This window comes from Thermobia domestica, chromosome 2 (genome assembly GCF_964235325.1).
Source record: "Thermobia domestica chromosome 2, izTheDome1.hap1.1, whole genome shotgun sequence".
In the NCBI taxonomy this organism is placed as follows: Eukaryota; Metazoa; Arthropoda; class Insecta; order Zygentoma; family Lepismatidae; genus Thermobia; species Thermobia domestica.
In genome coordinates, this window is record NC_137455.1 from 250,679,907 (window position 1) to 250,751,995 (window position 72,089).

At 36.8% G+C, this 72,089-nt stretch overlaps 1 long non-coding RNA gene across 1 annotated transcript; it reads left to right on the forward strand.

Moving 5' to 3' along the window:
• The first annotated feature begins 27,764 nt into the window (after positions 1-27,764).
• LOC145678445 (uncharacterized) lies at positions 27,765-46,332 on the forward strand. The gene is made up of 2 exons (XR_014130394.1): positions 27,765-28,097; positions 46,056-46,332. It is a non-coding gene; the product is annotated as an uncharacterized LOC145678445 (long non-coding RNA).
• Positions 46,333-72,089: the final 25,757 nt, after the last annotated feature.

Sequence of the window (72,089 nt, forward strand, 5' to 3'; positions counted from 1 at the left end):
TGGCCATGAGGAATGAGAATCGCGGCACAACACACGCAAAATTCTCTCTAAATCAGCATGGAATCTTTCGATGACATTTCCTTGTGCGTGATAAGGCGTAGTATAATGTATTTTGATGTTATATGCTTCCATAGCTTGTACGAATTCCCTGCCAATAAACTGTGGTCCATTATCTACTAAGATATTCATGAAAATACCAAGATGAAGCATGTATGACTCAGTAAGACACTTTGCGACACTTGCACTTGTAGCACGTCGAAGTGGATATGCTACTAAATAACGTGAGTATACATCACACACTGTTAATAGGTAAGTTTCACCATGTTTACCTCGAGGTAGAGGACCAACTAAATCTGCTGAGACCAAATAGCGTATGTTTTTCGCTGGCACTGATTGCATTAAACATTTCACTGGGTGATGGTCTACCTTCGTCCTCATGCAGACCTCACAATCAAGAATGTACGATTTAATGTCACTACGCATTGTTTTCCAATAAAACATACGGGAAATGATATTAAACACTTTCATAAATCCAAAGTGACCGTAATGATCATGGTAGCCAATTAAAATATTTTTCACTAAGCATGGAGGTACACACAATTTTAATCTGTCTGGGAAGTGAAAATCTCTCACCGTCAGAATACCATTTTCCAATGTGTAATTTTGTTTCCAGTTTCGAGCACTACTACGGAAAGAATTCTTATTTGCACTGCTTTCACTTTCACTTATATTACCTTGTAAGTAACTAATAATAGGACGGTACTCGTCACATTCCCATTGTAATTTCGCAATTGTAGACGGATCTAAATCGAACACTTCTGATTGAACAGCCTGTATAGGATTCACATTCACCATTAGATCTTCCTGTGTTGGTAACATACGAGATAAACAATCACTTAGTGTGTTAGTCTTGCCTTTGATGAATTCTATTTCATAATCGTACGATTGAGGTTCAAGAGACCACCTCATCAGTCTTGCATTCCAATTACGCATACGTTTTAACTGCATTAAGCTTTTATGATCTGTTCGTATGTATATTTTCGCTCCTTTGAGCCAAACATGCCACTTACGAATACACCACACAAATGCAAGACACTCAAGCTCAATTATGGCATAGTTCTGTTCGTGTTTATTAAGAGTACGGCTTGCATATTCTAATACACACTTCTCACCGTCAATAATTTGATAACACACACAAGCCAACCCGAGTTTGCTTGCATCACTTTCGAGATAAAACGGCTTATCGAACTGTGGATGGTGTAATTTCACATCTTTCACTAATTCAGCCTTTAATGATTCAAATGCCTTTTGGTGTTCTTCTTCCCACTTCCATTTCTTTTTCTTTCCTAAAAGTTCATAAAGGGGTTTAGCAATAACAGCATGACCTTTGATTGTTCGCGAATTCCATTGCACAGCACCAAGAAATGAGCGTAACATTTTTAAATTTTTAGGCACTGGTAACTTCTCGATTGCTTCAGCTGATTTCGGATCCTTTCGTATGCCTTCTGAAGATACGTAATAGCCTAAATAATTAATTTCACTTACACCAAAAATGCACTTCGATAAATTTAGCGTCATGTTCGCATCACTTAACAAACTAAGCACTTCATCTAACTGCTGTAAGAATTCTGGTACGTTTGTACAACCAAGAGCTACATCGTCCATATACCTAACTAATTTCTCTTGTAGCGGTAAAGGGAACACTTTATTCAAGCACAATTGCAGTACAGACGATCCATTTTTCACACCGAACACCATGCGTGTGTACTCATATAACGTTCCTTCAAACAAGAAGGCTAAGTATGGCATAGAATCTTCTGTAATTCCACATTGTTGATACGAACTAGTAAAATCAAGAGTACCTAGCACACGTTTTCCACTAAATTTAGCAAAGAGGTCGGACAACTTTTCTACACGTAGAGCTGGATTCTTAATGTGCACATTCAATGCTCTACAATCTGTTACTATTCTCAACGCTCCACTCTTTTTCAATACTACGTGCAACGGTAACAGATGACATGAAGAACTAGGTCTAATTACACCCCACTTTAACAATTTTCGGATCTCTTCACGCACTCCTTCCTTATATTTGTGCGGGATATCGTAAGGACGAGCAACAATAGGTTCATCTGTACCCACTTCTAATCGGTACTGAAATTTGTTACACAGGCCAGGAAAACGGGCGAACACTTTCCTATGTTTCATTAACAACTGAAATAATTCCTCTTTCTCGCTTTCACTAAACAGCGTAGCGCGTGTAACTGCATCCCTTATTTCATCTACTGTGAAATATAGATCCGGTGGGAAGTCCTCCACTAAGTCACTAGCTTCAATTTTCTCTAAAGGCTCGGCGCACCCACTGCGGAACACATTCACAGTTCTCGCATAAAAATCATTAAGGTCCCTTATCTCGGACAACACAACAATAGGGGCTACCTTGCACTTAATTTCACTTACACTAGCTACAATGACATTTTCACTATTTCTCTGTATTAAAGGCACTTCACCACTAATTCCTTGAAATTCAACACGCAAGTTACTTCGCTTAAAATCGATGACACTGTTTAATTTCTCGAGAAAGTTTGCACCAAGTATTACGTCTTCGTGCAGTTCTGGTAACACAAGAAACTCAACTGGCACTTCCACATTTTCAATTCGTACCGGTAAGATAACCCTTCCTTTTACGTTCTTTTTCTTTCTTCCTAGAAAATCGCACAAAACGATATGCTCTCCTTTTTGCAAATGCACGTTTGCTACACACTTTGTTACTTCTCGAAAAATATTGTACCGTAATAGGCATAGTTCTGATCCACTATCTAACAGACAAATTTTGGGTTGATCGTTTAACAAAATTTTTACTCTCATTGTATTATGACCTAATTCACATTTGATCACTTCTTCTTCATTATCATTGCTTATATCATCTTCTGCTTGTAAATCTTCCTCGTTGCACATACGTGGAAAAGTAATCCGGTTTACACTACTGAAATCCCTCCCCTTTGCAGCGATCAAGTGGGAGGGCGCTACTAGTTTAAAGGCACAGAACTCTGCGGATAAAAACCACTTTGTTGGTATGGAAATTGACGTTGCTGATTGTTCCCACTGTTCACATTAGGACCTCTATTAAACGTTGGAAACCAATTATTATTTTGATTCGGACTACCTTGCGAAGTTGACGCACTACTTTGATTTTCGTTTGCCCTTGCACCTTGCGTTTCGTTTCGATTTTCATTTGCACTTGTGTTTTGTCGGCCATTACTTTGCGACTGATTACCACCGTTCGAGTTATTATTATTTCTGTTAAAATTACCTCGCCGTCCACGTCTATGAAATTTCTTTTTCCATCCCTGTTTGAAATTTGGACGCGCACTATTATCACTGCTCACTTCACTACCGTGTTCTACTTTTACATTATTCACGCTAACACCGGCACCACCTTGCTGTTTCTGCTTATTACGCTGATTGTCGTACATATTAGTAATTCCTGACAATCCTTCAATGGACTGCACACTCGCAAGGAACTGATTTATGTTATCAGGCATAGAACCCATCATAGCTAATTGGTACCGCTTGGGCAGGAGAGTGATGATGTGTGACAACGTAATGGTTGGATTTTCGTACTCTTCCAGAGCCTGAATTTGACTAAAACGCTCTGTTACAAAATCAACAACACTACTATAACGTTTTGGGTCAAACGGAATAGATCGCAAGTTGCGCAGACGTGTAGCTTTCACTAAAGGACTTTCAAATGCATTCTGAAACTCTATCACAAATTCTTGAAAAGTTTGACACTTCTTACCGTGTAAATCGTACCACTTGAGTGCACTGTCTTTAAGAATCAACGGCATGATCGTTAAATATTCACTTTGAGGCACTCCGGCGAACGACATTTCTCTACCAAAATTTTCTAAAAATGCACTTGCACTTTCCTTCATCATATCACCTGAAAATGTAGAGAGTTGCTTAATGTCTGCTAATCGCAACGAACAACGCCTTGCTTTCACTTCACTATTTCTTGCACGCTTAATACGCGGACTTTCTCTTTCGGTTTTGATTCTCGGCACGGTTCTCATTATTACATCACTTTCCTCCTCTGTATCGGACGCCGTTTGAGACTCACTACTCGATTTTCTCTCACGCTTCACACTGTGCACGGAACCTGTGTTTCTTTGTGACATATTACTTCCAGTATCATGGTGCTCATTTGCTAATTCTATACGCTGCACACGCTCTGATAATCGTTCCACATCTTGCTTAGTTTGTTCACTTAATTCACTGGCGCGGAGACACGTTTCAAAACACTGCTGGTTAAATTTACTCTGTTCGTGGCACACTTGAATACACTCTTGCACTGCTATACCGTATTCACCTTGTTTAGTCTCGCACTTCTGAATTCTGCTTTCACGGTACTTGTCGAGACTTTCGACCAAACGCAACCTTTTTTCATAATCATCCACTCTATTGTGACATTCATTTAATTGACGTTGTTGGTCGTTTACTTGGCGCGTATTTTCTTCAACTGTGCCCCGTACATCGTGCACTGCATCTGTTATTTCACGTACACTTCTACTTATGTCTTCACTCGTATTAAAACACTTTAATTCCACTGCTTCAATTCGTTCTATCAATTCTTGCCGCACTGCACTAATACACGCATTCACATTGTTAATTTCACTTGACAAATCATCCTTACACTGGGATATGTTTTCACGGCACTCGCTACGTAATTCCTGCAGATCACTTTTGATATCACTTTTCAATTTTTCATTACTTTCGTTCAATTTATTCTGATTTTCTTTAACCTCATTTATGGATGCGGTTAATTCCCGTTGCATGGCGAGAATTACCGTCTTAAGATCTCCTTCAGCCATGGTGTTGCATATATAACAAACTCGCTAACACAAATAATTAACTAATTTCTGCAAAAATCTAAGAATGCAAATAATAAAAATATTCTAATTTAGACAAGATTTAGGCTTCAATATAGAAGGATGAATGCACTGGACAAGGATACAATGACACGAATTTCATGTACTATTAACTCTCTGAGATGGCGGCAAAATTACGCAGCAAGTTTTGAACATCCAAAATACCTAGGCCTATGTTCGTAAACACAAAAACTGGGCATTTATACAAAAAGAAAGGTTTCTGCTTCGACACATATATCCCGGCACCATTTTATAATGTTTACTCCGTAAGATGGTGATCCAGTTAGAGCAAGCATTATATTTGATAGTCGTAAATAGGACGTTTGCTCGAGCGTTGACGATGAAACAAGTTATCCGAAGAAAGCTCCTTTCAACGTCCACTACACATAAGCAAAAATTCTACATACAACTTTTAAAGACACTAAAGATTAACGAAATGAACGAAATTAAATTCAGAAATTAACGAATTACACACATAATAAGTAAAGTAACTTTAGCACCATGTACTCAATAGACAGTCACGAGGCGTAGGAAATGACATGCACAATCACAGAAAATACTCGTCAATTGATTTGATAATTTTAATTATATTGAAATACTTACAAGTCCCAATATTATAGTATGGGATATTATTATGATGTTTACATGTTGATGGATTTCTAATACTCTGATATCAATGGATAATTATATAACTGTTGAAGTATATGTCGCAGCTAGAAAATCATGCTGTTGCGTAGTGAGTCCTTTCGCGCCGAATAAGTGTCTCTCGCTAAATCTCTTCGTCTCTCGCTGTACGCGTGGGTTTCACGCGTTAAATGACGTAAGAGAGGACAGAGCTGTGATTGGCTGAAGAAGTGTTGATCAAGGTCACAACGCCCACATGCATCTTCGGAGTGAGAGAACACACACACATACACATCGTCTGCTAGGATATGCTAGTCCTTTTAAATTAAAAAGAGAGTTAAACTGCTTGAACTGCATACAGCCAAAATAATGAATAAATGAGTTTATGACAACGTCTCTGTCTTTCAATTCATGTGGAACCCAATGTGACATCTTTTGAATCATTCCCATGGCTTTCAAGCGTTTGGAGACTGTTGTTTGATCAACGCCTAATGCTGCTGCAAGTTGTTCCTGCGTTTGACACGAATCCTGCTCGAGCAATGCTGTCAATTCTTCGTCTTGAAATTTTTTTGGCTGTCCAGCTCGCTCTTGGTCTGCCAAGCCGAAATCACCACTTCTAAACCGTGCAAACCACTTCTGACACGTTCGCTCAGCTAGAGCATGGTCACCATACACTTCCACCAAAATACGATGACTTTCAGTCGCACTTTTCTGCATGTTAAAGTAATGCAGCAGGACACCCCGCAAAAACACTTTATCAGGCACAAATTGCGCCATGTTCACTTAACTACAAACTGGTGTTGTTGACGCTTTAATCCACTGCCCTATACTACGAACGATACGCGATGACAGGGGTTTGCAACACATGTGTGGATACACGGAACTGTGGGACGCTCCGTTCGTTGCGCCATCTCTTGTCCACCCGCACGAATTAATTCCTAGACCAAATAGTAAAACGACTGAGTTGTCCGGCAATTAAATTATTTAAATGACACGTATTAAGTGTTACATAATATTTTATGGCAATATACTTTAAGTTAACATTTATCAAGGAAGGTTTGATAGTAGTCCCAGCACTGAGATTGAGAAATGCTTTAATAAGTTAATATAAATTTATAAGTGTATTTCCTGTGAATGGGTGTAATTTTCAATTTTGGTCTGAGTTATGATCTCTTTTGGGCTTACATCTATTGTACTTTTCAGGTAAGTGTTAGTAAACATGTCCCCATCATGATGAGATATAATACAATGTTTAAAAATATTCAACATAGCCGGTACCTCGAATTGAACCAGAACTTTTACGGTTGGGAAGCAACCACACAAAAACGAGCGGTTCAACGATTTGCTATTTGACTTAGTATGTAAGCATTAATGGTGAAATAGGATTATTATTAGATTTAAATATAACCAAACTGAGGTTTGGAATAATATACAAGGAAACAAACATTATTTATCGTGGTTTAGTAAATTTTTAAAAAATTTTAAATTTTTAAATTTTTATAAAGTAGTTACCTTCTGAACCTATTTCGCTACGTAAAGTTGAGAAAGTACTTAAAATAACAATCAGCACATTGTCACAATAGCAAGAATTGTCATCGAATTTCGATACTCAAACGCATTTTTTTGCTCCGTTTTATCAGGGAAATATCGGATAGTATCTTGTTCAAGGTCAGGATTACTACTATTTAAACTTACTTCGTAGGTAACTATAGCCTTAATGTTGGTGATGCTTTTTTCGAATAATATTTTTAGGGAAGCGTGGGATAAAACAAAATATTTGCATTATTTGGTGAAGGAGTGTCCTGCACAAGAGTTAAAATGTAATTTATCTTTCTTATTGGGATCAGGTTTATTTGTGTTCGGCTGGAGGGAACCAAGTTCCTGCTAGTATGCCTGGAAGAAACATTGCTGCTGGTTGCGCTAACCTTATCTTTCACATTTCTTTTTTTCTTTCTTTCTTTTTCTTTTTTGTAAATAGCGTGGCATCATTTATTTATTTATAACAGGTTTCAGGTACAGCACTAGACCATTTTACACTGAAACATTTTCACAATTTGATAACAACAATTTAATAACAATTTGAGGTCAAGATGGTACAACTCAACAGCGACATTACAAAAATAGCTTATTTATACTCGTAGATGATCTGAAAGTACTCACTTGAAAAAACGCTAGTTTCTGGTAAATGATTATAGGTAGTGACAATTCTGTTTAGATGGGACCTTTGGACAATATTAACTCTCGCCGCTCGAGTGTTAAAGAGATCGCTAGACCGTGTTGTTCTAGCGGGTGCGCGAAAATTGATCTGACGTAACAACTGTTCATATGATATGTGGCCATTTACAAGTCTTTGCAAAAATATTAGGTCAGAAATTTTGTTTCTCGCTAGGGAAGGTTTGATATTGAGGGATTTTAAAACGTCATTTTTTGAAAGTGTTCGGAGGTGAGGTACTCGGTAGGATACAATGGCTGAAAAGATATTAATTACGGAATTTAATTTTTTTAATGAGTAGGGCAGGCCATAGACCAGATAGGAGATCAGTACTCAATAGTCGGAGCAACATGTGATTTATAGATCATTTTCAATTCGGCGAGAATTGGTCAAATGCTATTGACAGGCATACTTCATTTTTTTAAATACCACAACAGGGGGCCACGGCGGCTCAGTGCTAAAGCACTTATCTCTGGTGCGTGAGGTCCCTGGTTCAATCCCAGTGCAAATAAGTTTGTGTGGGCAACATCATGTCCCTGGGTTTTCTCAGGGTACTCTCGATTCCTCCCAAATTTCATTCCACCAATTCTCTCATCATCATTCACTTGCCTTAATCATTGTATCCATTAGTCTAAAGGGCATAATCGTGGGAAGTTAAAGATTTCATTTCAGTATCACAACATGGGTAACTCTGAAGGTGTGACTTCATTTCTATATGCGCCTTTACCTCTGTGGAAAAAAAAAATGTCCAAATATTAAATTTAATCGTAAGTTCCTAGTCGAAAGGCATCAGGTTCGATAAGTTTAGCGAGCCTATATGAGAAGTAGAATCCGAACCGCATGAGCTCCCGCCGAGAATCGAACAGGGCGCCCCGCACCGAGGACGCGTACGCTGAATATATAGCCATGGAGGAGCTCTTATTATTTGTGAATTCAAATTAGGAAATATGGGATTTAAATATTTTTTCTCAATGCAATGAAAATTAATTGTGGATTTTAATTAGGAAATAATGTCTCGTTTTGCGCAATAGAAAATATTAATTTAGTCGAGATCGTGCATTAAATAGAAAGACTAAAACTAGACTGGAATTATGATTCCTGGTGAGTAAACCTGAGCAACGATTCGCGAGGAAAACTCAAGAGACTGGGATAGTGATGTCGTCATTTTTTCTTCGTTACCATGATGATCGCCATGTTTTTTTCTAAACAAATGCATGAGCTGATAAGAATACTATGAAGTATACTGTTAATAAGAACACGCAATTAATAATAATTTTAGAATATTTTGAGTACAAAGTAAAGTTGGCAGGAAAAAAAATACAGATTAAGAATATGGGTCCACTATTTAGAAAATTTACGATTAAATATAGCAATTAACGAAGTAACACATAAGGAACCTTTTTCTACAGGGGCCACATCTCTAGGTAATGTACCGCACAATGAACAAAAGCAACTATACCCACTGTAAAAACTCTATGGAACAGACTGATGAGCTGTCGGCACAGTGAAAATAGAACAAACATATTTGTTCTGAGAATTTTCAATCAGGACCAATTTCTGATCGGTTAACATGCATAGGATCTGTCCTTATATTTCCTACTTACTTTAAAAACATATGCTGATAGTACAAGAAAACCATCCAATTATGTATGGTTCAGCATAAGTTTTAAATACTATTTCTGTAGACCTAAACGATTGTAATGTAATGTGTGATACGATGGTACTAAATAAAAATTTTCCAGCATTATTTGAATGTAATAACCAATAATAAATAAGCCAAGTATATTTCGACACTTAACGTAACATCCAAATGTATAAATAGCCTACACAAAATCCACAATATCAGGGAAAACAGTTCACTTTCAACGCTTAACATATTTTAAAAGCAGCTAGACTTTTCCAGCGTATAAAAATTCCGTACGTAAACTTACGCTATGTCCCATACAGTAACGTATTCACAGCTGCTAACAAGACTAGCGTATGAAATTTTATGGTTACGACTGCCAAATACGTCAATGTATGGCGGACTTAAGGCAAGTAGTAACCCGCAGAAGAAGAAGAATATGATCTTAGTTAAGTCATAAGCAATCGCAGAAGAAGAAGAAGAAGAAAACTGCCTTACTGCTGCTAAAAATATTTATTACATTTAAAAAGGATAATGTAACCTAAAGTTTTTGGTGATGCTTATAAAAAGACCAAGAGGTATTACACGCGGTCAGATAATATTGGTAGTTGTACTTGGTGTTCTTGGTGGAAACTATATATGGAGACCAACGATTGAAAATTCTTTGAAGTCCAGTAAACCCGAACCCACCAAATCCGAGAACTGATGAGGGCGGGTGTTTCAGCGGATTTCTTATAACTCAGTTAATCGTATTTCACGCAGCAGGCATATGAACTAAGTGCATATGTAATTACTTTCGTGGAGATTGAGAGGTTAGTATAGCACTTCAGACTTTTTTTTTTATCATGCTGTTTGATTATACGGATCCATACATAAATTCATGAAATATATACTTCTTTCTCTTTCTGTGCTTAAAACAATCATTTTTTAGGTGTGCACATAAATTTCCGGGTGCAGATTTACTTTAAGAGGTCTTGTGCAAAAACACCAACTAACTTTGCTAGGTGGCACCTAAAAAGCACAAATATCAAACCGAGTTAGGGTAGCAGCAAAGCAGGGGAGCTCGAGTTGTTGCGTCCATAGGGAGCAAACGCATCAGCGATGGTGGGTATACGCGTAACCGAGGATTGTGAAAAGTCACTGCGGTAACTCTTTACTTTGGGCAAGGCAGTGATATACTGTCAGTAAATATTATTGCCAAGCGAGCGTCAGCGAGTGAAGGCGGGTTAGAGCCCCGCAGGGCACGTTGTTTTATGTCTTTCCTTCTTGGGAACTGTAAATATAATTGCGGGAACCGGTTCAGATTCATTGCTTATTGTCACTGCCTTGCCCAAAGTAAAGACTTGCCGTCACTGCTTTCGCATTACACGTGTACACTACGTTAGTATACTTGTGTGCTTAACATGGCGATGTCTAGTAAAATTTAAAAAGGCATATTCTTAACATTTTTGTTGGGGTGAATTTATTTGTGAGCTGATATAATAATTTACTTGATAAATATACAAATTAGTGATATTACTTTAATAATACTATAAAGACATTTGTGTTTAAATTTTACATGGTTTATGTAGCTCAATTGAGATAATTAGATTATCGGTAATGCAGCTATTTGCACATAAGTGGCAAATATTAATGGCGTATGAATTAAAATGTTAAGCTCTAGCATAGAATAATGGGTATCTGGAATATTCATTTCTCTATAGACGCGTTCCATCTCAATTCAGGCAGGGCATGTACCAGTCAAGTCATGGATTTTGATAATTATTTTTTATGAATTCCTTATGGAAAATTAAGAAAGCCATATTTTTTAATTTTCTTGAGAAGATTTTTTTACTGAGATATTGCTTCCTTAAGTACATTGTTGGTAATTGCTGAAGACCAAAAAGTAGTATTCTGTACTACTTCTGACGAAGCATATCTCAGCAACAAATTAACATAAAGAAGTAATTCTTTTTTTGTCTAATAGATAATTGTGCGTAGTTTGCGATGTCAGAAGATTACTCCCATGTCTTCTATACAGGGTGTCCAAAAATTGTGGCAACTTTACAAAAAATTTCGAAAATTTCATGATTTCGGAATTTTTTCCTTCTTTTCCGTAACAATATATATGAACGGGTGAGATTAAGAAGGGAAAGGTTCCACATAACCGAACTTTTGGGAAACTGGAAAAAACTTCATAGTAACCAAACAAATAGAAATAGGAAGAAAATACTATTGGAAAGTTGCTCCTTATAACCTTAAGTAACTTATACGCAAAAGTGTTTTACCATTACATTCTTATTACAGTTATTATATGAGTTTAAAAACGGTGGAATCTTTCCCTTTTTGATCTCAAGAGACTTAGATGTCGAAAAAATTAAAGAAAAGCGTATTTATGAGCTTAAAACTGTTCCTTACTTATTTTAAACCAACAAAAATAATCAAAAGTAAACATTATTCACGTTATTCATGTTATATTCATTATTCATGTTATAAAAATAAAATACATGAGATATTGGTTTGTGCCTTTGTACACTGTTTCTATTACTACTCATTGGGTGATATCAATAAAACGGAGAAGTTACTCATTACGCCCAATTTTGAAGTAGTTACTCGCATTGGTATCAATAAAAAGAGAACTGAGCACTAGTCGTCTCGGCTGACCTCGGAGAAGCCCCGCCCTTTTGAAGTAAGCACACCTCTGTTCTCGAGCCGAGTAACTACTACGCGTTTGATATCAATAAAAATCCAAGACTCCTCTGTGATACTAGTAACTTCTCCAAATTTGTGGAGCAAGCTAAATAGGTGACTCCGTGCGAAATATGGCAGAGTATATGATTGTTTTACTACGTAGAAAAACTTATAAACTGCATAGAAATGTTGGAAATGGAGATTACAAAAAACATTATAAGTTTATGAAAGAAAATGTAGTGATTAGCACAACATTTTTTAAGGAGAATCAACCGAAATTCGGGGTGGTGGACTACGTAATGATGAAAAGATGCGGGTTTTCTTCAAGGGCGCCTATCCTGTGGGGGCCAGGGGACCCGGGCCCCCCAAAGCTCATGTAGGGCCCCTATTGTATTTATGAATATACAATATTTGGCATAATTAGAGTGCAATTTGTCTTAAAATCCTGATATATATATACCTTCTGCATCTGAATGCGCCCCCCCCCCCCAATTTACAGAGAAATCGGTGCCCTTGGTTTTCTTGCGTTACGTGAGTGATCCGGGATTCAAGGTCGGAATGTCAGGGGATTCTGGTGTGGCTCAAAGTACTGTCTATGACTACCTGAAAATGGATTGTTTCCGGAAGTGTGCGTAATATACAAACAGCAAAGGCAGAGTGGCAAGAACAATATACATTTCCGGGTGCTATCGGAGCACTTGACTATACACAAGTGGCATTAAAGAAACCTAGTATTTTGGAGAGTAATACGTTAATAGGAAGAGCTATTCCGTGGCTAAGCGGTTAGCGTACATGCCTTTGGCATAGGAGACCCGCGTTCGATCCCGGCAGGAGCTCATGTGGTTTGGATTCCACGTTAATCAGTGGGTTCTGTCTCATATAGGCACGCTACTGAAAAGGACGTTAAACTAATAATCAACTCAACTCAACGTTGATAGAAAGGGTGTATACATGACAATGTATTTTGTTTATGTCAAGGCGAAAGGGGACACGTATGGTGTGGAAAACGCAATCAGATGGACGTGATTTATGACGTGGGTGGCTGGACTTTATTAAAAAGAAGACAAAGGAGCCAAGTGTCTGATTTCGTTCTTAAAGCCAAACAATCTACAAAGACCTTGGACAACACGTGATATGCGCTTGTCGCGTTAATCTTGATATTGCTGGATTCCAATCAACATCCATCAGCTCAAACAGGTTCATTTCCCATGGTTTCAATATTACTTTCTTCTTTCCCGTTTTTTTTTTCTTCTTTTTTATTTTTGTTTTATTCTCGCTCGAATATTAAAGATTCTCTTTTGAATTTGTGTCTCAGTCGTAGATGTATTTGATATTTCGTTGCATTTCACTGTAATTGCCTTCAAAGCTTCGGCTTTCCTTTGTTTACTTTCTGGTAACTGTGAGTTTGAAAGTACCACTGGAAACTCTTTTATAATATCCACAAATGCACTTTGATTGAAACTGTCGTTACTACTTGTCCCTTCTATGGCGTTTAGGATACTGCGCCATAAGTTACCCACAACGAAATGACCGCCCAACAGATGGGAGAAATGAGTAACTACTTCTTTTATTGATACGACTCAGTGCTACGTGCAGAGGAAGCGCGAGTAAACGTTCATAAATCTGGAGCAGACTAGACCTGAGTAGTGGCTTGTTTTATTGATACGAAATTGAGGGAGGAGATTACTCCAGGTGTAGTTACTCCGATTCTTGAGCAGGACTTCTCAGGAGTAGTTACTTATTTTTATTGATATCACCCATTGTCTTCACTCTCATGCTCATCAGTAGGCCACTCTAAAAGTTTATTGTAAAACACTCTGGCTTGTTCCGGCACATAGTGAACCACTTGGACAACATCCTCGAGTTTCTTCCTTTTTATGGGAACGATCCTATTATATGCCTTTTCAACAGGAGGGTCTGCTTCACCAGCTTTGTACAGTTTAAAAACTTTACTTTGTAGCCCGTCTATAAAAGTGTGAGCTGTAACATATCCCCTTTCTGCTGCTGTGAATGTTGAGTGTTTGTAGGTAGTGATTTTAAAAGGCTGTTTGGTTCGAACACTAGCACAAGTTTTTTTTTAAAAAAATGTCGGCCACCATCCTTTGAAGTTCAGAATTTGTTCGTTTGAAACGGATTTTACCTCAAACAAAGGCTGCTTGCTTTTTGCAGTGCTAATCATATCGTTGTATTGATCAAGGAATAAATCCTATCATGGCGTTTCATGACTCTCTTAATAACACCAAAGTTCCGGTCGCAGGGGAGAAAACTGTGTCCTCTAATGGGGAAAAATACATGTACTTCATTAAATTGCCTAATAATAGTAAGAAACAGGAACAATCTCTCCATAGTGTTATTGCGGTTTTGCCCGGGACATGAGTCACTGAACACGTATAGAGTTTTCACTTGAGGGTCAACACTGTTGTTTATATAGTCATACAATAAAGAACACACCTCGTTTGTTCCTTTCTTTGCAACTGCTTCATGATAGGTGTATATAGTAGCTTTTTCATTTCCTAAACTATGAACACAAAACACGTAATCCGTAACTTCCTTAAATAGAACATTTCCTGAACAGGTATGCACGGCAAAGGAAGATTTTGCATAAAATCAAAGCAGATTCTATGTACGTCATTTCAATTAGAGCATAGCTCAGTTACTTCTTGCATTTGCTTGTAAAACTTACTTGCTCTCCTTTTATGAACTATCAATTCAGCTACAGCGACCCGTTTAGCGTTGTCATTCAATGTCGATGATGATATTTTTGTATTTAGGTCTTCACACGTTGAACACACGTCAACTGCGGCCTACCGAATCAGTACCCATAATTTTCCTTGTAATAAGTTTAAAAGTACTCATTTTTTATTATGTCATTTAGTTCTGGATGTTTTTCCAGAATCATTTTATGCATCTTTGTGCATGTCAGCCCAGCCTCTAAACATGTAACATGATTTGAAGAATAGTTGGAAGTTTTTTTAAGAGGGGGTAAGACTCGATGTGTTCCTTTAGCACTATTAAAACATCATTGGGAAATTTCTTATGGTTATCGTGTTTTCCTCTCATGTCAGTAGGTTTTCGCCTTTTGTTAAACTTTATGTTAGCCGATAAACCACTTTATTGGAAACACCATGCAAGCTCATAAAACCTTTCCGGCAAACTTCTACACGGTTAGAATCTTTCATAGCAAAATATTTAAACGATGAAGGAAATTTCTTAGAATCAGGACTTTTAGACCGATGTCTTCAACATCATGTCGTTCTATCAGACCTATCAGATAAGTGTCCTGTTCATTCTTTGGTCTACCACTATAAACACATTGAATTATTTTTTTCCTTTTTTTTCTTTTGGTCATTATTAAAACTAACTGTACACATTTTCTTGCATTCACAGTCGCATCCGGTCTTCTTTTTTCAACTAACCTGCCACTTGTAGTCACAAACTCCTCCCCTGTTCGTTTGGCTGTTGTCATCATTGCTGTGATATTTCCAGATTCCCTTCTCTTTTTAACGAGGCTTTCTTCACACTCCGAAGTTTCAGACATTGTTTGAAACACTTATTAAATGCTGACAATCACAAATAAAATCTAAAAAACAATCGCAATCTCAAACTAAAGCAACTGAAAAGCACGTGTGTTGCATTCTCAAGTCACTGAGCGCTCTGTTGGAGGAAGAAGAACTGAGCGCCGCTGAGAACATGGAGCTAAATAAGAACATACTGAAGTGCCTTCCGAGTAGGGTAAATTGAGGCTACCACATGTCCGCGCAACTCGGCACACCTTAACTCGGCAATATTAACCGATCATATTTTCTATAAAAAGCAATTACAACACTCGTACTAATGGAGTTAGATATAATATGAACTAGAGGAACTGCATATGTGAAGCCTCTAACAGTAACAATACTGACCTTTCCTAGGAAATAACCAAAAACTAGCCTGAATTTGAACAAATTCCGTTCCATAGCAAAACAATAGGAGCTTCACATACCATGGCTGAGGATAAGAAGGGAAAGATTCCTGGAATGTTTCCCTTCTTACCTCAGTCAAATTTTTCACGTCCTCCTACGTCATAATGATGAAAGGAATCTTTCCGGTTTTCATGCCAAAATATGCGTCTTAAATAAAGGAACAAAATGGCTATTTCAACTCATTTTGACAAAAAAGTGGAATCTTTCCCTTCTTAATCTCACCGATTCATATATTTGTTGTATAAAACTTTAAGTAGACATGGCTAGGCTCTTTAACGCAAAAATACTTTAAAGAGGTTGTGACTGTTATTTTAGCAGTAACAACAACGAAAATTTGGCCGTTTTCGCAAAGTCTGCCATATTTGGGCGCCATTTTCTTAGAAAATGTATTTTCAAAAAATATAATTATTCAGTATAAATGAGCTATGTATGTGTTCTAAAGGCCCACCAAGTTCGACCACGCATTGGTGTAGATTTTATGGCTAAAAGTTTCCTCCGAAAAATTGTGTTCACGAGGCAAGTCACGGGATATTGTAATTTGACGGAAGATGATGCTGTGGTCGCTGAAAATTCATTTCTCATCTTTGCAAAGTTCGCAGAATATGTGCTGATACATTAGTTACAATGTGTAATCTCGTCCCTTCCTCCACCTCGAGCTCCTTAGTGGCTAAGCGGTTAGCGCACGCGCCTATGGGGGGAGACCTGGGTTCGATTCCCGGGGGAGCCCATGTAGTTTGGATTCCACGCTAAGCAGTAGGTTCGTTTTATATAGCCTAGGTGCTGAACGGTCAAAATCAATCAATAAATCCTCTTCCTCCTATTAATAATAATATAGTAATAAATTGCTATTTCCAGTAGTAGGAGGAGGAGGTAAAGAGTTCTTATCCAGGAGGCCATGTATTCCAAACCAGAAGTTTCCAACTCTACATATTTTGCAATTATCGTTATCAACACCAGTCGAATGCAGGGATGGTACCTTAAAACTAAGTCCTGATGTACTTCTTTCCAACATTTTTCGTAATTCCGTTCTATGCTGAAAGGTCATAAATAAAATAATAATAGTGACGATTATGATTATTATTATACTGCGTCGCCAAGTCAGTAACGCGCTCGTTTTCAGTGCGAGCAGTGCCGGGTTCGATTCCCGAGTGGTCAAAAATTTCGGTGTTGACCCTGCATCGTAAGGACAACTGGGGAGCTATCTGAATAGAAAGGTAGCGGACTCTGGTTTGGAAAGCCAGATTATACAACTGTGGGAGCCGAGGCGGGGACCACTTCTCACCCATGCGAAAAGCTGTCTGGCCGGCTTAAGCTCTTCAGGGCTTATCGCTATGGAGTTATTATTATTATTGTTGTTACTATATTCCAATTAATTCTAGTTTACCACAAAGAAGCGGAGGCCACCACTTCTATGCAGAATGTTTCAATGGAAAAATAAATTATACAGTATTCTGTGGCCCTTTATTAACAAAAACGGGACATTCCCTAAATAGACGCCATTACCGAACGGTTGCAAAATCGGGATTTTTTCTAGTGTTAGTCATTGGTTTTGACTGTAAAGATTGGGACATTCCCGAAGTCCTAAACAAAGCACTTTGTCTTGCAAACGCATTCTCAAGCAGATCATTTCTAGTGTGAATGTCGTGGAGTGTACTGTGGGTGGTTAGTTTTGCTGCTCATTCACTTCTTATCGTGATTTTTGTAGTGCCTTCGAATGTTAACTGAATATGTTCTTAAGGTTCGCATTTTGAAGAACTTGTGTTTTCGTATACGGGCTCTTAAAATTTAAACTAAGACTGGAATTTTCATTCATTTACGTAATCGTGAAAACATGTAAACATGTACAGTGTGGCTAGGACACAGCATGTACACAAAGATGTTGACATAGTACTTTGTATTTGGTCTAGGAATTAATTCGTGCGGTTGGTACGCACACATTGAAGCTGTAGTACAAACACAAAATACATAAATACCTTAAGAAAAATATTGTCCATCGCTAGCCACCACTTTCGCCCATCTGTCAGGCAATGTACGGATTCCGTGGCGAAAGAAGTCCTCATCCTTGGAAGCGATCCAGTCAGAGACCCATGTTTCGATATCTTCTGAAGAAGTAAATCGCTGTCCAATCAAATCGTTGTTCATGCAATCGAACAAGTAGTAGTCCGAAGGAGCAACGTCTGGTGAATACGGCGGGTCGGGTAAAACTTCCCATCCGACATTTTCTAAATAGGTTTTGACCGGTTTTGCGACATGTGGGCGAGCGTTATCAAGTTGAACAATAAGTTTATCATGTCTGTTCTCCCATTCTGGTCGTGTTCTGGCCAGAGCTTGCTTCAAACGCATTAATTGTCGTCGATAACGTTCTCCATTCATAGTTTCACCCGGTTGCAGCAGCTCATAGTACACCACACCTTTCATATCCCACCATATGCACAGCATAACCTTTGCACAGTGAATATCTCGTTTTGGTTGTGATGGACCTGGTTCACCTGGTTTCACCCAGTCCTTTTTTCGTTTAGGGTTCTCGTAATGGATCCACTTCTCATCACCCGTAATAATTCGATGCAGAAACCCCTTTCTGCTCTGTCGTTGAAGCAGCAATTCGCAAATGGTTTTTCGTCTTTCAACGTCTCTGTCTTTCAATTCATGTGGAACCCAATGTGACATCTTTTGAATCATTCCCATGGCTTTCAAGCGTTTGGAGACTGTTGTTTGATCAACGCCTAATGCTGCTGCAAGTTGTTCCTGCGTTTGACACGAATCCTGCTCGAGCAATGCTGTCAATTCTTCGTCTTGAAATTTTTTTGGCTGTCCAGCTCGCTCTTGGTCTGCCAAACCGAAATCACCACTTCTAAACCGTGCAAACCACTTCTGACACGTTCGCTCAGCTAGAGCATGGTCACCATACACTTCCACCAAAATACGATGACTTTCAGTCGCACTTTTCTGCATGTTAAAGTAATGCAGCAGGACACCCCGCAAAAACACTTTATCAGGCACAAATTGCGCCATGTTCACTTAACTACAAACTGGTGTTGTTGACGCTTTAATCCACTGCCCTATACTACGAACGATACGCGATGACAGGGGTTTGCAACACATGTGTGGATACACGGAACTGTGGGACGCTCCGTTCGTTGCGCCATCTCTTGTCCACCCGCACGAATTAATTCCTAGACCAAATAGAATTATAATTTCAGTCTCTCTCGTGCAAATGATTGTGTAATTTCCAGTTCTTCGTGGTTAATAGCTTTATCGAGGAAGAGTTTACAGATAAATCTTGAAATGAAAAATACTTGGGCGTTCTTGACCTCTGAAACTACGTCATTCCTTAAAAAAATAAAATGTGATCGTTTCAGTGAAAATATTGGGTGCATTGTGTGGAAGTGACTAAATAGCTTGTATACTTCCACAAATATATGTATTTAGACAATCGTTTTTAAGCTGTTAACCGGTCCTGTTTTTATCGTAATTCTTCATAATGAGTACGTTTACAGAATACCGTGTAACGTGTGCGGACTATGCAAAACGGCACAAAAAAGTGATTTATCAACGAAAGTCAAGAAAATTTCGTTCTGTTGGCGAGTTAGGACTGGTTAGTGTAATTCAGCGCTGTCATCCTCAACCTCTTATTTCGGATGCTGATACTTTGTGCTCGCGGTGTGTTGACTGTTATCTAAGTGCAAGAGAAGACCTTCCTGAACCATCCACACCAAATATTCGGCCTAGGACTCCCACGGCAATATCACCTGGTACTGATGAGCAGAGTTGAGTTGATTTTAGTTTAGCGTCCTTTTTAGCAGCGAGGCTATATGAGACGTGGACTTACTGATTAACGTGGAATCCGAACCACATGAGCTCCCACCGGGAATCGAACCCGGGTCTCCCACGCCATGATGAGCAGAGGTATGAAGATCCTGCAACTCTCATACATTCTTTAAATTTGACCGTACGAGTAATGGAAATAGACACTAGTTCCCTTCTGCCACCGACAAGTCTCAAAAGTCACCAACGAATGTCATATGCGTCAAAAAAACGTCGTAAACTGTCTCAAGAATTTGAAAAAGTTGTAGCGAAAACAGTAAGTTCAGTATACGACGTCGACCTTACAGCAATAGTCAGTCCCGTTAAGTGTTCTGCATGTGTAGCATGGGAAGAAAATATCAATAAAGGCTTTAGCGCAACATCTTACAATGAAAAGGTACGATTGGCTATGATAATACCAACTTCCACTTCCAGGTCAAAGGCACTAGAATTATTCCCTTCCGTGACAAAATACTGAACTGACAAGTCAAGAACAGTAATAAAAACCAAAGGAATTTACAGAAATCCCGACCCATACTGTGGCCATCCAACTGATGAGAACGCAGTTGAAAGAGCTTTGAAGTATTATCTATGTGACGAATTTGACTGCTCCCGAGAAAGCCCAAACAAAAGCGATGTTGTCACTGTGGTAGAAGATGGTATTAAGACAAAGAAAGTTAGGCGATACCTAACATGGTCAATTAAGGAAATATATAAAGTCTTTAGAAGAGAAAATCCAGAATTGAAAATGAGCCACTCAAAATTTTATAGCCTGAGACCGAAATGCGTTATACCCCAACCCTATAGAGACTTTTGTGTTTGTGTCTGCTGTCTGAATTTCGAATTTGCCGTTATTGCTTTAAATAATCTGAGAAACAAAAAAACTAGTAAACAGGAAGTGATCCAGGAGCTCTTTTCATTTGTAGTATGCTCAATTGACAGTCAAAGTTGCATGCTACAAGAATGTGCCGATTGCCCTGGTATAGAAGGAATGCACATCGCTTCTCTGGAATTGGAAGAATACCTAACAGAAGAGGTTTCTTATGCAGTTTGGGAAAACCGTCCCTCTGCAAAGTTTCGTCGCGTACATTGGAGCAGTCACAGTTAAAGTTCTTGTGCATAGGGAAGTGAAGGAAATTCAAAGGAAAGCTGTAGCTACTGAAAAACTGAAGGTGCGTGACGATAGTAGTTATTTAGTAATGCACGTTGATTTTGCAGAAAATTGGTCTGTAATACTGCCTGGGGAAATACAAAGTTACCACTGGCAATCCAACCAAATCTCAATTTTCACCTCAGTTACATACAGTGGCAATGAAACCTGATCCTACGCTGTTGTTAGTGACGATCAAGTACATGACACCGCCCATGCTATATACGCTATGAAAAAAAAAAAAAAAAAAAAATGAAGAGCACGTTAAATTGGCAAGTCAAGCAGAAATAATGAAGTTGACAGTTGTATCCGATGGAGCAGCTAGCCACTTCAAGAACCGATTTCAGTTTCAGAAACTGAAAAATCACTCGTATAAATTTAAACAATGGCTTTTCACGGCAGCTGGAGATGGAAAAGGACCGTGTGATGACATTGGGAGACTTGTAAATCATTTTGCTACACACCACAATCTCAGCAAAAGCGCTACTGAAGTGATCGAGAAAGCACAAGATTTTGCATTAACTGTGCAAGATTATGTACCTTTAATTCAAATTATATTATTACGAAGTTCGGGTGTGGAAGATTTTCGAAAACAGAAAGTGTCGGCGTGACAAAAGGTCGTCCAATTTAGGTATTCAGAAATGTCATCGTTTGCTTTCCCAGGATGACAAAATGTACTTATCTCGCACAGCCAGTCATGATCTCCACGAACCAGAAACATTGGGACAAAGTATGTTGGGGATGGTTTTGTGCAGTTAAATGGTATTAAGTCTGGTTGCTTTGTTACTTGTCTTTATGACAATGAATGGTGGGTGGCAGAAGTTTTAACGGTAAACTATGAGTTTCGTGATGTAACTGTCATGTTTATGTTACCGCATGGGCATTGTGGAGGTTATAGATTTCCCTCTGAGCACATGAAGGAAGAAAATACATGTTCTATCCTACTAACAAACCTTTTAAAAGTCGTTAATACACTGCACCGGTAGGCAGCACAGGAAGGTCACACAAAATAAGTGTTTTTGATACTGAGGAAACCATTCGTCGCTTTTCATGGAGGACACACTAGTGGTAAGTATTTATATTTGCATATAAAAATTTGTGTTTGTAAACATGCTAACATATTATTCCATTGTACACAAATTGTACCATTGCGTTATTACTGGATGGGTAACAGATTTCGACTGTGCAGCAGTGTTCATAGTCGATCTCATTTTGCGAATCAATGTTGTCCTTTTCTGTTTTTCGATCAATATAATTTAACGATGGTGACTAATGTACTGTATCAGCACATGTTCCGCGAATTTTGCAAAGGTGAAAAATGAATTATCGGCGACCACAGCATCGTCTTCCGTCAAATTTCAATATCCCGCGACTTGCCTCGTGAACACAATTTTTCGGAGGAAACTTTTAGCCATAAAATCTAAACCAGTGCGTGGTCGAACATAAGACTTGGTGAGCCTTTAGAACACATACATAGGTCATTTATACTGAAAAATTATATTTTTTGAAATTACATTTTCTAAGAAAATGGCGTCCAAATATGGCGGACTTTGCGAAAACGGCCAACTTTTCGTTGTTGTTACTGCTAAAATAACAGTCACAACCTTTTAAAAGTATTTTTGAGTTAAAGAGCCTAGTCATGCCTATTCAAAGTTTTAAACAACAAATATATATATGGGTGATTCCACGAAAAAGGGAAATTTTCACTTGGAAAATTTTTGTTCCGTTGATGGTAGCCTATTTCGATAAAAATATCACATGCACTTCCTACTACTAAGTACATGTTAATTAGGTGTTCAGCAGAGCTGAATCGTTATTGGTGTAGTAAATAAAAAATAATAAACTTTTCAGCACCCACGGAGTTGAGACCATAGGTCACGGAGTTGAAAATTGCTGTGAAGTTGAGAAACGTGATACATCTTGGTGATAAGTTTTGGTTTATAAGTGATTAAGCTTATAATTTACATAAAACATGAAATAATTTTCCAATAGTTTTTGTAAAGATTATTCCCTTATGTTGAATAAAATTCTAACAAACTAGATGACACGTAATTTGTTTAAAAAAAAAAAATACTGCAAACATATGAAAATATATCTAATGAAGGTTCCAAAATTGAGTACATATATATATATATATATATATATATATATATATATATAATATATATGTGACGTAAATAAGAAAAAAAAAGCATACACTTATCGAATACTGAAAAATTATTGCGCTTTCAATATGTTGACTATCATATGGAGAGGACAAACTTTTCACATAAGCTTACGAAACAGACGAAGTAGTCACTAAACCTGTCTATTGTCTACTTCATTTGTTTTCTGAGCTTATGTAAACCGTCTGTCTTCTCTGTGTAATCAAGTCAACACGTCGAAAGTGCAATACTTTTTCAACATTTGGTAAGTGTATTTGTATATTTGGTATATATACAAGGTGTTTCAAAACAATACACACATCGTTTGGGAGCTGATTCCTGGCACCAAGATAAGACGAAAAGTATAGACAACTGGGTGCACAAATGCTTCCTTTCGGAGTTATAGGCTGCCGAGAACATAAAAAAAAAAAAAAAAAAAAAAAAAATCTTTAAATGTCCATAGCGCCAAAACTATGAGACCTACCGTAGTCGGGTCACGACCTCACTTAGAAACTAATATGTGCACTATCCAAAAATATGTTTCAGAAGCCTGAGGTACTCACGAAGCAATTTTTATAGAGGGAGTTTGGCTACGGGCGTTTTATCTGAAGTACTCACCAACTACTTCTATAAAAGTTGTTGTGGAAGTACCGCAAGATTCTGAAACATGGATATTTGGATAGCGCACATCCCCTAATTCCTAAGTGAAGTCTGACCCGACTACGGTAGGTCCCATAGTTTTATGCTATGGACCTTTAAAGTTCATTTTTTTTATGTTTTCGGCAGCCTATAACTGCGAAAGGAAGCATTTGTGCACCCAGATTGGTCTATACTTTTTATCTTATCTTGGTGTTAAGAATCACCTCCCAAACGTTTTCGGTATTGTTTTGAAACACCCTGTATAATGCACACTAAATGACAGTGTAAAGCACTCATCATTTCTGTCTTCTTTGGATAATTCGATGTTCTTTGTTAAGTAGCCCTCATTTTCCACTCCAATGAAGGAAATGTCTTGAGGAAACAGGGAAGGGCTGTTCTAGTCTACACAGAATGACAACTGCCAACGCTTTTTAAACGTCAGGTTTAGTAGGCCAGGAGAAATTCCTCCCGATCCGCGTCATAAAATTGACTGTCCGTATATTGCCCTCAGACTCTTCGACAATCCCTGAAAAGAAAACAATTAGTTGATCATAAGATAGAGACGTCAATAGGTTAAAAACAGATACCATACATCTTGACTTGACTGAAGTTTTACCTCCGGCTACCTGACAGCCCCAAATCTGAACTTCCGCGAAACACTCCTTAAATGGGCTAGGACCCACCAGCCGGCCTTTGAGTGTGAATGACACGTGGTCAGCGTGTCGGCTCCTTCGGCCGTTGTGATGGTCTGCAGGATCAGGTTTCAGTACATCTCTACTCAAATGAGTTTTTCAATTGCCTCACTGTGCGAAGTAAACACCATTAATTTTTGAGCTTCCACCGGGAAACAAACCCAGAACCACGCACGAAAGGCGAGCATACTAGTCACTAGACCATAAACGAGCTTTATTTCTATCAATATATTGAAAGAACAAATATTTGGAAGAGCATGAGCATAACAAACACTATAGGATTATCAACTCCGTGAACTTGTCTCAACACCGTGGATTCCTTAGTTTTCAGATGGACATGGAGTTGAGAAAATCGAATTTAATTTATCTTTACCGGCCCACTTTTTGACCACTACATGTGAGTAATTGTGTACGAATTTTCTACGTTAAGGCGTAGGTTCCTCAAGGGAAAGAAGGTATATACCATACAAATACATTCAGTAATAAATACCATGGTGTTGAATATCAATTAATATACGCACCTGCTTTCCACACACAAAAATATTTTTCCTATAGCTTTTAACACATGCACACAACTTTTTCTGTTCTTCAGTCAAACATGTCTGCCTTGTCTTCTTGTGGGTATTGCCAATGTGGACGACCATGCTATCTGTTGAGAGCAATGACAATTTTTTCTCATGCCATGGAGTTGAGACGAAATAGAGGTGACAGAAACGAAGCATAGGCAAGCTTTCGAAAATAATCGTTATAAAGGTTTACTTTCCATAAAACCAAAACATTGAAGTGTTCTCTTCCATTTAATTACCATTAAATGATGTTTGATTTGCGACCTCAGTTGTTGTAATTTAGTCAACTGTAGTCTGTGACAGCCCACGGTGTTGAGAAATTGGGTAATAATTAATTTTTTACGTATGTTTCGTGTTATATTTGCAAACTGTTATACATGGCATACCTACTTTGTGACGGTTACTACCAAACAAAATAAAAATGAGGTGATTCTTTCTAGTAGTAGTTTGAAGAAATGCCCGTGACAGAAAATTTCCCTTTTTCGTGGAATCACCCATATATTGTTACGGAAAAGAAGGAAAAAATTCCGAAATCGTGTAATTTTCGAAATTTTTTGTAAAGTTGCCACAATTTTTGGACACCCTGTATACAAAACATGAGAATAACCTTCTGACATCACAAACTACACATAATTATCTATTAGACAAAAAAGAATTATGTTAATTTGTTGCTGAGATATGCTTCGTCAAAAGTAGTACAAAATACTACTTTATGGTCTTCAGCAATTACCAACATTGAACTTGAGGAGGCAATATCTCAGTAGAAAATTTTTTTTCGAGAAAATAAAAAATACGGGTTTCTTAATTTTCCACAAGGAACTCACAAAAAAAAAAAAAATAAATAAATAAATAAAAATAAATAAATAAAAATAATATCCATTACTTCACCAGTACATTTTTTTCTTGACCTATGTGAATTGAGATGGAACGCGTCTATAGCTACGGCTACAACTGCAGCTGCAAATATTAATTCGTAAGTTAGATAGGCCTAATTTTCTAGATCTGATTCTAAAGAAATTCCTTTTAAAGCTACCATATTTCCTTGCTCTGGTGAGAGACTAATATGCCAATTATCGTACATTTTGCATTTTTGACAGCTGCCCAAGAGTGAAATAAAGATCACAAATTTCTTTCCACACGTTTATCAAAGATTTCACAAATTCCTCTTGTTAAGTTTTTACTTTGGCAATTTCATTCATTATTTCGATTCTTCCATTCAGTGATTTTATCTTTCAGTTTCGGTTTTGAGAACTTGCTTGTTAGCCCATATATAAATAGTTTAGTAGCTAGGTTGGTTCCTTTCTGTACCAAAGTTTAATATTTAATTCAGATAGTATTTCCGAGCGAGAGTTAGCGAGTGAAAGCGGGTTAGAGCTCGCAGGGCACGTTCTTTTCAGTATTTATTACAGCTAAGTGGGAAGTTAGACCTGTGTTCCAGAACCTTGCCAGAGCGATTACATATACGTACTGTATTTTTGCATAAAATCGTCTCTTAATTTTCATAGAATTGTTATTATATTATTAGTAGTTTTTTTTTTTTTTTTAATGGTTATACGTGGACCAAGGGATTTGTTTCGTAACTGAGTAACCATTGTCGCAGTGGTAACCGTGTAGGAGAGAGAGACAGCGTGTGTATAACAAATGAGAGATGTAGGGCGCCGAAAGCATAGTGAAGTGCACGCAAATTTTGAAGTGTATAGAATGTACAGGTCTCCATTTAAGTGGGATTATAAGATAAGATAGTAGGTTTTTTTTTTTTTTTTTTTTTTTTTTTAACCATATTACTTTAGTTAGGGTTATCCACCTTGAGTATATGTGATCCTTATAAATTGGCATTTCATAGTGACATAATAGCTTTTTCCTGTAAATGTTGGTATTCATGTTGTTCAACTCCACCACTTCTTTTCTTGTCATTCTTGGAAGTGTTAACTTTTGCTGTAGATTAAGAATATGGAGACAATATTTTGAAGATTTACGAGTAAAATCTATAGACTCACAAAGAAAGAGTAACATCTAAGGAACTTCATTACTAGCGCAATATGGCAGAAATAGTCTAATTAGTATTCCAGTAATTGAAGTAAAACAGTAGAACTACGGCAACTATAGTGTTATTTATGTGTAATCTACCGTACAGGAATCATTCATACCCAATATGAACACTCTCCCAAAGTAGAGTCATATTATTGTAAATAGCTCTCCCCTCAGTACCTTCGGTGTCCTAACGCGTTTACAAGTTGCCTACTTTCGCTTGCAATAAAATTCCTAAGCTACTTTGCAACAGTGCATCAGCGCTCTAACCAACAAAGCTACTGTTCTTCCGGGGTATTAATAAATAGAACATCACCAATACTTTAGTGGTTTTTGTGCTGTTACGAGTTTATTGTGCACATAAGACAACACACACACAATCTCTTGCATGAACGCTCCGCTCTTGTAATCTGCGCGTGAAAGATCGGAAATGACAAATATTTGCAGGTACGGCGAAGCTGAAGCTGTTGGTATACATAAAAGAAAGTGCCATTTTTTGGTTACCCCATTTTGTCAATCTGTACGATATATTTATTTTTAATATAATTGGAAAGTCATTCATCTGAAAAAGTAAAAATAAAGCACATTAATTTTTTTCTAGTACGCGAAATTCTCCCTTTTTTTGCTATCAATATTCCACCACGATGAGGCTTTGAAATCAAGTGCAGATCAAAAGCTAATTTGATGAAGTGTACACTATTTAGTGTGCACTCCATTTGTAGACTTCGAGTGTGCATCCTCGAAGTGAGCACTATGCACTTTTGGACACGGCCTATGAGTCACCTTCCTTCCCTTTATATATTGTACTCAATGGCTGCATAAAGAAGAATATGTGCAACATGTTACATTTCGATTTCTGTTTTTCTACCTACAAATCCATATTGGACTTAACAACACAACGTACTTCGATTATTCACATGCTGGTCGATCACAATATTATTATTCTGTAAATTTTAGAAACTGTCCATCCGTCACTACTTACCTTATGGGTGAATACGTGGATACCAGGTCCGCCTTTCATTAATGTATTTTCACGTACATACGCTCCTCAGAGGTAAGAGCACACCACATTTTTATTATTTATACACTCATATATAAAAATATTAGTACAAGTTTCTTCTGTAAACTTTATAAATCTGTGGATCCGTATAATCAGTCCTTTTTTTTTTTTGTGTGTGTGTAAGGGGGGGGGGGGTTCGTGCAATTATAATGCGGAGGCCACATCCATCAGATATGATTTTGGGCGTAAGTTAAAAATATGAATCTGAATTGATATAATTTCGGTGCTGGTACATTTTATGGGATTATAGATTTTTAAAATTTACAGAAGAAATATCTAGTGTTATTTCAAAGGATGAATGTCGTGAGTTATTAAAATATATTTGGATCTTATTTGTGACATTCGTAATAATGTTAAAAAACGTAATCCAAACTGTGTTTTTAACCACATAATAATAATAAGGAAGCCAGAATGAAAATTCCAATGTAAAAGTAGTGTGTGAAGTCATGATCCGTAACAAACTGCCCCACAAGTAAGGTATGAAAGGTTATTAGGTGACATGAAGAACACAGTGTGTTTCTACTATGTTCCTTTACGCACATATTCAACGTCGCTGACGCACCTGCTTCCTACGAGTGGGGTCATCGGGGTAGACACACTTTGGCAAAGATTTAACTAATGGGAATTAGATGAACCTGTTTTCAATGTTATACTTCTAATTAACTGTGGTTATTTTTATACACCTTATCCACAATTACTTCTGTTTCATTTCCCTTCTTCGTTTTTCTCAAATCGTTATTTACATGCTTTCTTTCTTCCTTTACATATATGTACTATACATCCATATTGTATTACTACGCAAGAACAGTGCTTCCAAGTGCCAAGCATCAGAATGATTCAAAAGAGTTATTAACTTCTTATTGCCATTGTGATTTATGATTTTCCTGTCCATTTCCAGTCGTCTTCTTTCAGTATTTCATGCTGCCAGTAATACAAGCAAAATACGGACATAGAAATTGTCCACTTTCCCCTTTAAAAGTGAAAGTTTCCAGAATGTTGAAACACGTATTAATTTATTTTTAATAACCAATCTCTGTATTCCAAATCTTCCAAACTTAAAGAAAGTTAGATACTCTATTTTTCACGTACATTTTGACCCTTTCATCTTCCCTAAAAACTTAATTTGATTAAAGTGGCATTGTAAAACGACGGATCGAGAACATACGATATTCATAAAAAAAAAGTTAATTTCAATTGAAGTAGATATACAGACAACGTCGATTTAAATGTGTAGAAAAAAGTTGCTTCAAATTACTCCTCCCCCACCCATGTACGCGCCGAATTTCCAGAAAAGCTGGGATAAGTATTCGTTTATTTTCAAATCATGAGCTTATACACTGAGATTCATTTTGCTAACTTGAAAGGCTTCTGTGGAATTTTATTTTTTTCATTAATTTTGAAGTCCGTCTTCTTTTTAGGATACGCATTTTACTAAGTGTCGTGACAAAAACTTGGCCTGAGCTAAGTTGAACTCAATTGAAAGAAACATCTCCGTAGCATGAGTAGCTCATGAAATATTACCCAGAACCCTCTTAGAACAGGCATTTTGATAGAGTTCCCACAGAGTTTTTAAAACTTTTTTTCCCAGCTTTCTCGGTTTTTTCATGACAGAAGTTTAATTTTTCCACTTTTTCGTAACACAATTAGTTTAGTTACATACCTGAACTAACGGTCGTATAAAATGGGTCGGCCTAGGAAACGTGCGTGACGAAATATATGCTTTAAATATGTGGACGCGACATGGAACTATACGTGAACATACCATACGTACAATATTGAGACTACCAGCTGTAGATGAATTTCATGGTCTAACTCCGAAGACTGTTATTAGACCCTGATGAAATTTATATGAAACCTGAGAGAAAAGAATGATCAAAATCGGTATATCGTTCAAGTTATAAATCAGGGTGTACACAATGAAGTCGGTTAATTACTATCTACATTCAATAAATGTTTGGGGAACACAGCATGAGCCGTACGCGTGTGTTTGAGTGGCATGCTCGGTTCAGGGTCGGCCGTACAGACATCGAAGACGATGCCCACACTGGAAGGCCCGTTATCTGCACAACGCCAGACATTGTTGCCAAACTTCAACAATTGGTTCGTGAGGATCGAACCATTCACGACCTTGCTGATGAAGTGAAAATTCGTGGGATGCCAACGAATTTTGACTGTTGAATTGGGCATGCTGCATTGTGTCGCCGCAAAATTTGTGCCAAGGATCTTGACTGCTGATTAGAAGGCACAGCGTGTGGCAGTTTGCACGGAGCTTCGTCAGACCGCATCTGATGATCCAACCTTGTCACGGGTTATCACCGGCGTCGAGAGCTGAAAAGCAAGTTGAAAGGCCGTCGGTTCGACACACTTGAGAGTATTCAAGAAGCGTCACTGGCAGTGCTAAACACCCTCAAAGAAAGAACTTCCAGGATACGTTTGTTGAAGTTTGGCAACAATGTCTGGTGTTGTGCGGCTAACGGGCCTTCCAAAGTGGGCATCGTCTTCGATGTCTGTACGGCCGGCCCTGAACCGAACATGCCACTCGAACACACGCGTACGGCTCATGCTGTGTTCCCCAAACACTTGTTGAATCATTGCAAAGGTCTCCGTAGCACTTTTCCCGAGATTCGCACAGAATTTGATACACACGCGCTGTTCTATTCTCGGATCCATCGTAAAATCGCCACGCACAGAGTATCATGAAAAACACTGTGGAGACTCAACACATCAACCCAGCTGCATGAAACTGTGACCTTCACACATCAGATATGCTAGTCTTGCCACCTATCGGTGCAAAGCTCTACTACTACTACTTTCCAGATGGCAGCACCGGTTCCGAAAATTCTGGATAGCACCTCCTATGAAACCACTGCGATAACAACTTTCAAACACAAAATCAACAAAATTGGTGCACCTATACTGAAATTATGCGGGATCATACACCAATTATCGTATGAACACTGTCCGAAAACCGAGTTCTATCTTCGTGTGTTGAAGGGTTCGTAGGATATTCTATTGTTTGGCGTACAATTTTAATCCTTTCTGCACTTAGAATATGCATTATAATGAAAGTAACATGATAAACTAGCTCGAAATAACTAAGAAATGGTCAGCTGTCAAACTTGGACACCGTTTAGAGAATGGGCAACTACACCTAAACATAAAATTTTAAATGGAGGTACACACGGGGGAAAAGAATGGGGGTTTGAATGAAATATAGTATTCAATGTTAATAAGAAACACATTTTGATTCTGTTTTAATCGGTCAGCAACAATTACAGCACAGCTAAGCTGTTCAGGCATGCGTAACAAATAGCAGAGTGGTTTAGGTGAGTAATCTATTAATCATATATGTGTGTTGAAATCCTGTAAAAAGTTTTTTTCTTCTTTCGTGTACATCAAATTCTGTTTCTTACTGACTTCCAACACTAAAGTTCAAACCCTCTTTACTTTTGCCTCCGTGTGCACTTTGACCTTAAATGTTATATTCGGGCTGGAAGTCCAAGTTTGGTCAAATTTCCAGCAGACGCCAGCTGACCATTTGCTAGTAGGTGTAAAAATATTTAAAACTTCATTATAAATAGTTTTCCTCTTTTCTTGTGATGATTAGACAAACGAAATCGATGTCACTTTTATATGTTGAACAAATATTTGAAAATTGCTAGTTTTCTAATTTTTTTTTTCTTAGCCAAGGTATTTATACCAAGATTCACGTCTCTAACATAATGTGCTCGTGAGATACTGTATCTTTGGAATACCTCTTAAACCCATCTTCCCGTAATGAAACACACGTTAATGAATGTAACATGGTGAAAACTCAAGTGGATCCTCTTGCTAAATATGTCATTTCAAATATATCAGTTAAAATAATCATTTCAAACGGTTCATTCGTTTTGATGTGATAACGTAACATGCGACCTCGATGTCATTCTTAAATATTGAGTAACAGATTCTCCTTTTCTCCCGTTAAAAGCGGGATTTTTAAAAACTTTTGGACACACGGCCACTCGTTTTTAATAAGAAATTTGTATACAAAGATTCATCTTCGTAACGTGAGAAACTCTGTTTTTGGCATACATTTTGGAGTCCTTCTCCCTTAGGATACACATATTCATAAAACTGACTTGACAACAACCAGTTCAGTTATGTTCAAAAATTCTTTTCAAACGGTTGACCAATTTTTCATTTTTGTACCATTTGTAAAATATAGCTATATATTAACATCGGTGCTGCCTTGTATGCATATGTTATTTCTTGATATAAAAAATGAATTTTATACGTATTTAATGTAGCGAACAATATATAACGTCGCTTTCAATACATAAGTGCGTAACTAACATTTTCAAAATTTTTCAGGAGAAGCGAAAGAAAATTTTGTAGTATGTTCAAGTCAACATAACTTTTTGACTATTTTCAGGAAAGCTTTAATTTTTTGGACGCTTATTGGCGAGGGACAAATGTTCCTTTCCGTGCAGATTTGACTTTCCAGCTGTTCGTATGACTTGATAAAATTGCAAAGTTTTTAACTTACGCCCTTATGCTGTGAACAGATATATGTTAAATTCTAGTTCTAAAATATCAATAATGGCGTATGTTTTAGTAACTTTATTTTTCACATATTTTACAGTTTTGTACATAATGAGCATTGATACTACAGTTAATGTTTTTTTTCTTTTGTTATAATTATAAGAGTGTTTATTATGCTGTATATAATATTTTTGTATAAACAATGTAACTTTGGCTACACATTATAGAATATATATATATATATATATATATATATATATATATATATATATATATATATATAAATATGGTTTTTAGGTAAGCATTATGGCTGTATTGACACAATGGAAAGTCCTTTTAACAATGGACCTTCAACAAAATCTTCGACATTTTCATCACTTTGTAGATTTCGGAAGTATGCGTGGTAGTCTCGTGGTATTACTCCTATATCGCACACATTTTCCGAGTCTTTCTTCTTTTGCTTAGAAATAGGCCGAACAGAAGAATACCGGGGTAAGAGTGTAGGCTGGTTTAGTGTACAGCTTCTCGGGGAACCCTTGCGTACCGAAAATCTGGAAAAAACATCTCTCATTCGGGTTTTGAACAAAACTGTCCCAAAGTCGTCTTGACTGAATCTTATCCATCGCAGTTGTTGCCATCCAATCTCAATACCTTTTTGATCTTTGCTGCATGGTAGAAAAGTTTTTCGTGCTTCCTCGAAGTCAAAGAAATCATCTATTGTCATCGAGTGTACCTCGTATGGAAACGGCTTTTTGTGCGACATTCGAGCACAGTTAACCACTCTGTAGGAACGAACACATCTACTTTTTTTTTTTTTTTCGCATGTTCAGTGGCACTATGCATGGAATCAACTTCCATTTCCGTATGTCCGGGCTCAAGAAATTTATGATCAATCGCTTTTATATGAGTGCTACTCACCACACATATGTACATTGTTGCGAATTTCTTGTTTAAATTTTGTCCTCCGCAGCAGTCGGAATATATGGTCACGTGTTCAACTTCTGTTGATAATTCGCGTAAGTGTTTAAGAACACATGATGCAATTTCATCTGGGCCCCTCTTTGCCTTTGTTTCGTCCCAAAAATAACAGTAGCCCTCATGAGTAGCAACATAGCAAATAGTAAGATTGTAAACGTTTATTTTCCTCGCGTAATACACAACTCCGGTTTTGTAAGACGGCGTTGTTAACACTTGCTGAAGATCAAAACAAATCACCTTATGAGTTCTATCTTTCAATGCATTCTCCTTGTCTAGTCTCTTTTCTTCCCTTGCTTGATCCTTCTTTTGTTTGTGCTCCTCGTAATTTTGCAGTTCTGCTCTTTTTTTCATCTTCGGACAACTTACTAAACTTGACACATACTTTACACTGATCTTTTTTCGGTTTGTAAATTTTCACATTCATCTCTTTCAATAGCTTTCAGTAAGACGTGCGACCCAATTATACGCGTTTTATCCAGACCCTTTTCTTCACAGTAAAGTTTGTAGAGATCGTACAATTTCAAGAGAGAGAGCCCAGGGTCTATGTAGAAAACTTGGGATGTAGAAGCTCGGCAGTAATGGGAGGTATTGATGTTATGTGTGATTTCGCAACTTCGATTGTTTCCTGTCCCAATGCATTTTTCGGAACATGCTTACCTCGCAACTCTGAAGTAGTAGTAGTTCCATCTATAAGATCTTTCTGCATCGCGACGCGGCAAGCTTTGTCACTGACATCCAACGTACGTAGGAAGAAGAGTTTGCACACTCGCACCTTCACTCCGTCAATAGTTAGAAAATATTACAACCATTACTGCCTTCTCGAGGATGTTTTCTTTAGACCTCTTTCCTTACCAACACGTTTCGTATGATTAAAAAGGAAGTATCTTTGTCTTTTAAGATCACCCATGCTCAAGTACGCGTTATGATTAATAATCCTCTTCTCTTCACTTATAACAGAACAACTATGCATACACTTACGTGAGATTGGCTTAACTTTACGAGCACTACGCACTCCACCTGTCACTTTTACATACTCTTCTCGATTACGCTTTTCCTTCGATAACTGCCTTTTGGATCTGCCGCCTCTGATGGATCTTCTTTGATGTGAAATTGAAAAGCTTCTCTCACCTTCCAAATCGGACCATGGCTTCTCACGAGAAGTACTTGCATCTTCTCCGTTACCCGTGCAGAATTCAGGACTTTTATCTGTAAAGTAAATCATAATGCCTAAAAATAACTTCTATCAAACGAAATTAAACGATGATATTTAATACAAAAAATAAATTATTTAATTTACCATAAATTTGTTTTTCATAAATGTTGTCTGAGGTTGATTTGACAGCCTAATTATCACATAATACTGAATCCCATCAAGTCATTTTCGATTAAAATAACACGAATTAAAATTATAATTACCTGAAAAAATATTATTAGACATTGTATTGCGTTTGGTTAATGAGACGTACATTTTACTGAAAGCTGTAAAAATAAGTCAATGTTGAAATTTCCAACTCAAAAAGATTAGTGCATTGCCCCCAGAGCAGAAGGGATCAGAGCTGCAAATCTGCGAAGATCCCATACAAAAAGATGAAACATATACGAAGGGCAAGGAGTGGAGTATATAACCCAAGCACAGACTGTCTGTTTCGATATCACAGCAATTAACATTTTGCAAAATAGGGATATTGTTCTAGGGTAGTAATATGCAAAATTTAAACAAGAAATTCCTATCAACATATGTATAGCCTTGTCATAATTAAAAAAACATTCTGGATTCTTGATAATTCATCATAGTTTTCGGTCTATTTCTTAGCACCCATGGAAGAGATCTCTCAAATATTAGCGACACGATAGATAGCCATGGCAGCCTATCCTCCAAATGCTGTGCCAATCGATTGAATAAGGGCTGAGAAATAATTCTGAAACTGTGTGAGATTATTGAAGCTCTATCCTACTGTACAGCAGTTTTACTCTCAACATCTTAAAAGCATATTATAGATGTTCTTTATTAGGACTAATTAAGGTTAGTTTAAAGGGACAAGTTTTGCCGATAGATGTCACTACAGTCTTCGTATTTCTCTCATGTATTTTTTACCTTTCATGAAAATTCACGATTTCTCTTACAAATTTCAACCTAGAGACTTCAAATTTTTACAAAAGGAACTTTATGACCTATCGAAGGCAACAATCCGTGCCGATTTTTTATTTACAATTTTCTTCATTGTTGAAATGGCTTGATTGTTGAAATGGATATCGAAACCTTTAACAATATAACTGTTTCAACAATGAAGAAAATTCTAAATAAAAAATCGGCACGGATTGTTGCCTTCGATAGGTTATGAAGTTCCTTCTCTAGAAATATGAAGTCTCTAGGCTGAAACTTGTAAGAGAAATCGTGAATTTTTGTGAAAGGTAAAAAATACATGAGAGAGATACGAAGATTGTAGTGACATCTATCGGCAAAGCTTGTCCCTTTATACCAACCTTAAATTTAATGAAACCCCTTTGTTATAAGGATTTTAAAGGGTGTTCTTAATCGATAAACCCTTGCTGTTATATTCGTAATTTAAAATATTCATCTGTAGAAAAAAATATTAAATTAAGGAAAATATACTATACCTTTTTCAGGCAAATACTCTGGATCCCCATCACTGTCATCTTCCAGCTCTGTACACTCTGAAGCACTATCATCGTCATTGTATGTCAGTAACTGGCAAATATCTTCTTTAACAATAATTTTGCTTTGCCTGTTCATTTTTATGACTTCCTTGCTCTCCTCCTTTTAACACAATAACTGTGTTGTTTCCTTTCTATTCAGTGCTTTTGAACTCTTTCGCAAAACAAAAGAAAAAAACTTCTTTGTACGTCGCTAACCAAGTCTCTTTTAACAATCAAACCCCTAAACAAATCCAAATCAAAAATCGTAAAGAATCGATGGCGGCACTTACATACAAAGAGACCAAAAAAATGCAATACTCATTGTGGCTTATGAGCGCCAGGCCATATTACTGTGTATTCAGATCGTTTAACACAGAAGGGCGTATGTGTCATTTAAGCCCTTATGCTTTGAACAACTTGCTTTTATATCTCTTAACGCCTTTATGAAAATGACCCCCACAGCTGAACGGTTCGCCGTACAGCCACAAAAATTTCCCAGCAGCTAGACACGATTGACATCTATAGGAAGAATTGAAAATCTCAAAATCCCAAAAAATGTAAGTTACGCCTTTATGTATTGAAAGCGACGATAACATTTTCCATGTTATCAGCAGTGAAACTATGAATTTAGTATGTAAGATTTATCTTATGTTGAATGTAATCTATCACACTAGTAACAATTTAACCTTGAAAGCTGAAACATCGTTCATTTCATTTCTGAAGAGATTTTCTTTCCTCTCTAGCCATTATTTTGCCAATACCTTTCTAAACACTAGAACCAGATTTTTTACATGCATAGTCAGTAAAACTTTTTCCCATTCTTTTTTCACGACTGTCCCATATTTAGTTCAATATTTTCCTTAGCACCTTTTCAGTATTGAAAATTGTTCATCTAATAATTTAGCATTAGTACCTAACTTAAAAAGTACTCCTGATAAAGAGGAAAATTTAACTGAGTATACACAATATCATGTTTAGATTACTCTCTTTCAAAAGTTTTTTTTTCATACTGATGTCGTATGCTTTTATTTCGTAGTAAATTATTTCTTACTGCTGCAACTTGGGTACTTTGGTCACTACTTTTCTACATGAGTCTGGGTCTTGCTTTTCAGACCCGTCTCAGTCGTACAAACCTAGCAGCCTGGACAGACCCGATGGCCCAGAAATAACCCAGATAACACCTATGCATCATTTTATAGCAATAATGATTTCCATTAATCGAGCTCGAATATTTACATGTTTCATTCCCGATGTGACCTTTCTTAATCAAATTATGTCTTGACAATTTCAAACATAATTTCGTGTTTATTCGTCTTCTCATACTGAAAAATAATGCAGTAACATTGAACACAAACTACGCAAAATGATTTAATAAACCACTGTTTGGGCTCTGCGGTATTTCGTATGTTCTTCATAACAAGTTTTACTGACTCGCTTGATTAAATTTTGACAATCCCTTATAAGAAAAAGAATCCCTTATGACTTATCTTTTATGTAATTGCAGTTATACTCTTACAGAATGTATGTCTGTCTTTCAGAGCAGTGTTTTGATACATACAGGCACAGACATCAAGAAAGAAAATTACAAATTTAGGGGAGAGAGGAAAATCGTGTTTGTTAGAATTACATTTAAACAACTTTCGTTTCACAGAGTGAAACTACAGTAGACTTCCAAACTATGGGAATTCAATATTCAAACTTGAAATACTTGTTGCAATAGAGTAATAAGATCAAAGGTAGAACTTATTCGTCGGACGCGGAATCCATGTCAGAAAGCCATCACTCGCTATGCCTTACCATTTTTTATTATAAATGTGGAAACTGGAAATGGTTAATTTGAACCACTTCAGGTATAAATGGAAGGTTACTGGAGAAGGCGGAAGCTATTCTTAGGAAGCTGAATCAATTGCAAAAAAACTGCATTTCGATATCTCTTACCGTTTTTGCTCTATGGGAATCACTATTGAAACCGGAAGTTGTAAGTTTGAACTTCTTCTGGTTTACGTAGTAGAGATTCAAAAAAGCGGCTTTTTTGAATTTTTTTTTTCATTTTCATGATTTTTTTTTTTTTTTTTTTTTGTATCTAAACAGCTTTCTTACAGTATGTTCTATAGTTAAATAAGATTTCATGACCAAAATGCCATATTTCGCTATATCACCATCATGATGGACGGAACACATGTTTGAGGAATTAAAGTAAACACGTTAGTCAATGAGTAGCAACTGGTTATTTTTTTTTTTTTTTTTTAACGGGCTTCAATTATTGACGGGAGTTCACGTGGTTGGGATCGCACGTTAATCTGTAGTACCACGAGCCTTGTGCAAGAAACACTAAACTCTCGTCAACAAACCAACCATTGTCTACTTTTAAATAGCTTAATCTAAGCATCGAAAACTCGGTATGAACCAAAGCTAGTTACGGGATTCAGAGATTGAGCACAAGTAAATTAAGTCCCAAGAACTCCATATACATTATCTGTGATTTGTCATTTTTATTATTACTTGCTTACTAATAAAATTGTAAACAACTCAAAGAGGCTAATTAACAGGGTGGAAAAAAATCATGATTTTTTTAATAAAAATCATTTTTGTTGATTTTTTTGATTTAAATCGATTTTTTTGATTTAAATCAAATCTTTCTCCTGGTATAATACAAGTCGCGAATTGAAGATAAAGCATTAGGAATTAGTATTAAATGCTAATTATGCCATTTAAGTGAAAGTATTGGGGTTGAATTTTGAATTGTCCCCAATCGTTAACCTATATCAATCCCAAACAATGTTTCTTAACCCTTTTAAATTATGGCTCTTTCTAAAAGTTAATTATATAGACTTTCAGTCAAGCAGCTACATCACCATCCCTATTTATCCTGGGATCATGGCACATGCATCACTCTCTTTAGAATAGAACAGCTTTTGAAACGGTAACATTCACATTTCCTTATCATGTCTCTGAAGCGGGAAATTTTGAGAGTAATCGGCATTTTTTAAAACTTTTTTTTTAAATTTGGTCCCCTCTGGATACCCCTGTGTTACAGCACGGATTTCAAATTCAACCTGGAAATTCTAAGGGGTGTACTAAATGTGTGTACAAAATTTCAAGCTTCTCTTTTGAGTAGTAAGAGTGAGGAAACTATTTAACAATGAGCTAAGAACATTCCCACAATGCTCCAGATGACCCGGATTTAATATAAAAATTTCCTCAGACATCCCTATTTATTCTAAGATCATGATTTGTACATAATTCTCTTCAGAATAAAACAAATTTTCAAACAGTACCCTTCAAATGTCTCCATCATGTATCTGGGGAGGGTAAATCACGAAAAAAGGAATTTTCTGTTAAAAATGTCTTTTTTTTTTTTTTTTAAATACCTCTGTGGACCACTTCCCCTGTTTTAAGACAGAGATCTGAAACAAATCTGAAAAATACTGAGGGGTGCACTGAGTAAATGTGCAAAATTTCAATCTTGTAGGTGCAAAAGTAAGCCCGTGAAAAATAATATTCCCCAAATACCCCAGATTCCAGTATAAAACAGGATCTCAGGTAAAAGTTTCCTGAGACATCCCTATTTATCCTAGGAGCATAGTACGTACATTATTTTCTTCAGAATAGAACAGCCTTTCAAACGGTACCATTCATATGTCATCTGAGACGGGAAAATCACGAAAAAAGCTATTTTCTTTTGTTAAAAATACCCTTTTTTAAACATTTTTGCCCCTCTGGACCCCGCTGTTTCCACGCAGAGATCTGAAAACATCTGAAAATTATTAAGGGGTTCACTGAACGAGTGTGCAAAATTTCAGTCTTCTGAATTCAAAATGTAACCCGCCAAATAATAATAATAATAATACAGTAATAATAATAATAATAATAATAATAATAATAATAATAATAATAATAATAATAATAATAATACCACCCATAACAAAAAATATCTTTTTAAATTTATGACGTCATCACACACTATGCCTCAACGCAGAAAGGCGTGGCAGGGTTGGCAAAAACCATGGTTTTTATTGAAAAAAAACACCAAAAAATCAGTTTTTTTTTTGTTTAAACCTGGTTTTTTGGGTTTAAACCAGTTTTTTTTTTAATTAAATAATTTACTCTATGTATTTATATCACATATGAACAGAAATAAGTTTGTTTCACTTTGGTGTTATTATGCAACAACCGGGTTGTGCTGGAACGGATCACATAAGCTTAAAGCGGAGTCCAAACCGTTTCTCGTCTCTTACATCCGAAACAAATTGTCCTCCATTTGAACTTGAAAACTGGACTAATTGGCCACAAATGCGATACGTCTGCCGACTCACTCACGAAGGACTCCTGATACGTTGTACTGATCTTTACATACTTTTAATATAATTGTCTAATTGTCAAGAGTCACTTCAGAAGGACAAAAAGATAAACAGTTGCACAATTGAAACCATTATACAGAATTACATATGGACAGTTTCAAAATACTGCAGAGTACAGAACTAATTTAGTCCAAATTAGTTCACTACGACTTTGATTAGTCCAAGTTAAAGAAATACGTCTTAATTTGCATACCAGTAAGAAAAGTGAATAAAAATAAGAATTATTTGAGTCGACTTTGGCTCTGACCCATTTATACCTAAATAGATACCAAAGATATTTCTGATTTCAGTAAATGCCTCTCGGGGGGTTTGTATGACCCCCCTTCCCCAAAGTACGATATTTTGATGTATATTATCAATAGTAAACATTACTAAAACGATACAATATTTAGAATTTTCTTTTGATTGCAATTGCATAACAATAATAACAAACTATTAAAAAAATCACAAAAGAAACATTCATAACCTTATAAAAAAGTTGCTTTTGTAGTATAGGGCTAATTTCTTTGAGTAATGAATGGGGAATTTAAATTTGAATATAATAGGAATAATATGCGGGAGTGACATGCGATAACCCACTAATGTGTGTGTTGAAGATTTTACGAAAACTTACACTTTTACAAACATTTTTCGCTTTTTGCATGGTTTAAACCAGCCAACCCTGCGTGAAAGCATATGTAACGTGTTCTAAAATGCCTCCAGCCTTACAGAAAACGAAGTAAAAAGCCTTATTGGTATTTTTTAAATTGAATAATGAAGATTCTACCATATCACCTAAAAATAGGTGATATAATTTAAAAGGTCAAGCATTAAGGAAAAAGTACAGCAACGTTTATCAAAAAGACACTTTTTTTTCACAAAAGTTACTGATATTTGGCAGGGGCCTATTTTTAAAAACTCAGAACCAGCTTGCGGCATGAAGTACATAAATTTTGCCTAAAGTTTAAAATTAACAAAAAAAGGGGGGATAGGACCCCTCTAAATACGCCCTATTATCTGAGGACAAACAAACAGACACGCACAAAAAATAATTTTTGTCTTAAATTTCAATGGTGATTTCCCCGTTGGAATAGTTAATGATTTTAAAACCCAAACCTAATGTTACGAAAAGAAGAAAGAAGGATTGCTCCGTTACCTGTTCAAAACGGGATTTTCCCTAATCATCCTCTGCATGACACTTGTTTTCATACTATACTGTACATTTGAGTCTCATTGTATTATGATTATTAACTTCCATAATCGAAATAACAGAACAGAAACGGGATTTTACTTATTTTCATTTTAAATTAATTTATTTAGGAATTCGATTTAAATCAACGATTTTTATTTAAAAAATCAAGAGATTTAAATCTTGATTTAAATCGTGATTTAAATCAGACTGATTTAAATCAATCCACCCTGCTAATTAATAGGCATATAATATCTTGAAAAGGAACTTCAATAGTTAGTTTGTTGAACGGTCAGTTTCATCGCCTATGGAATGGAAATCATTAGTTTGGTTCTCTTGAGAGATGTTTAGATTCTACATCAAACAATAGGTTCATGCAAACATCTTGACTGGTCACTGACTAACGCGCGAAGGCACTGCTCGTATATGGCCAAGTTTGATATCTGGTAGGAATATTTGTTGCGGATAAAAACCAGAGTTGTTGAGGATACATATAACCTCGCCACAGAAAAGAGAGTTAAACGGCAGCAATCAATAGATTCACGTTTGATGGAGTTTCCGTGACTTTCCAGTCATTGGACCCACCTCAATCTGTCTCATGACCTCTATCTTCAACGTGTTTGTAACTAACTTTAATTTCTCTTTTAAGCCCCACATCGTCCCTATGTTGTTTTATTGTTAATTGTTTCCCCAAAGTTTTTCATATCACATTCCTTACACTACACCTTCATCTTCACATACGAGGGCGGGGTGAAAAGTTCTCGGCCTGACCCAGAGATGGCACTCGAATCAACAAAATTTTATTGTTCTTGCCTAGGAGCGCTTTTCAGTTGTTCGTATAACAAGTGTGAACTTATCCTCTCAAGTAGTTTATGTGCAGGCAGTGTTACAGTTAGACGTCTTGCGTGTTAGTTGTGAAAATGGATAAACTTGAATATCGTGCGGTAATCACATTTTTCGTTTCGGATGGATTAACCCATATGGAAATTCATCCGAGGTTGACAAAAGTTTACGGGGACTCTGCTCCTTCCATGTCAACCGTTAAAAAGTTGGTAGCTGAACTTAAACGTGGTCGCACATCCCTCGAAGATCTCCCACGTGAAGGAAGGCTGAAAACCGCAACCACACCGGGAACAATCGAAAAAGTGCATGATATCGTGTTGGACGACAAGCGAATGAAGGTGAGTGAGGTAGCTGAGAGTTTGGGAATATCGGAGGAACGGGTGCGAAACATCTTGCACAAAGAACTAGGGATGCGAAAGCTCTGCGCAAGATGGGTGCCGCATGTGCTGACTGCCGACCAAAAGCAAATGTGAAAACGATTTTCGCAGCAATCTTTGGACCGATTTAAAAGGGATCCGACCGATTTTGTGACAATGGATGAGACATGGGTTCACCACTACACGTCAGAAATGAAACAGCAGTCCAAGCAGTGGGTGGAAGCCGGTGGTGCAGCGCCGAAGAAAGCGAAAACGATTGTATCGGCCGGAAAGGTCATGGCCAGTGTGTTTTGGAATGCGAAAGGAATCCTGTTAATTGATTACCTTGCAAAAAGGAGAACAATTACAGGCGAATATTACTCCAACCTTCTTGACCAGCTGGATGCCAAAATTCGCGAGAAGAGGCCTGGCTTGAAGAAGAAAAAAAAATCATGTTTCACCAGGACAAAGCACCTGTGCACAAGGGTGCGTTGGCGATGGGAAAACTGCGGGATTTGGGGTACGATTTGCACGCCCATCCTCCATATTCTCCTGATATGGGACCATCGGTCTTCTATCTGTTCCCAAACTTGAAGGAATTTCTTTCTGGGAAGCGCTTGACATCGAATGAAGAAGTTGAGAGGATCGTAGATGACTATTTTCACAAACTGTCACTTCCGGGAAGGAATACTGATGTTAGAGAAACGCTGGACCAAGTGTATTGAAGTTAAGGGAGATTATGTCGAAAAATAAAATTATTTTTGAACTGAAATTCGAAGTCTTTCATTGTCAAGCCGAGAACTTTTCACCCCGCCCTTGTATGTCCATTCTTCTATCCCTCGCCTTAATCATGTCTAGAATCATTGTCTTCTTTTCTGTACGTCTTTACTTCACCTCTTCTTAATAAGCTCTTCAGCACTTGCGTCATCTCTCCAATGCTCTCTATCCCTGTCATTTCTTCTTTCCTTCCTTTTCCTTTTTCTCTTCCTTCTTTCCTCTTCTATTCTGCTTTTCCTTAATTTATCTTTGTCGTAACTATTCCTCTCCAGTAAGCTGCGAAGCTTCTCTATGTCCTGCCTGGAGGCGCGGTGGCTCAGTGGTAGAGCGTTCACCTCCGGTGCTTGGGGTCTCTGGTTCGATCCCAGCTCGCGCCGTGTGGACTTTGTGGTGGACACCCCGTGCTTGTGGTTTTCTCGGGGTTCTGTTTCCTCCCACTTTATTCATTCCACCATTTCATTCATTTCTCATAATCACCGTCTCCTTTAGCCTAACCGGCATAACCGTGGGACGTAAAACTTGAAAGATTTCATTTCAATGTCCTACCTCCTCTCTTCGCTATCCATTTCATTTTCCTCTCCATATTCCTTATGAAGTTTCTTTTCATGCTTTATCTACATCACCCCTTATATGGCAGTAAATCCCTGCGGCGCATTCTTTTCTCAATCACCATGTAGTTAATCGTCCAGCTTTTCTCTCTGTAGTCATGTCCAGGAAGTTTATAACGTTCTTTTCCATTTCCAATCTTATACTTTTCTCTTATCTTCAATCCTTATTACGAATTTTTCTAGTTACCTCCTAGTTCCTTTCCAAACTCCACAACAGCCATTTATGTACCTGCAAAACATCACTAGATTCTTTCCATGTTATAGCATTTTCTGCTCCTACTTGTTCGTCACCGGTTCGACAACACCGGACTTATAGTTAATCACTAATTTTAACTAGTTTTTTTTTCCCCTATTGTGCAATACTATTGTCTCATAATAGCTCAACGCTTTCATTATTTCCTCTTTCTTCCAATCTCGTATGTTTCTCCCTTTCAGTTCTTCTATTGCGTTTACCACGTATTCCCTCATAATACTGGGAAGCATTGACTTTACATAAACACTAAATATAGTTGTGTTATCTGTCCTATTGCCTATTCTTCTATCATTCTTTGCACTTCTGTATTCTTCACTCAGCAACTCTCCTGGTCTTGCCTTATGTCTTCCGCAATTTTTCTTAATTCTTCTAACGGTTTCAGACAGTTTCCCATTCAGTCCAATACTGACTTTAACTTAAATCTCTTCTTTATAAATCTTCGGGAAGACATTCATCCGTGTTATTATGTCTTCTTGCTTTACGCACTTCTTAAAACCTTACCTTCTTCCATTTTCATCCCCCCTGGAGTTCCTCACCTTTGATTTTCTTTTGTTCTATGACCTTATACGTCCCGTTGCATAGATCATTCAGTTTTCTTTCAAGACACTTTTTTTTTATTACTACCATTGTACCTCCTTTGTTCGTTTGTTCAGTCACCACGATTTTTCTCTTCCTCAGTCTCTCTAAGTTCTCTCTTTTTTCTAGTATCTCTACTACTGAGCTACGGTGTTAGTTTGTGGTATTGTGTATATAATTCTTGTTTTGAAAGATTTTTAAGTGTGTCTCAGATATTAATAAGTTAAGTATTTCATTTATTCAAGAGCGGAAATAATTTTCTGAACGTAGGTATAAAAGGAAGGCTTAAAATTATTTAGTATATCGACATGAACTTATTTATCAATTACAGTGGTTTATCATGTGTACATATTTTTTGTTTAAACATTTTTTTTAAGAAGCTGGAAATTGGAAAAATGTACTGAAAGGAATTACCGGACATAAAGAACAAAACCATTGCTTTTGGAATATCGTTACTTACTGGAGTACGCAAATCCCGGGTTTAAGCACCCCTTTGACAAAATATGCAAAAGTAAGCATTTACCATGTTAAGATGTGTATATGAACACCTGAAATTATATGAATTGGGAGATTGAAACCTCCTCCCGGAAAATCTGTGTGCACTATAGGCATTAATGTTCATACAGCATAAAGTGTTTCGACAAGTAAGTTGTAGGTTTATTTATGATGCTATGCTCATTGCATATAATTTGAAATGCTGAACAGTATTAAAACAAATAATACGTAATAATCTGTAATTAGGTTAATAATGTGTAATGACTAATGTAATAATACTGAAAGTTACAATGGTTTAATATAACAATAGTTACCAATGTGTTGCAGTAAATTTTATTTTTATTTCTATTTTTAGTACTTTCGAGATGAATACTAGAAGTATATTTACGAAAAAAAGCGTAACTGGTCATCCTTTTGTTCTGATGGGACTGGCCATCAGTTGTACTGGCTTTGCAGTTATGTTGTACTCCTGGGGAATGAAGCCAGCCCTTGCGGCAAGAAGAAGAGCTGAAGCAGAAAGTTTTGCCAACTTCTTGTTTGAAGAGGAGAGTAAATCTAACACACAATGAGAAACTATTGTTGATAGCCTAATAGTTGTTCCAGTTGTACAATAAAGTAGTTATTTAACCAAATGATGTTTTTGTTTTTTTGATCACAGGATTTATAAGTACTGGATGCATAACAAATACCCTGTCATAAGCTATTAAGGGTTTGTGATAGATACAATCTAAATCTAGAAGCAGAGGGTGGAAATCATCGTCTCTCATCCCTCTTAAATTTGAATATGTGAAATTATGAGAGAATTTGAAAAAAAATAATAATAATTGTATTACAGATTTAGTAGGTCAGAGTTGACCATGCGGAAGCCATTGTCAAATGTCATATATATATATATATATATATATATATATATATATATATATATATATATATATATATATATATATATATATATAATGGTAAATCAAACTCTTTCAACGAAGAGATGATGAATCTTATTATTATTATTATTATTATTATTATTATTTTGTTTGTTTCGTTTTGTTTTGAAGTGTAGTGAATGCTACATAATGTACACAGGTAAATATAGACCTGTGGTCAAAAGTGGCCTTCATACAGCTATTGAAAAACAGCAACAAGAAAAAAATTTTAAACGTATTTTTCTTAAAAAAAATCGATCTAAAAAATCCGAGAACATTATAAGAGTCATATATATATGAGTACTACATATCGTGAAAAAAACAACACTACAGGAGTCATTTTTTATATCAATTTTCAGATCAATGCGTTTAATAGTGTGGAAAGACAAGTATAAAAAACAAATTTAAGAATTGTTGAATTAATTATATTTTTCTGGTAGAAAAATTCAAATTAGTTACGGGTGTCTGGCAACAATATCGGACCTGCCACATAGTTAATTACAGAGATATCAGACTGTTCTAGAACAATCTGTGAAACCTTCTTTGTAATTCTAGAATACGGTATACTATAGAGCGTTTCACCATTAGATTGCAGTACAGGAGTAAATGGCAATGCTTTTCCTTATGCCCATTGTTGCCAAACAGCCTGAATTTTAGAAATAGTTTTTTTTTACTAGATATGGATATATTATTGTAGAACATTGTATTCTCTATCAAATAATCTGTTTTTGTCCATATCAAGAGGAATTTTCAAATATTGAAATAAATTGAAACAGTAAAATCTTACCAATGGCAAATTCTAACGTCGCGTTAAATATATCACGTCATAAGTTCGGAATTATAAGAGATACAAAGTTGAAACTTAAACAGGTATTGGCACAATGTTTGGTGTCAATGTTAGAAAAATTTGCATTCAAAAAATTTTTTCGAATCTTAAAATAAAAAGATAAAATGTAAGAGAAAGTGCGTACACTATTGCAATGCAATATGTAAAAAGTTGACTAGTGAGAAACTTTTTTATTTTTCAGGTTAGATGGGAGTGCAAAGCGAGAAATATGTTGAGAAATGATTGAAGTTATTTTTTTTTAATGCAGGTCGATATCTTTCTTTATTTAGGTTTTGTGACGTTTAGTGTTAAGAGTCAACTTTCCAAAGCGCGCGCATCTGACCAGAGGAAAGGCAGTGATAAATGTTGCCAATGTTATTTTCCTTATAATGTTTGTTTTAAAGTCACTGATATAGAGTTTCTTGCTATACCGATGAGTATTCACTGTTGATGCTATGGGAGCACGAGTCTATTGCTTAACAGAAGTATGATCGCAAAATCGAATCCTGGACCACCTCTACGAGAAACATTGCGTCAAAAAAGCGTTCATAACAAATAACTTCGTGAGTTCACAAAACAGAATGAAAAGGCTCTTTGTTCTTTTCCCCCTATGTTTCTTTAGGAGGCATGAAAGAAACAAAATATATTTTCGGAGGGTTTGATTATTCTGTGTAGTTTTGTTTCTTCGCCCAACTATCTGTACCTTGTTGGCTGTCAGGAAACGTGATTTAAAAGTCACAACTTGTGCGCTTGTTTAGAACAGATATAATAGGTATCTTTTCATTCTTCTGTTTCCAGTTTGATAATGTGTGTCTGAGGAGTCAGAAGTGAGTATAGAAACCAGGGCGATTCAGTTCCTATTCATCATTACATTTGTAGATTGTTGAAATATTTAAAATATTTGATGTGTTGTGTGCGTACTGGAGAGTGAAGTACGGAAAAGACGTTCAATTAGTAGGCTGCGTGGGAGAGAGTGTGAAATAGTGCCGAAAGTGTTTAAGTGGAAGCAGTGAAAGTGATTAAAAGGTATTTAGGATGCGTCTTTTTCCTTTTATTTTATGTACAAATCTTTTGTTAATATTCACAAATGCATTTATAATTTCTTTTAACAACAGAAACACAGACCAAAGCTTCAAACCCACTGTATTTTAAACTATAATATGTAACGGTTTCGGATATCTAACATATCCTTCCTCAGACACTATAGAACATAAATGAAAATGCAGACATAGTCATTATTATGAACAATTTTCTTTTAAAGTTCTTTTAACAGACATATATATAGTCATTGTTATGAAAAAGTTTAAATTCTTTTAACAGACATATATATATCGTCATGGTTATATAAAAAAAGTGTAATTTCTATTTGCTGAGGCCTTCAGTCAATCCCTTAAGTCTCCGTGTTCACTTTCCAACCAATCACGTTCCGCCATTTTTGGTTCTTATAAGGGCCTTTTTATTTTCTTCTTGTCTACGCTATCCAAACTTCCTTGCCATAATTCATTAATAAGTAGCCCTCCTGTCCAGTTCATCAGTTTATCTCTTCCTACTATAGTGCGATGGTTCATTTAGACCTCCTGGTATTTGTTAAATATCATACTGTTGTTCCGCGGCAAAATCGGATCTAAACCATCGGAAGTGGGGAGCAGCCGTCTTCACAGTATACTTAACGATGTAACTTGATAAACGGAATTGGATTTGCGGATATTTTGCGTTTTCGCAATACAGACGAATGAGCGTTTTCGTACGTCATTTTTTTCCACACGTATCACTATCACACTACTCCAGTTTTACTCTTATCCAACTTCAGTAGCAGTATTTTACCCATTGCTATTCCTTAGTTTGCCGCACAATTGTTACAGGAAATTTCTGTGTGAAACTGTTTAGTCTGTCATTTATTTCAATCAGGAGCGGATCCAGGACGGACTTCTGGGGAGCGGTGGGTTGTAATACTGCTATTTAGAGCTACTTTTAAGAAGTCCAAGCTTTGGGATGTGTTTTATTTATATATAAAATAAGAAAATTCCCTCTTGTGGGAGCGATCGCCCCCCTGGATTTCAATCATGTTTTCTATTCGTTTCATATGTTCTTTCGATTGCATATTGCTCTTATCGAAATTTTATTGCAACGATATATAAACCATCATAAAAAGAAATTTCTATCACGCAATTATTAGACTGCTGTTTCATACCCTTCAATTAGCCGTTCCAAGTGAATTTAACTGAATGGAATGAAAAAAAGGGTTCAAAATATATGAATTTAAGGAAAGCTTTATTTACAGACTCTGTCACTCTTTTTGTCTTTCTTTCTTCAGAAGAAAAAATACGGCGGAAGAAATGTGGCAACAGCGCAGTAGTAATCGCGTGACTTGAGGCCATTTTGGACTTTGACCCCGACCTTTGTGACGTCATAGGTCAAAGGTCAATGACCTTGGCCCGGGGTCAATGACCTAGGGGTACTTAGGACCACCCCTTCTAAATTTTGGCAGGGGTACCTTGGCCCAACCCCTAAATTTTGGCAGGGGTACATAGGACCACTCCCCTTAAATTTTGGAAATTGCCAAATCTAAAAATTGGGTGTGTTAGCCTAGGACCATAGTATGTACCTCCATCAGTATTAAGTGTCTATGTCGTCCCCTTTTATGGGTAAAAAATTGCCAAAAATTCAAATTTCGGGGGTTTTTGACCTAATTTATCCCCTTTGATGAGGTATTATTACCCTATATGGTTATATGGACGTATACAGGGGTCCATTACCTTTCATAAGATATGGGTATATTAATGCACCCCTTGAAAAATTTGGGAGGGGTACCTTGGCCCACCCACCCCTTAAATTTTGGAAATTGACCAATTTAAACATTGGGTATTATAGTACAGGACCCTAATATGTATCATGATAAATTTGGGTGGTCCACCGCGTTCCCTTCTAGGGGTACAAAATTGCCAAAATATAAACGTAAGCAATACGTTATACCACGTGTTTGGTTTTTGGTCGATTTTATCCCCGTTGATGAGGTGTTATTATCCTATATAGTTAAATGGTCATGTATAGGGGTCCTTTCCCTATCATAAGATATGGGTATATTTGTGCACCCCGGGAGGGGTACCTTGGCCCACCCCCCTTAAATTTTAGAAATTGCCGAATTTAAACATTTGGTATTATAGTACAGGACCTCAATATGTATCATGATAAATTTGGATGGTCCACATCGTTCCCTTTTAGGGGTACAAAATTGCCAAAATATAAACGTTGTACCACGTGTTTGGTTTTTGGTCCATTTTATCCCTTTGATGTGATTCTATTACCTTATATGATTACAGGGGTCCATTTCCTATCATAAGACATGGGTATATTGTTGCACCCTTCTTAAATTTTGGCAATGGGGGTCCACTGAAATTGTCCAATTTAAGCATAGTACAGGACCTCACTATGTTTCGGTGGTCCTATTGTCAAATTTTTAAGTACAACCACGTGTTCGGTTACTGACTCAATTTATCCTATTTGATAAGGTTATAAGGTATGGACGGGTATCCCCTTTCAATTTGGTAGGATCCTTCGGGTGTAGTACAGTCACGTGATAAATGATTTGGTTTTGATGCGCGACGAGGTCCCTGGTCAACGTTCTCTAGGAATTAGGTGGAAACTTTGCCCAGGGTTTTCGTCTTATATCGCACAGTTCTTTAGGAGAATCTGATAACGTTGTATGTGGAATGGACAATAAAAACATAAATAAGCATAAATTGTATTTTATTCATTTTTCTGGTTTCTTCTTTTTCTTTCTTATTGACAATGTTTGTATATTGAGCTGGGTTTCTTCATTAGACCGCCTCCTCTTCTTGATTGTAATGATTGTTTCCATGTTTTGCAGCATAGCACCCGTTTGCAAAGCTTCGTATTGTGAATTCTGTAAAAAAAGAACGAGGAAAAAGATGATTAGTATAGAAATAGATGATGATTAAACAAATACACTTAAAATGATAAATATGATAAAATTACCTGGAAGGTATATTGCAGCAGTCTACGATCATTAACCGTGGGTACTGTTGTGAACAAATATTGAATTTCACGCAGAGATTTTCCTTGGGCTTTACAGCACAAATAAAAATAAGCATAAAAGCCACATACAGTTGAACCAAGACTGCATTTGGCTATTATTATATTTATAGTACATACAATGGAGTTTTAAGAATGCAACATGTTGTGGTACATAAGGAGGAAGGCCATAGCTGTCAAAATATTCTCCAACACTGCGATTATCAATATAAATTGCAATCCAATGGCTTCCTAGTTTTGTAGATGGATCTGTATTTACAATGATTGCCAGAGGAAGAGAAATCCGTGAGGGCAACTCATCGCTTGCAAATACCCCGGTAAAATGATTTCTGAACAATGGACTACCGTTTAAAGCACTAGCTAATTGTAATGTATTCAACATCGTGAATGGAAATGATACATAACGTATACGTACCTTGTAATTTAAAAGTCCAGGATAATGTTGCGCTGGTGGTCGATCTCTAGGAGTGAGGAAAACTCTCCATACACAATACAGTTTGCAGGTGCTGCTAATTTCTCTTGGAAATGAACTTCCAATCGGATGGCTCCATGTCGTTGTAAATTCCAATAGTGACAATCTCCAGCAGAAGAATCGGGAGTTAGGTCAAATACAAACAGTGTATATCCATTCTTGTAGTCGGCTTTTGAAATTGTATTTCCAGTATTGGTAAAATGTATGCCAGAACCTGAGAACAATGTGTGGTACGATGAAATGTAGAGATTTTCTTCAAAGTTGGGTTGCAATGGTTTTGAAGGTACAGCTTTTCCATCCACGTACAATGTGAAGAAATTAATGTTTAGATGTTGAAATTCAAATGGATTGGTTGTAATAGTTCCACTGGATGCTTCATTCGATGTAAATCCTACAATAATACGATTTGGCAATGTTCCCATAAACAGGTTATCAATAGTTTTGGATTGTATATCCTTCGGGATGGTAAATGATTTCATTTGAACCCTTGTCAGAGGATACTTTGCCGGTGTAGATTGTAAAATTTTATTGTGTGCCAATTTGACACTAGGGCTGATGCTGACTTTTTTCACCTGCAACGATGCATCTAGAATATTGATTTTTGCATTGACACCACTTTCATCGGCCATGAGACAAAAGTTGCAGGAATAAGTTTCACACGTAATTCCACTCCATGGATTAAAAATTCACAGGATTGATGATGTAAGAAAGCCATCGTTGAATTAATCAAAAATATCTGGTGACGATGCCAATGATCTCTTCTTCTTATGTGATAATTTACGTCTCTTTGTAGGATTGATGGTGTTGTTGATCGTTGGAAGGTCAACCTCAAACTGAGAGCAGTCATCCCATTTTCGTTTATGATATCCACTTCCCAGCATAGTTTTCAACTTATTTTTAGCTTTTTCTTGTAAATTTGTTTTTGCCTCTTGCATACGTTGATGAAACGATTCTTCCAGCGGTTGATTCGAGATCACAACATCATTAATCATATTGACACCTGATTTTAATAATTCTTTTCCCACAGTTTTAGCTCCTTGCTTCACAAGTGGTAACACTGAACGAAATAAGCCACCAAGGAAACTTCCAATGCCATGTCCTGCTTGATAGGGACTTCCCACATAGACGTTGCCGATACCGGATAACGCTTGTTTTTGGTAGTATTGCAAATACGGATCAGTCATGACGACGACGACGGAAATGTAGTTTTGTACACACCGTTCCAAAGGTGAATGGCATACGATGACCTGTGCTATCCCTTATATCGATTTGTATTTGCTCAAAATTCATTTTTTCCACCGGAACATAATGTGCAGGATTAAAGATTTGTACTGCATGACTTCCAAAAGTATGATTCACAGGATCCATGTTGACAATTCGTAGCAAGGGTACCATTGTATCTCCAACAATGACAGATTCAATAATGTCACAATAGACGTACATTTGTGATGGTAAACCTAATCGTACATCCGGCGTATATTGTCCCTTTTCCATATCTTTTAAATCACTTTTCGGGTCAAATCCAAGCATTAAACTAACACTTGGTGAGATTTGTACAGAAGTATGGATTTCCTTATTGGGATGTCTTATGAGGCATATATTATTAGTTGCGTCATGGGATATAAATAAATTGGTTTCTTTATGATGTATATTAATTGCATGAATAAGATCCCGTATATTGTTATAATAGCGTACAGGGATCGTTACAACCTTCCACGGTTCCTGATCATTACTACTTGATGATTTGTAATATATTTGATTGTTTTTACTGTTAATGTTCAGTAAAGAATGTGGATAATGAATCTCTACAATTGCCACATCCCATTTCTGGCGAAACTCTACACGTCGTTGTAATTTCGTAATATATGAAGTCAATGTATTTTCTGGAAAATAATCCATGGAACTATTACTGGGAAGTGTAACGTAAAAATCTTGATCAGGTTCCATTCTTATTCTTCTTCAATGAAGTTACAGGGATCCACGAATTGAATGAGGAAGGATATCCTTTCCACTGGACGAGATACTCCTTTCTGCGACCTTTTGTTCTTGTACGTAATATTTTATCGATGAGGCACGTCGAAGGGAGCGGTACTGGTTGTAATTCTTCTCTGTAGAAAACACCATCGATGAGTTGATGATTTAAATCCTCTAGTCGATACACTGGTGGGTTTCTTGGTACAATGGCTTTTACTCTAAATATTTCCCAAGTCCAGTTCTCGAGGTAACCCTTGTCAAAGATACGTTTTGTTTTACTTATACGAACAGTATCACCAACAGATAAATCCGTATCTTGTTTTGAACGTTGTAGCTTTTTGTCGTATAAGTTATGCCACACCTCCAGTAAATTGTCCTGAGAAACGTTTGCAGGTGCCATTTTAATACTGGAATGCCGACTTTCATTGTATGCTTTTACAAGTAAAGGCAATACTTTGATGTAATTGTATGTTTGATATTTGGTAAAGTATTTCCACATACGATGTTTCAATGTCTGATTAAATCTTTCTGCGATGCTGGATTTAATATCTGGATCCTTTGTTGTAACATGTTGCACGTTGTGTTTCCTGAGAAACTTTTGTACTGTCTTGTTGGTAAATTCAGTTCCTTGATCACTACGTAGCACAATTGGTTTCCTGTCCTGGAAAATCATTTCAAATGCATTCACTATATCCTCGGCACTTTTTGATTTTAGTGGTACAGCCCACCCGTACCGACTAAACACATCAATCACTGTAAGAATATAGCGGTAATTGTCATTATACCGTTTTGAAGTGATTGTAAATCATTTAAATCACATTCCCATTGATCATCAATATTGTTGACAAGATAAAAATCTCTATGGAAACGACGATGTACAGGACGATGTAACGTGTAGGTAGGTTGTTTGTTTAACCAAAGTTTTATTTTGGCTAGAGGTATAGATTTTCCTGTGGCTTGCCATAATTTCTTTGCAGTAGAAAACGATGCAGGATGTGCTGGATTGTAGTAAATGGATTTCAACTTTTTGTTCATGGTTTGTACGTTGACCATTGTGGAATGATACGTTTTCTTTTTGGTCGGACTTCTAAATCATCATCTTCTTCTTCTTCTTCTCCGGAAGAAAATAATTCAGGTGCCGGTTTTGGTGGTGCAGATCCTTCAGATGCTGTTGTACTATTATACTTGACAATAAAGTTTAATCACCGTGGATTACCAATCAATTCTTGAGGTGTGTTTGACGATGCAAGGTAGTTGCAAAACAATTCCCAGCCTTAAGGATTAGAATGTTTCCTCGGTCGAGTCACATCGCACATTAAATCTACAATATTGGATCCATGTAGTTTATTATCGTTGATGTACACTGTTCCTTTATGATCCCACGTAATTGCGTCATCTTGTTTTAAACGACGGAATAGTAGTTCGGCTTTCTTACGATACATTTGTGGTATTGCGGCTAAAATTTCTTGTTTCGTGCTATCGTCAACATTTGGGACGTCACCATCAGGTTTCATTGATGTAATTGTAAGTGATATTGGTTCTTCTTGTTTACGTATCACATAAAGATATTTCTGTAATATTCTATTGTACTGATTCCATTTTTCTTCATCACTTGGATACGATGTATTCAATATAGATTGCATTTCACGATCGAGATTAGATTCTCGATTTTCACTCACACGGGATGATGATGCATGCATTCGTTGAAGCATTTCTGGTGGCACTAAAACCATCTTCTTGCTATGTTCCATGATGTTTATTGTTTAAACAAAATACTGGATAACACACTTCCTACAATAGGTGCAAGTAATGCAGGTAAGAATCCTCCTTGTTGTACGGCTAAATGTTTCTTCTTTTTATCCAATGATTTTGTATTGTCTACGAGATAGCGGAGCGTGTTCTTGTAACGCTTTAATCTTGACTTCTGCGCATTTGTCAGTGAAACATTGCCTTTTAAGACATTATAACAACATTCACAAATACTATGAATTAATGAAGCGTCTGCGTTGGCAATAATAGCTTTACGCAATCTTGGTTTAGCTTTGTGCAGAGTACATAGCAGATCAGCGTGTTTCACTGTAGGAGACATCGTGACAGACTAAGTCATTCTTTTCACATGCACAATAAACATGTTTTGTTGGTATGTAAACATAATGATGCAAATCGTCGGGAAAAATATTTGTACGAAATCGCATTTCATCGGGTGTATCTTGTTTAAGATCCATCAGTAAATAACCATGTGGATTTCTTGCGTCTGCATAATTTTCTTGTAGAAACAGTGGATGCTCAGGCATGATTTGATAACTCATATGCTTGATTTGTGACTTGTCACGTGGATTTTTAAACAACACCAAATACGAACAATTTAAACTCATAATTCTATTTGCTTTACTTTGATAAAATACATTTTGTGTTATAAAAATCACACTATTATTTCGATGATGTGATCCTTTTGTGAACATATCAACAATATCACTATTCACTTCTCGCATATGGTCATCAATAATAATCAAATGTGGTCCATCTTGAGGCTGAAAATCTTTCATTCGTGGAAGTCCTTCGTGAAATTCTACTGGAACCGGCATTGTTGCATACACGTCTTGCCATTCTGCATAATACCAGTATATCTTACGAAATATTGCATTGATCATGGTTGGGAGATGTGACAGTAATCGCTTTACAAAATACGTTTTTCCACACCCACTAGGCCCTTGCGAGAATACAGGTAAATGGATGTTTCCACTGTGTATCCATGATGAACACTAACACCTTGTTTCAAAATGATGCGTATTTAAAGCGAGTACAAACATTTTCCGCCTTATGCAGAGTCGTTTCGACGTATGATTAGCGTCATACTAAACTACTGACTACTGCAGGAGGCTTATGTTAGTCCAACTCTTTAGTATGGCACTAATCGCGCTTCAACACGACTCTGCATAAGGCCCTTTGTGTTTTAGTTTGTAAATTCTTGCACTCACTGGTGTGAAAAGGAAAAAAACCGTTCATCTGTTTATTGAATAGTTGAAAACCGTTTATTTGATAATCGAATAGTTGAAAACTGTTTATTTGTTAATCGAATAGTTAAAAACCGGATAAAGTTTAACGGTTAACCGTGAAAGCTGATCACTGTTTGATTTAAATTCTATTTGAAAAATTTTTCGTTTCAAATTTGTTTTGAAATTTTTTTCAAAAATTTTTTGAAATTTTTTTAAATTTTTTTTTCAAATTTTTTGTTTGAAATTTTTGTTTGTAAATTTATTGTTCAAAATTTTTTGTTTAAAAATTTTTCGTTTCAATTTTTTTGTTGAAACTTTTTCGTTTCATAATTTTTGTTTGAAATTTTTTCGTTTCAAATTTTTGTTTTGAAAATTTTTAGTTTCAAGATTTTTGTTTTAAAGTTTTCGTTTCAATTTTTGTTTTGATTTTTTTTAGTTTGAAAGGTAAGAAAAAGGTTTAAATGCCATGAATCTTGTTCAAAGTTTCCACCTAATTCCTAGAGAACATTGACCAGGGACCTCGTCGCGCATCAAAACCAAATCATTTATCACGTGACTGTACTACACCCGAAGGATCCTACCAAATTGAAAGGGGATACCCGTCCATACCTTATAACCTTATCAAATAGGATAAATTGAGTCAGTAACCGAACACGTGGTTGTACTTAAAAATTTGACAATAGGACCACCGAAACATAGTGAGGTCCTGTACTATGCTTAAATTGGACAATTTCAGTGGACCCCCATTGCCAAAATTTAAGAAGGGTGCAACAATATACCCATGTCTTATGATAGGAAATGGACCCCTGTAATCATATAAGGTAATAGAATCACATCAAAGGGATAAAATGGACCAAAAACCAAACACGTGGTACAACGTTTATATTTTGGCAATTTTGTACCCCTAAAAGGGAACGATGTGGACCATCCAAATTTATCATGATACATATTGAGGTCCTGTACTATAATACCAAATGTTTAAATTCGGCAATTTCTAAAATTTAAGGGGGGTGGGCCAAGGTACCCCTCCCGGGGTGCACAAATATACCCATATCTTATGATAGGGAAAGGACCCCTATACATGACCATTTAACTATATAGGATAATAACACCTCATCAACGGGGATAAAATCGACCAAAAACCAAACACGTGGTATAACGTATTGCTTACGTTTATATTTTTGGCAATTTTGTACCCCTAAAAGGGAACGCGGTGGACCACCCAAATTTATCATGATACATATTAGGGTCCTGTACTATAATACCCAATGTTTAAATTGGTCAATTTCCAAAATTTAAGGGGTGGGCCAAGGTACCCCTCCCAAATTTTTCAAGGGGTGCATTAATATACCCATATCTTATGAAAGGTAATGGACCCCTGTATACGACCATATAACCATATAGGGTAATAATACCTCATCAAAAGGGATAAATTAGGTCAAAAACCCCCGAAATTTGAATTTTTGGCAATTTTTTAACCATAAAAGGGAACGACATAGACACCCAATATTGATAGAGGTACATACTATGGTCCTAGGCTAACACACCCAATTTTTAGATTTGGCAATTTCCAAAATTTAAGGAAAGTGGTCCTATGTACCCCTGCCAAAATTTAGGGGTTGGGCCAAGGTACCCCTGCCAAAATTTAGAAGGGGTGGTCTTAAGTACCCCTAGGTCATTGACCCCGGGCCAAGGTCATTGACCTTTGACCTATGACGTCACAAAGGTCGGGGTCAAAGTCCAAAATGGCCTCAAGTCCCGCGATTACTACTAGCGCGCTCCATTTACTCTGTACTGCAATCTAAGAGTTAGACGCTCTATAGAACAATCTGGAACGATCCAGGTAAGTCTGAAAATGTTTAGTCTAGGACAGTGTTTCCCAATTAGTGGTCTGCGGAACAATTTAGAAGCTCCGTGAAATTGTATTTACACCTCACAAGTTATAAAAGATGTGAATAATGCTATCGGCTTTACGGTGCGTGATTATAACTTGAGTAGGGAACGAGACGGATCAGTGGCAATGTGCTCATTTTTATCACTTTGAGTCCCTGACTCGATTTCAGCTCCCGGCAAGTGGACTGTGGTGGACAAACACCGTGTACTAGTTTTTTCTTGGGATTCTCCCATTTCCTCACACTTGTTATTCCACCATTATTATCTATTTCATCGTCTTTCTTAGCATCGGTGTATAATGTGGGACGTTAATTTCTTTAAAAACTGAATAGGTTTATAATTTAATTCTAGTTAGTATTTAATTAATATTCTACGTCTCTCTCCATTACTATTGATATACCAAAATTTAAAGGTGGAAAAATGAAAATAAATGTGTAGTTTAACGTCCACAATTATGCACCGTGGCTTTGGGAGACGGTGACAGAGAAATCAAGCAAACCGGAGGAAACAGGAGAACTCCGAGAAAACCCAGCACGCGGTGTTTGTCCATCACGAAGCTCACTTGGAGCAAGCTGGAATCAAACCAGGGACCACTCGCACCAGAGTTGAACGTTCTACCGCTGAGCCACCGCGGTTAAATTTAAAAGTAGAGATCCGTATCTTACTTCAAAAATAAAAAGGCCGTTCGCAACACAAGTAATTGGGAACCACTGGTCCCGTATATATCAGATAGGACACATGAATTCACAGTTCAGTTAAGCTGCAGACCCACGTCCCATATAGCCTCGCAGCTGAAAAGGACGCTAAAATCAAGTCAACAATATAAAATCCTCTCTCACACACCGGTTTGCGTGAAGTCTTCCTTATGGGGCGTTTACACTTAGTCGATTTAGTCGCACGACTAAATCGACTCGCTGCATTTGCCACTAAATCGAAGCAACTAGGCCGAATCAGATTGATGGATGTGTTCAATTATTTCAACCACAGAAAATAGAACGTCTTTTAATTCAGTTGCCAGTCGATTAGTCGCCTTCGATCAACAAGCGATTAAGTTGAAGTCCCGTTTACACGGTCGATTAAGTTGAAAGTGACGTCAATTCAACTGAATCGAACGCAAATCGACTAAGTGTAAACGCCCCATTACCGACCACCACCTCAACTGGTATCTCAATCATGTCTTAGCAGGGAACACTTTCCTAATGACAGTGCAGCGTAGTTGAGGACCTCTTTACATCACACTTTAGGGTTCTTTCATGGAATCAATCGTTGGCTGAGGTGGCAAACGTGCATGTGTGCATCCGGAGACTACTTTGATTAGTCATAGTAGTAATCGCCCCACTTGAGGCAAATTTTTCCGCCCCCTGGAGCATGGCGCCCGCCGCCGCCGCCAAATTTTGCGCCCCGGGCGCCCGGCGCCCCATTTTGGGAGTTACGTGACCCGGGGTCAATGACCTAGGGGGCGCCCGCCGCCGCCAAAATTTTGCGCCCCCTGGCGCCCGGCGCCCATTTTTGGGTTACGTGGCCCGGGGTCAATGACCTAGGGGTACATAGGACCACCCCTTTTAGATTTTGGCAGGGGTACCATGGACCACCCCCTAAATTTTGGCAGGGGTACCTAGGACCATCCCCCTTAAATTTTGGAAATTGCCAAATCTAAAAATTTTGGTGTGGTAGCCTAGGACCATAGTATGTACCTTAATCAGTATTGGTGGTCTATGTCGTTCCCTTTTATGGGTAAAAAATTGCCAAAAAGTCAAATTTCGGGGGTTTTTGACCTAATTTATCCCCTTTGATGAGGTGTTATTATCCTATATGGTTATATGGGCGTATATAAGGGTCCATTACCTTTCATAAGATATGGGTACATTTGTGCACCCCTTTAAAAATTTGGGAGGGGTACCTTGGCCCACCCCTTAACTTTTGGAAATTGCCCAATTTAAACATTTGGTATTATAGTACTGGACCCTAGTATGTATTACGATAAATTTGGGTGGTCCACCTCGTTCCGTTCTAGGGGTACAAAATTGCCAAAATATAAACGTAAGCAATACGTTGTACCACGTGTTTGGTCTTTTGGCCCAATTTATCCTCTTGGATGAGGTCCTATTACCTTATATGGTTATATGGTTATGTATAGGGGTCTATTACCTTTCATAAGATATGGGTACATTTGTGCACCCCTTTAAAAATTTGGGAGGGGTACCTTGGCCCACCCCTTAAATTTTGGAAATTGCCCAATTTAAACATTTGGTATTATAGTACTGGACCCTAATATGTATTATGATAAATTTTGGTGGTCCACCTCGTTCCGTTCTAGGGTACAAAATTGCCAAAATATAAACGTAAGCAATACGTTGTACCACGTGTTTGGTCTTTTGGCCCAATTTATCCTCTTGGATGAGGTCCTACTACCTTATATGGTTATATGGTTATGTATAGGGGTCTATTACCTTTCATAAGATATGGGTACATTTGTGCACCCCTTTAAAAATTTGGGAGGGGTACCTTGGCCAACCCATTAAATTTTGGAAATTGCCCAATTTAAACATTTGGTATTATAGTACTGGACCCTAATATGTATTATGATAAATTTGGGTGGTCCACCTCGTTCCGTTCTAGGGGTACAAAATTGCCAAAATATAAACGTAAGCAATACGTTGTACCACGTGTTTGGTCTTTTGGCCCAATTTATCCTCTTGGATGAGGTCCTACTACCTTATATGGTTATATGGTTATGTATAGGGGTCTATTACCTTTCATAAGATATGGGTACATTTGTGCACCCCTTTAAAAATTTGGGAGGGGTACCTTGGCCCACTCCTTAAATTTTGGAAATTGCCCAATTTAAACATTTGGTATTATAGTACTGGACCCTAATATGTATTATGATAAATTTGGGTGGTCCACCTCGTTCCGTTCTAGGGGTACAAAATTGCCAAAATATAAACGTAAGCAATACGTTGTACCACGTGTTTGGTCTTTTGGCCCAATTTATCCTCTTGGATGAGGTCCTATTACCTTATATGGTTATATGGTTATGTATAGGGATCTATTACCTTTCATAAGACATAGGTACGTTTGTGCACCCCTTTAAAAATTTGGGAGGGGTACCTTGGCCCACCCCTTAAATTTGGGAAATTGTCCAATTTAAACATTGGGTATTATAGTACTGGATCCTGACATGTATTATGATAAATTTGGGTGGTCCACCTCGTTCCGTTCTAGGGGTACAAAATTGACAAAATATAAATGTAAGCAATACGTTGAACCACGTGTTTGGTCTTTTGGACCAATTTATCCTCTTGGATGAGGTCCTACTACCTTATATGGTTATATGGTTATGTATAGGGGGCCATTACCTATCATAAGAAATAGGTACATTTGTGCACCCCGGGAGGGGTACCTTGGCCCACCCCTTAAATTTTAGAAATTGCCCAATTTAAACATTTGGTATAATAGTATAAGACCCTAATAGAGATTACTATAAATTTTTGTGGTCCATCTCGTTTTCTTTTATGGGTACGAAATTGCCAAATTTTAGTCCAACCACGTGTTTCGTTTTTGACCTAATTTATTCACTTGGATGAGGTCCTATTACCTTATATGATTATATGGTCATGTATAGGGGCCCATTTCCTATCATAAGACATATATAGGGGCCCATTTCCTATCATAAGACATAAGACCCGGGAGGGGTACCATAGCCAATCCCTTAAATTTTGGAAATTTTTGAATTTAAGCATTCGCTATTATAGTACATGACCTCAATATGTATCATGATAAATTTGGGTGGTCAACCTTGTTCCCTTTCATGAGTAAAAAAAAATGCCAAAATATAAACATAAGCAATATGTTGTATCACGTGTTTGGTTTTTGGCCCAATTTATCCCGTTTGATGCGGTCTTATTACCGTATATGGTCATATGGTCATGTATATAGGTTCATTCCCTATCATAAGACATGAGTACATTGATGCACCCTTTAAAAATTTGGGAGGGGTATCTTGACTCATCCACTCAGTTTCAGAAATTGTTTAATATAAGCATTTGGTATCTTCGTACAGGTCTTCAATATGTACCACTATAAATTTGGATGGTCCACATCGTTCCCTTTCATGGGTAAAGAACTACCAAAAATCAAATTTCGGAGGTTATTGACCCCTATTTAATACGTTATATGGTTTATTACCTTTATATGTTTATGTTCTCTTTTAAATTTGGGAATTATCAAATAACAAAATTCGGTAAACGTTTTTCTAGGACCCATTGGTGTTTCTCTTATGGACAAATATTCAAAATTTAAAGGTTATTGACCGGCTTTATTATTAAATGAGTACAGGATTTATTACTTTTTCATAAGACACAGGTGTATTTGTGTACCAATCTTAAATTTTGGGAGGGGTACATTTCTTATTGTCATATCAATAATTGGTAATTGTTCTTTGGGTAAATCATTATGATCACATGATCAGTTATTGACCTATGATGGGATTAGGAGTCCAGGACATTGGTACATTTAAACTTTCTAGGATAATTTGAGAATGCGTCATTGGTATTGATTATTACAGCCAAATATAAACGTAAGCAATACGATGTACCACGTGATTGACCTTGATGAGGTAGTGTACAGGGATACATAGCTAACCTTATTGAATCTTATGACTCATAGTCTTAAGGGAATACATGCTACAATACTGGCAAAGTTATTGTTGATGCAATTTGATTGGTTGATCACTATCTTTCGTGCAATCTGATTGGCTGATCACTATCTTTCGTGCAATCTGATTGGTTGATGAGTTTCAAATCTTTGCTGCATTCAGTTTTGTTTTAACATTTGAAAAGTTTGAAACTTTGGTTTGACATTTTTTCGTTTGATATTTTTAGTTTAAAAATTTTTGTTTCGAAATTTTTGTTTGAAAACTTTGTTTCAAAATTTTGTTTGAAACTTTTCGTTTGAAATTTTTGTTTGAAAAATTTTTGTTTGAAATTTTTGTTTCAAAATTTGGTTTTAAATTTTTTTTGTTTGTAAATTTTTGTTGCAAAATTTTGTTTAAAATTTTCGTTTGAAATTTTTCGTTTCCAATTTTTTTTGTTTCGAATTTTGTTTTTTCAAAATTTTGTTTGAAAATTTTTTTCGTTTTAAAATTTTTGTTTCGAAAGTTTTGTTTGAAATTTTTGTTTGACATTTTTAAATGTTTGTGCACTCATTAGTAAAGAACCGGAACTGTTTAGAACTAAAACCTCTGGCAACATTGTGGTGCAATAGTACACGTCAGAACATGATAATGCAACGTCATGAGTTTTGCATCATCGTTCGAGTTAGTATTCATGATAACATCATCATGGCTACTTGTCTGCAGTTTCTAAACACACATGATGTGATGAAATCATTTACCAAGATTACTGATTTACAACAGAATGTACCTTATAGAATCTTAGCTAGCCAAACGATCCCTACAAAGCTTGGATTAAGAATCGTAGTGAAGCTTGAAAATGATAAGAATATAATTTTACCAGCAAGATATTTCCCATGGAAACATCAAAACAAGAAGAACTGCTGCGTTTCTTAAATACTGGATCTGTATCTTTATGTTATAAAGGATTCTTGGGTCGAAGTCATCAATTGGAATTTAGTACACAGCCAGATTCGTCAGCAATTGTGATGAAATCATGAATTTAAACGTCAGCACATCAGACATAGTTGTATGAATTTGGTTGGTCAGCATGACGTCAGCAACTGTGATGAAACCATGAATTCAAACGTCAGCACATTCCTTTCCAATGACGTCAGCCGTAGCTCTATAAATCAGCCAATACTGCGAAATCATTTGAGCAAGTGCTTTTCAGGAGGAAAGATGTGTACTTCTAACGATAAAGAGTTCATCTTCGCAAGCTATTATCCAATAAATATATTTCAAACAAAACATGTGATGATTGGTATCAGTGCTAGAACATTTGAACCAGTAATTCGATTGGGCAAAGCAGAACAATTTGGTGTACAACTGACCTGTGAAGAATGGCACGAATCGACCAAATGAACGATTATTTACATGATGAGCTAAATGTGACCATAGTCAAATCATTAGGCTCAAATCATGAAGTGGTGCTGCGTACAGTCCTCGAAGAGAAGATGGTGCTGTTACGTAAAAAGAGTACATTCCATGTCCCTCGCAACATGGTGTATCTAACACAAACGGAATGGAACAAATTCATCAGCGTATTTCAGTGTGTGAAACATGCAGTGGAAGTGTGCAACAAAACAAGTATATTCCTGGAAAAGTACTATTTTGAAAAATGTGTTATGCATATTGTACAACATGTATCTAGATATTGTGATGGTTGTCAACATCGTTCGTGGGTGCATAACTGTATTGATAAACAGTTTATTTGTGATCAAATGGACATTGAGTTTCCACCAATTGATATCGCAATAGACCTTAAAAGACTTCAATTGGAATTAAAATTATATGCTAAAGACAAACTAGTGCAAGAAGTTCAAAATACATTGTATCGACAATATCCAGAACCACTATCTGGTATGGATGTATGTGGAGTGTAATAAAATGATCCATTTCAATGAATTGTGTTTTTTTCATTTCAAGTACAACCCCATATTCTGATGTGTACTATTGCACCACAATGTTGCCAGAGGTTTTAGTTCTAAACAGTTCCGGTTCTTTACTAATGAGTGCACAAACATTTAAAAATGTCAAACAAAAATTTCAAACAAAACTTTCGAAACAAAAATTTTAAAACGAAAAAAATTTTCAAACAAAAATTTGAAAAAACAAAATTCGAAACAAAAAAAATTGGAAACGAAAAATTTCAAACGAAAATTTTAAACAAAATTTTGCAACAAAAATTTACAAACAAAAAAATTTAAAACCAAATTTTGAAACAAAAATTTCAAACAAAAATTTTTCAAACAAAAATTTCAAACGAAAAGTTTCAAACAAAATTTTGAAACAAAGTTTTCAAACAAAAATTTCGAAACAAAAATTTTTAAACTAAAAATATCAAACGAAAAAATGTCAAACCAAAGTTTCAAACTTTTCAAATGTTAAAACAAAACTGAATGCAGCAAAGATTTGAAACTCATCAACCAATCAGATTGCACGAAAGATAGTGATCAGCCAATCAGATTGCACGAAAGATAGTGATCAACCAATCAAATTGCATCAACAATAACTTTGCCAGTATTGTAGCATGTATTCCCTTAAGACTATGAGTCATAAGATTCAATAAGGTTAGCTATGTATCCCTGTACACTACCTCATCAAGGTCAATCACGTGGTACATCGTATTGCTTACGTTTATATTTGGCTGTAATAATCAATACCAATGACGCATTCTCAAATTATCCTAGAAAGTTTAAATGTACCAATGTCCTGGACTCCTAATCCCATCATAGGTCAATAACTGATCATGTGATCATAATGATTTACCCAAAGAACAATTACCAATTATTGATATGACAATAAGAAATGTACCCCTCCCAAAATTTAAGATTGGTACACAAATACACCTGTGTCTTATGAAAAAGTAATAAATCCTGTACTCATTTAATAATAAAGCCGGTCAATAACCTTTAAATTTTGAATATTTGTCCATAAGAGAAACACCAATGGGTCCTAGAAAAACGTTTACCGAATTTTGTTATTTGATAATTCCCAAATTTAAAAGAGAACATAAACATATAAAGGTAATAAACCATATAACGTATTAAATAGGGGTCAATAACCTCCGAAATTTGATTTTTGGTAGTTCTTTACCCATGAAAGGGAACGATGTGGACCATCCAAATTTATAGTGGTACATATTGAAGACCTGTACGAAGATACCAAATGCTTATATTAAACAATTTCTGAAACTGAGTGGATGAGTCAAGATACCCCTCCCAAATTTTTAAAGGGTGCATCAATGTACTCATGTCTTATGATAGGGAATGAACCTATATACATGACCATATGACCATATACGGTAATAAGACCGCATCAAACGGAATAAATTGGGCCAAAAACCAAACACGTGATACAACATATTGCTTATGTTTATATTTTGGCATTTTTTTTTACTCATGAAAGGGAACAAGGTGGACCACCCAAATTTATCATGATACATATTGAGGTCATGTACTATAATAGCGAATGCTTAAATTGAAAAATTTCCAAAATTTAAGGGATTGGCTATGGTACCCCTCCCGGGTCTTATGTCTTATGATAGGAAATGGGCCCCTATACATGACCATATAATCATATAAGGTAATAGGACCTCATCCAAGTGAATAAATTAGGTCAAAAACGAAACACGTGGTTGGACTAAAATTTGGCAATTTCGTACCCATAAAAGAAAACGAGATGGACCACAAAAATTTATAGTAATCTCTATTAGGGTCTTATACTATTATACCAAATGTTTAAATTGGGCAATTTCTAAAATTTAAGGGGTGGGCCAAGGTACCCCTCCCGGGGTGCACAAATGTACCTATTTCTTATGATAGGTAATGGCCCCCTATACATAACCATATAACCATATAAGGTAGTAGGACCTCATCCAAGAGGATAAATTGGTCCAAAAGACCAAACACGTGGTTCAACGTATTGCTTACATTTATATTTTGTCAATTTTGTACCCCTAGAACGGAACGAGGTGGACCACCCAAATTTATCATAATACATGTCAGGATCCAGTACTATAATACCAAATGTTTAAATTGGGCAATTTCCAAAATTTAAGGGGTGGGCCAAGGTACCCCTCCCAAATTTTTAAAGGGGTGCACAAATGTACCCATATCTTATGAAAGGTAATAGACCCCTATACATAACCATATAACCATATAAGGTAATAGGACCTCATCCAAGAGGATAAATTGGGCCAAAAGACCAAACACGTGGTACAACGTATTGCTTACGTTTATATTTTGGCAATTTTGTACCCCTAGAACGGAACGAGGTGGACCACCCAAATTTATCGTAATACATACTAGGGTCCAGTACTATAATACCAAATGTTTAAATTGGGCAATTTCCAAAAGTTAAGGGGTGGGCCAAGGTACCCCTCCCAAATTTTTAAAGGGGTGCACAAATGTACCCATATCTTATGAAAGGTAATGGACCCTTATATACGCCCATATAACCATATAGGATAATAACACCTCATCAAAGGGGATAAATTAGGTCAAAACCCCCCGAAATTTGACTTTTTGGCAATTTTTTACCCATAAAAGGGAACGACATAGACCACCAATACTGATTAAGGTACATACTATGGTCCTAGGCTACCACACCAAAATTTTTAGATTTGGCAATTTCCAAAATTTAAGGGGGATGGTCCTAGGTACCCCTGCCAAAATTTAGGGGGGTGGTCCATGGTACCCCTGCCAAAATCTAAAAGGGGTGGTCCTATGTACCCCTAGGTCATTGACCCCGGGCCACGTAACCCAAAAATGGGCGCCGGGCGCCAGGGGGCGCAAAATTTTGGCGGCGGCGGGCGCCCCCTAGGTCATTGACCCCGGGTCACGTAACTCCCAAAATGGGGCGCCGGGCGCCCGGGGCGCAAAATTTGGCGGCGGCGGCGGGCGCCATGCTCCAGGGGGCGGAAAAATTTGCCTCAAGTGGGGCGATTACTACTGCCATTTACATCAGTTTTGATTTTTATCGCTTTTGAAAATAGTACATGTCAATTTCAGCAAGTAGCAGTGAGGTGAAATGGCTGTCGTAATACAAATACCGTTGAACGTGAAGTGAGATCTGTCATACTATTTCTGAACGCTAAATGACAGATTGCAGTTGACATAAATCGGGAATATTGTCATTTACGGACCAACAGTAATGAGTGATGCAAGGGTCAGGCAATCGTGCAGAGAATTTCAGGAAGGGCATTCAAATGTTCATGACGAGGAGTGTAGCGGAAGGTCTAGTGTTCAGATGGATAATTTGGTGGAATCTGTTAACGAGAAAGTGTGATCTGATCGCCAGTTCACAATAACTGAACTTGCTAAACAATTTCCAGAAGTATCTACGAAAACAGTGCATCATATTGTGACTGACAAGCTGGGTTATCACAAACTTTGCGAGGTGGATGCCAAAACTGCACAGACGCTCACAAAAAGCAATTATTTTTTGTCTCGTTACGAGAAAATGGAGATGACCTCTTTTTTCACGTAGTGACGGGGAATGAAACTTTGGTATCGTACGTCATTGCAGAGTTGAAGCAGCAATCAATGTAATGGCGGCACTTTGATTCTCCTAAGGTGAAGAAATTCAAATAAACATCAGATCACAGAAACATGGCGACCGTATTTTGGGACCAAACGGTGTAATTCTTGTGAATTTTTTTGAAACAGGAACATCATCAGATGCGTATTGTCAAACACTGAATAATCTGCGACGTGCCATCCAAAATCTGCGAAGAGAAATGTTACGCTCTGGAATTATTCTGATCCATCACATTACACAGCTGCTCGAACCATTGAGACAATTCAAAGATTCTGATTATTACTATTCAATCACCCCTCCTTAGAGCCCCAGCGACTTCTTTCTTTTTCTTCACCTGAAAAAGTGCTTCGATCGAACTGATCGTTGATACGAAGCTTTTTAATGACAGTGAAGTGCTCAATGCATCAGTTCTGGACTGGACTTAGGCGGCCGATTTTTACACAGAAGGCATACGGAAGGTTGTGCCACGCTACCACAAAAATCTGGAGGTTGATGTTGCATATGTCAAAAAACAGCCAAAGTATGCTTGTATATCAATCACAAATTTCTTATTTCCTTTTTTCTTTTTGTTTTTTAATAATATCGGTCCTTATTTTTTGACATGCAGCTAGTATTTTTTTCCTCATTACGTCAGTATTTATTCTACACAATATTCACAAAAGCTGATACACTGTGCGTTATTGTTATTACTTTTAGATACAACGGAGACACACAGAAAAATAAATAAAACTATAACGATGAATATTTGTCCAAGTTCTGTATTTTTTGAAAAAATAAAATTCGGAGATATATATACATAGCCCAAACTAATGGTAGCCAAGAGTGATCAAGCTTCTCTAGAACACTGTTGGAATAGTGTCGGTCGTCAATAATAAATTAAAAAACAAGATCATGGAGATTAGACGGGAAATCTTAAAATAGAAATCAAGACGGAATTCAGCCCAACTTATATGTTGGGATAGTAAGTTAGGCGGAATATACAAGAAATCATATGGTCTAAAACAGTGGTCCCCAAACTTACTAAGCTTCTAGAGCTACCGTACCATTTTTAAATCCTACTGTAAGCTACCAACATTTAAAATATATATATATATATATATATATATATATATATATATATATATATATATATATATATATATATATATATATATATATATATTTAGGAATCAAGGTTATCCAATCAGAGTTTTAACGCGATTGACTGGCGATCACTGGTCTAAAGTCTGTGAAAATAAGATAATCAATAGATTGCATTCGCTTGACCCAAATTAAGATCAATGATCAAGATCAAAGACTTTTACGCTGAATAATCACAATTAAGGTATTTTGCATAATAGATATACTCGTAATACGCGATTGATCGAGGACTAGAATTTATCGTAGATTTCAAATAAGTCAAAGACAAAAGGAATCCAATAACTGTGTACAGACGTGATTGTTCTAGATAATGTTCGCCAAATGCCCTATTGTATTTCTCTAAAAGTGCTTGTATCTCAGCTTACGATTGAAGCTTGTAATACAAGTAATTTAGTGGCATCATACGGAAACGTACTACTACTACTCTCATTCACACATACAACACTTTGGCAAATCGACGTAGAAGCTACACTCTTTATAGCCAACTTATCAATGTTTCTACCATTGAACATCGAAGGTCATGTTCAAGTGCACCTAGAGCGTTTTAAGATCTTCGTAGTGCTAAGCAAATTGCTGACAAACGAAACGTTCTAACACTTGCTGTAATTGGTACTGAAGCCTACAATCAAACATGTAATCTTTGTTAGTCCCAGAAGTCTGTTGATAAAGTCGTAATCAGAAGACAAATATCAAGGATTACTGTAGGTCGAAAGTGAACTTCAAGCGGAACGATATAAATTCCATCTTATTCATCAAGAACCCGCCAGACACTCCTGAACTTTGTTACGGAGTTGAAAATGCAAACATCATTCTGTGAATACTTAGGATGTACAGACTACGATGCTTTGCTGGTGACATGATTAGACGCAAATTATTCAATACGATGGATCTTACATTCCAGGAGTCAAATGACACTGCGAGGGTTATGGAAAGCACAGAGCAACAACTAGGTCTGTTTAAATCACATTCAACAAAAGTGGATCGGGCTCAACGTGCGAAAAACTAGTTTGAGATGTGGGATACGAGATCATTTTGCATTGGAGTGCCCATATGAAGACTACAAAGGCCAAGTTTTAGTTGATATTGAAGCAAGTCCAGTGTTGAATCCATGAAGTGAGGAGATACAATTATTAGCTACTAGAAGCCCACGGAAGTTTGTTGTAGGTTTGTGTTCAATTTCAGGAATGTTTTGTTGCTTGAACGGCCTATGGTTTGTCCTCCTATAGGGAAATATGTTTGTAGTTTAGTTATGGACCCGATGTGGTTAGCGTCGCGACTCAAAAAACGACATGTGACAGATGAACACCATCGATTTATCACAGGAAGAAAATGATTGGTTTATTTCTAAAAGTTTTCTACTTAAGGGGATTCCTTCAGCACCTAGTGATCGTTCATACCCGAACTTATGATCTAGATAAGAGAAAATACAATCTCTAGGACCATAGGTGAACGAAATGTGTGAGTACCATTGCTAGTAAAACAACTTATCTAAAATGGGACATAAGATTGTATTGTATCACTGAACTGACGGACCTGACGATACATCTTTGATTCTTAAAGAAAAACGTTCATTTATATTCGCACAATCACATTTCTCTCTCAAAGATTCAAACCATTCCAAAATATCATTTCCTCTTTAATTACTTCAGCTAGTTCTGCTCTATAAGTTAGCTGAAAATTGCAAAACTAAGTTTTTGATCTCTGGGGTTAGGTTGCTGTGGGATCTTTACACCCTAATCAATTACTAAAGGTTTTAGTGCCTTAACTTTAAGTACAATAAAGTTGTCTGATATTAAATTGATTATACTTTCGTATCACATTTATTTAAGAATGCTTGAAGTGTAAGTTCGATAGCTAAGACTTAGTCGTATATGCTTAAATCATTTTATAAAATCATTA